The following is a 72,089-nucleotide window of genomic DNA, read 5'->3' on the forward strand; positions in this document are numbered from 1 at the left end:
TCCTTACCCACTAAAACTCATGTGTTGACCCAGCCCAAAGAAAATTCTTCAACCCAACTCAAGTCGCCCGGCCCATTAAAGAAACTCCCTCAAACCCAAACAACCGGCCCTGTACGTTTTCCCCTTCTCCAAGACCCTAAATCGATTACAGACTCACTCCCATTTCCGTTTTTCCCTCACTCACGATCGGCCTCATCAGATTTCTCCTCTCATTCCCTTCAAAGTCTTGGCCGCAGCAGCTCCATATTTCTTTCCGGCGTGGTCTACCCCTGAGCTCGCTGTTCGAGCTCGTTTCAGCATAGATCGGCCTCGGTCACAACTCGCCGAGCTTCCCCTCCCCTTCCTTTTCTGACTTTTCTGATTAAGGCAAGATTTATGGGCTTTTTGGCCACCAAGTAGATTATTATGTGTTTGCGCTTGCATTTTCTGTTTACATTTTGAAATTTATGAATTTTATGGAAGCTTGCCGATTTTCTGGTCATTGTAGGGTCGTTTGAGTCTCTGTTCTCTATCGTATCTGGCTGTTGATGATTTCAGTCGCCTCTTGGTGTGTCGTACGTGCTTTAGGTTTTTATTTAATGCCCCTTTTGTTGTGTGGAGTTGTATTGCGAGTCTTGGATTTTGTTGCGTTTGCCCCTCCCCTTTTTCGAGATTTTGGCCGTGTGCTTGTTTATGCGTTGAGTGAGTCTTGTTGGTCGATCGGATGGTGAAATATGGGGGCTACCATGGGTGAGAACATAGCTCACATGGTAGCACCTTGGTTGTGTGTCATGGCTGCCAAATTTTTGAGACAAAAGGGTTGTTGATCGTAGGTGGAAGAAATTGGGTTTCTGGGGGATTGGGCAGGACTCTCGCGAGCTGGGTTTTGGCTCGAGGTCAGGGGCTGCTTCGAGAAGGACATTCAGTTTGGAGGTGAAGGCTTTGGTTGGGCTCGAGCTAGGTCCGAGGCTGGAAAGCTTGTTAGGGTGGTTCGAGTAGGTCGAAGGAGTGATCATGTGGTTCGCATATAGGCTGGAGATTTGAGTAACATTGGTTTAAAGTCTAGAAGAGGATCCTAGTTGGGAAGAGCATGTGCAGATTTTTGCTAAGAAACAAGGCTGTCCGGAAATGGTTGCGTGAGACAGGGTTAGAATCATGATTTGGTTAAGGGCTCGGGTCTGAAATTAGCCTAGGATGTTAAGAATATGTCATTTAAAGCGGGAACCAATTCGGTTAAGGTTTGGTTGAGTTCTAGGCTATTGGATGTAAGGTGCAGAATTTTAAATGTTAAGTGAGCTGCCCGGAATCATTATTGTCAGAAAATTAGGGTATAAGATTGGTCCTCGAGGATGACTTCTTAATTAAGTTATAAGTGTGTGAGAGTCGTGGTTTTAAGCGGAACTCTTTTTGAATAAGGATTGTGCGAGTTATAAGTTTTATGGGAGAATCGCTCGAATTATTCTAAGCGCAAACCTATGGTTTAGTTTTCACATCCTTTGGTTTGTCTCCTAAATCATCATCCCGATCATCCATGTGTGAGTCATATATATGATTATTGTTTAACATTTACATGTATGTCATATTTTCATATGCATGCTAAGTCCCATATTCAAGAAGGAAAGAAAATATTTTGAACGAAGTGAGATGGTTGTGACTACATTTATTCATGTGTATGTGTGGGGCTGGGAGACGTTTTGGCCTCCCTTACCAAATCATTATGGGTTTCCTTACCTTAGCATGTGTTCATGTGGGGCAAGAGCTATTCTGGTCTCCCTTACCAATATAGGGCAAGATCGGGTTGAGTTTTATCTCGAACTCCTTGCGGCATTGTGTACTATAGTCATGATCATGATCGAAATCACATAGTCACAATCAAGGATCTATGTTCACAGTTACAGTTATAGATTCAGGGTAAGTTAGATCCTACCTATACAGACACTGCCTTGACATACATCTAATGGTCCTCATTCATCAATAAATGCGGGGTCCATTATTTTTTAGTGGACCCCACATGTATTGTTAAATGAGGACCCTTAGATCTATCATGGGGGTAGTGCTTGTAAAGGTAGGTTGAAATGAACCCAGATTCAGATACAGTTTATGCAGTTACATTGATTATAAATGACTTAGCCATGCATATGTTATATTCATGTTCTCTCATATTAGAAATCATTTATTTAAATTAAGGGGTACAAACAAAAGTATTTTTAGTATAAGCTATTTTTAATCTGTGTGTGCATGTATTTATGTAGTACTCGTTATTTTCCCATATTCTTGTTGGGCCCCTAGGCTCACTACATCTACTTGGTGCAGGTTTAGGTTATCATTGAGATTACGGGGCAGAACTATCGAGTGGAATGTGATGCGGGCACGACACATCCCTCTGACCATGCCAGTCTTCCGCAAAAGTTTATTTTAGCACTTTAGATTCCTTCATCTTGTTAATTTAAGTAAATGTAAATGTAAAGATAATATTCTTTGGAATTATTTGTGGGCACTCATGTATCAAATTGCTTAACTTTTGGTTATTTTGGAGTGTCAATCTCTTCCTCAGGTTTTCGTTATCTTTCTTTTCTCGGTCTAGTTTATTTAGTGTTGTTGTTTGCATTTTAAACTTGTTGTCTGTGACAGGCGGGTTTGAATAAAAAATATAGAGATCGTGTCAAAATTTTTTGAAAACCCGTATATTTATTTAGTTTAATTTAATTTAAAGTAAAATTAGGGTCGTTTCAGTTACTATGCCGAATTTGGTGCACGTTTGAGCCACCCTGAGTCAGTAAGGTTGTTCACCCTCTCTGCCTAATTTTTCGAGAATTTAGTTAAATCATATAGGCTCTTTAAGCTGCCAATGTTTTTTTCCTTAATTTCAAAGGTTAGGTCAAGGATTACAGGCTGCCTAATTTTTGAAATCAGCATAGGTCTTCATCTAGGTTTCTGTAGCGATCCAACCCGGATCCACTACTAATCATAGATTAAATCTTAATTAAGCATGCAATTTAACAAAATCAGATATATGCTATGGAAACCCAAATAAATATTGAACCGGCATAATACAATCGGTTAAAAAAATTTAATAAATACAACCCAATTGAATTAAGCTTAATAACAATAAATCCTACAGTTAATCCTGATGTCTTTCTCTGGTCACTGACTACTCCGAGACTCTGGGCGCACTACCTGCACTTGCATCTGCCCCATCTAATGACATTTCCATAAAACAAAAAACACTGGACGTTAAATCTAAAGCATAATACGCTAGTATGGGTAAACATACAAACATGATGCATGTAGATGAATGTTTGGGTATCATACTGTAAATCATATCCTGCTCAGACTAGGCGCCATGATATGTAGCATGTTGGGTCGTCGCATCAAGAGGTGGCCCCATAACATAAACCGTGAACATATTCAAAACCAAAACTATGGTATTCATCCACACATGCAATGGGGTTGAGCAATCTCCTATACTGAATATTCCAATAATACCGGCTAAATCAAGATGTATGTGACCGCGTTAATCGGTGTGAATAAATTCAACTGGCAAGCGTACCAGGTCAAGTAATAATATAGTGGACAAAGGTCCAAGTGTCGAACCCACAGGGACTGTATAAAAATGATTACCAAAATATATTTATTTCTACTTAATCTAGACTAATTAAAAAGGATGATTTCATATTTTATAAAAATTAATAAAATTGCAATAAAGATCAAATTAATTAAAACGCAGCTGGAAACTTTGGATTAACTTAAATTTGGAAAAGTTCGATCAAGGACTCACGTAGGTACCAGACAATTCATGTAACAAGCAGTAAATCTAAGATATCAGACTTAATCGTAATTCACGGGAATTTTCCTAATTTGTTCGAAGGACTATTTCTAGAACAATCAACCTATTCAAATATTGATGAACTAATCTTTCGTAATTCTAATCAAATTTGAATGCATAAATTGCTGTGAAAATTCAGTAAAAACCTAAACCGCATAATGAAACCGAATTCTATTTCTAGTCAGTTTTACACTATGTTGATTATCGAAGTGATCAAAATCGAGACCTCCTCTGTCGACTTGGAATCGATTAACAAGCAAACAAATAACTGGTCAAGAAATTTGTAAGACAAATATAAATTCGATAATTAATAAATTCAAATCAAGTCTAAAAATCCCAAATAAACAAACGAGTTTTATACATAAATTGTCTGGCCCAATCACATGGCCTTGATCGAAAAAGAAAAACTACTCACAATTCATAATTCAAAACCAAGTTTTAATCATGAATTGATAAAAGAAAAATAAAAGAAAAGAGAAAAGAATTCTTCTCCCAAGCGTGTAGCCGTCTCTGCCTCCGTCTCCAACTCAGAAAAATTGTGGAACCCTTGTAAAATAATAAAAACTCCTATTTATAGTGTTTGGAAAGCCTTAAAAATTAATTTCCTAGTTGAAATATAATTTTCGGAATTTTCTGGCCCGTCAACACGCGCGCGTGCGCCTTGGAGTCCTCGCGCGCGCGCTTCATTAAAATACAGAGACTCAGGTTTCCTCTCTCGCGCGCGCGCGAGATAAAAGCTCGCCCGCGCGCGTTCTTCTCAAAATTCTCTGGAAATTCCTCTTGCGCGCGCGCGAGCTTTTATCTCGCGCGCGCGCTCTATTCTTGCAGAACATGCGCGATAGCTTCCTCCTCAGCGCGATTGCGCCTCCTTGTACACTGATTTGATGCGCTATTCATCATTCTTTGCTCTTGCGCGTTAGCACTCTCTCATGCGCCAATCACCTTGTTTTAAGCTCGTTAGCACTCTTTCTAGCACCAAAATCAAGAGCTAACGCGCTACAACATTCACCGTCAGCGCAACATTCCAACTGCTCCGAGCGACGATTTTGAAAAATTCATATCTTAAGATCTAGCCGTCGGATTGACCTGAAATTTGGAATGCAGCTTCAAAACATCATGAAATTTATTCTGACAGTGGAGATCGGATTTGGTTCTCTCAAAAATTAAATATGATTTTTAGATCAAGGCTGCTCCGTTATTCGCTCTTCAAAAATCTAATTTCCTACAAAATTAACCGGGGAAGTGAAATACACACACATGCACTAAAACACATAAAAATACATAAAAATAATATGAATGCACACAAAATAGACATAAAAATAACATGAAATAATGCATACAAAATGCACTTATCAACACCCCCATACTTAAACCTTGCTCGCCCTCGAGCAAGACATGAAAAAACAACATGCAAACAAAAACATAAGTGAGGACGATTCATAAATGTGCAAAGCCTCCGAGAAGTTCAATCACAAAATAAAAAACACAGACATGCTCTCAACTTTTCATAATACACCTTCGGTTTAACGTGAACGTGTGTGTGTGAAATGTCATTCCAGTTTCATACAACTTAGACCGAATTCATCTCAAATCTGCTTAGCGACCTATGACAAATCAGTGCAAGTTTCACTCTTCAAGTGCACATTCCTTCCAACGACCTCTAGACAAACCCACCTCCCTTGAGATAATAAATTACACACCTCCGGATTTTGCACCCGGTATTGCTTTAGCCCCAATAATTACCCGCTGACTTAGCTATAACTGGCTAGGATACGAAAAATCATTCTATTTTTTCTTTCTAATCCCCTCGTCTATAGCCCGGATGGAGCATCAATCCCATTTAATCCGCATACTTAGCCTTAAATTTAATCTTTTATAGGATTTTAATCCTTTCAAGGCCCGGATGGAATTGTATAAAACTCTTCTTCTTCTTTTTTTTCTCTAGGTGCGCCCAAGATCATAAGTGTAAACTAGAGCCTCATCAAAATTCATAGTACACAATCAAGATTCACAAACCACCTATTGCCGTGCAATGGTCAAACAGACAAAAACTTCATCAAATCTTTCGCTACAATTCACTGGTCTAACATTAGTGCTTAAAAATATTCACGGTTCAACCTACAGTTTCTCATGTCAAGCCAAGAGCAAAATTTTTCAAAATTTTTTTTTTTTCAACATAACTTCATCATCATTGGCTATCATGACTCATCCTACTCATGCAATGCAAACAACAACAAAAACACACTATATGCAAACAAAAACGAAACACGACAAATGCAAAACAAACACACAAATGCTATAAATTAGTCTACCCCCCCATACTTATCCAAAGCATTTTCCTCAATGCTTCAGAACAATGAACAGAATGCAAACAAACACACAATGTAATGAAAAACAAAAATAACACTCCCCTGGTTTTCGATGCATTCTCTTCCTTCTTGACAGTATCCTCTGGGACGGTATCAGTAGTCTAGATTATCGGCGGGCACGACCAACTGGCATGGGAAAGAAACAAAAATCAAATAAAAACAAAAATAAAAACCAAAAACATAATAAAAAAAACAAAAACACTGGGTTGCCTCCCAGTCAGCGCTAAATTTATAGTCTATAGCCCGACTATACTCCTCTTTGAGTGGTGAAATTCAAGGTGGTTTATCCACCGTCTGTGAAAAACTCGAATCAGTCCTGCACTTGCATGCTACATCATTAAAGAACTTGTGCAAGGGATTAATTCCTGCAGACAACTGCACCTGCAGACATTTACCAACATCAGCATAAATTACATCAATAAAATTAACATGAGAGCAAGATTTGACAGTTAGGCTATCGGTAGCCGACTTAAACATTTTAAAAACAACTTGCTCATCATTCAATCTCAGAACCAACTCTCCCTTCTCAACATCAACTAGGGCTCTACTAGCAGCAAGAAAAGGACGCCCTAAAATCAGTGGAACCTCACAGTCCTCATCCATGTCAAGAATAACAAAATCTACAGGGTATATAAAGTGTTCTATCTTGACTAGGACATTCTCTACTATCCCTCTCGGATATTTAATAGAACCATCAGCAAATTTAAGAGAGATAGTAGCAGGTTCTATATTTTCAACTCCTAATTTTCGAGCAATAGAATAAGGCATTAAATTAATGCTCGACCCAAGATCACACAACACATTCTCAAAAGACAAACTTCCAATATGACATGGTATAGAAAAACTCCCTGGATCCTGAGATTTTGTTGGAAGCTTCTTTTGCAACACCGCCGAGCACTCCTCCTTCATTGTGACTTGCGTAAGATCATTCAGCTTCTTTTTATTTTTCAGCAAATCATTCATAAACTTTGCATATCTCGGCATCTGAGCTAAAGCATCTGCAAAAGGTATGTAATATGCAGTTTCTTGAAAATTTCAAGAAACTTTTTAAATTGAGACTCAAATAATATTTGCTTAGCTCTAAGGGGGAAAGGTAAAGTAGATAAATCAACATTTTCATTAACTTCAAATTTTGAACTCTTACCTTTCTTACTTGCCTTGGAGGAATTTTCAACCCGCACATCTTCCATAACTTCTGAACTTTTCGGCCTCTCCATGGTCTCTTCTTCGTCCATCTGCTTATCCTCAGACTGTGCTCGAGTCACGACCATAATAGCATTCACGCCTCTTGGATTTGGTTCAGTGTTGCTAGGCAACGCTCCAGTAGGACGAGTAGAGAGTTGGGTTGCGATTTGACTCATCTGATTTTCCAACCTCTGCATCATAGCTTCTTGATTTTGTAAACGAGCCTCAGTACCCGCCACATATTTCATCATTATTTTTCGAAGCTCGGCTTCTTCTCCTCTTGCTTGGACTGCCAGTTCTGATTATAAGTGTTGTTGTAGGAGTTGTACGGCTGCCGTCCTTGATTTCCCATAAAATTTACCGCATCAACTTCAAACAACTGCTGATATTCTTTCAGATTCCCTTGTGCTGGCGCTGTTTTCATGAGTGCCACTTGATGTGTTAGAGAGTCGATCTTAGCGTTCAGGGCCATCAAAGCATCGACCTCCAGAATTCCAGCCTTCTTTTCCTTCTTTACATCCGGCCATCCAATGTTACTCTCTGCCATATTTCCTATGATCTCCCACGCATCAGCTGGCGTTTTCCTGAATAGACATCCATTGGCAGCAGCATCCAGCATAGATCGAACCGACTGATCGGCTCCGTTGTAGAACGTCTGGGTCTGCTGGCTTTGAGTAAGATTATGTTGAGGACATGTCCTCAACATCTTTTTGAACCTAGTCCACGCCGCATGTAGAGATTCTCCCTCCTTTTGCTTGAAAGATATAATATCAGAGAATAACTTAGCCATCTTCGTAGGAGGGAAATATTTCTTTAAGAATTCTTGGACAAGTCCCGTCCAAGTAGTAATAGAACCAGTCGGCAGGTCATCAAGCCACTCCAAGGCTTCGCACTGTAATGAGAAGGGGAATAACCGCAGTCTCACTGCATCAGAGGTTACCCCATTGACTTTGAAGGTGTCGCAGATCGACAGGAATCGCTCCAGATGAGCGTAAGGATCTTCAGTAGAAGTGCCTCCAAACCGTGCTTGAAGTTGGATCATCTGAATAGTGTAGGGTTTAAGCTCAAAGCTGTTCGCCTCAACAGCGGGGCGAACGATGCTGGATCCATAACCTTCAACCGGAGGCCTAATAAGATCCCAAACAGTGCGGTTGTCAACTTCGTCAGCCATCTCTTCCTCAGACTCAGAATCAAGCTCCAAATTAAGATATTTCCTAGCTCTCCGAATCCTGCTAAGTGTTCGTTCTATCTCCAAATCGAGTGGTAGAAGATTTTTGAATAGTCTAGATCGACGCATGCACTAGAAGATGAGTACCTGACAACACAAAAAGAAAATAAAAATTCAGAATTTTAAATAAAATAAAAAAACAGTCTAATCTCAAGCGAAATAAAAATTCTGATATCAAAACAGTCCCCGGCAACGGCGCCAAAAACTTGACCGCGTTAATCGGTGTGAATAAATTCAACTGGCAAGCGTACCAGGTCAAGTAATATTATAGTGGACAAAGGTCCAAGTGTCGAACCCACAGGGACTGTATAAAAATGATTACCAAAATATATTTATTTCTACTTAATCTAGACTAATTAAAAAGGATGATTTCATATTTTATAAAAATTAATAAAATTGCAATAAAGATCAAATTAATTAAAACGCAGCTGGAAACTTTGGATTAACTTAAATTTGGAAAAGTTCGATCAAGGACTCACGTAGGTACCAGACAATTCATGTAACAAGCAGTAAATCTAAGATATCAGACTTAATCGTAATTCACGGGAATTTTCCTAATTTGTTCGAAGGACTATTTCTAGAACAATCAACCTATTCAAATATTGATGAACTAATCTTTCGTAATTCTAATCAAATTTGAATGCATAAATTGCTGTGAAAATTCAGTAAAAACCTAAACCGCATAATGAAACCGAATTCTATTTCTAGTCAGTTTTACACTATGTTGATTACGAAGTGATCAAAATCGAGACCTCCTTTGTCGACTTGGAATCGATTAACAAGCAAACAAATAACTGGCCAAGAAATTTGTAAGACAAATATAAATTCGATAATTAATAAATTCAAATCAAGTCTAAAAATCCCAAATAAACAAACGAGTTTTATACATAAATTGTCTGGCCCAATCACATGGCCTTGATCGAAAAAGAAAAACTACTCACAATTCATAATTCAAAACCAAGTTTTAATCATGAATTGATAAAAGAAAAATAAAAGAAAAGAGAAAAGAATTCTTCTCCCAAGCGTGTAGCCGTCTCTGCCTCCGTCTCCAACTCAGAAAAATTGTGGAACCCTTGTAAAATAATAAAAACTCCTATTTATAGTGTTTGGAAAGCCTTAAAAATTAATTTCCTAGTTGAAATATAATTTTCGGAATTTTCTGGCCCGTCAACACGCGCGCGTGCGCCTTGGAGTCCTCGCGCGCGCGCTTCATTAAAATACAGAGACTCAGGTTTCCTCTCTCGCGCGCGCGCGAGATAAAAGCTCGCCCGCGCGCGTTCTTCTCAAAATTCTCTGGAAATTCCTCTTGCGTGCGCGCGAGCTTTTATCTCGCGCGTGCGCGCTCTATTCTTGCTGAACATGCGCGATAGCTTCCTCCTCAGCGCGATTGCGCCTTCTTGTACACTGATTTGATGCGCTATTCATCATTCTTTGCTCTTGCGTGTTAGCACTCTCTCATGCGCCAATCACCTTGTTTTAAGCGCGTTAGCACTCTTTCTAGCGCCAAAATCAAGAGCTAACGCGCTACAACATTCACCGTCAGCGCAACATTCCAACTGCTCCGAGCGACGATTTTGAAAAATTCATATCTTAAGATCTAGCCGTCGGATCATGAAATTTATTCTGACCGGTGGAGATCGGATTTGGATCTCTCAAAAATTAAATATGATTTTTAGATCAAGGCTGCTCCGTTATTCGCTCTTCAAAAATCTAATTTCCTACAAAATTAACCGGGGAAGTGAAATACACACACATGCACTAAAACACATAAAAATACATAAAAATAATATGAATGTACACAAAATAGACATAAAAATAACATGAAATAATGCATACAAAATGCACTTATCAGTATGCATGTTTAGCATAACATAAACATGTAGTCATGATACATAAATGCAACATATAAACATGCATACCCACTGGAAATTTCAGTCAGTACTTACGTACCTTACTAAAGGCAATCCTAGAAGTTTCACTTTAGGTTTCAAGCTTATCATCAGTTCTACAATACAAAATATCCATGCATCATTAAGCATGCTCTAAAAGCCTTAACTAAGCTATTGAATACTCTTAAATATTTTTAGAAAGTCAAAGTTATACCTTCGTTCGTCGTCAGCCCGCTGATGACGATAGTCCTCAAAACTTAAGCAAAAATCTGCTACTATCCCCGTAGCGCTCCGCCACTCGTGGCTCTCTAGTAGGACGACTAGAATGTCCCTAAAAGATAGAAGACTAACTTAAAGAGAAGAGGAGAGAAAATGTGATAAGTGCAATTTATGCACTTAATTTATATATGATTTGACTTGGCTATTGTGATGTATTGAGTGGGTATTATGAATATTTGTTGTTGTTTTTGTGAGTTGCAAGGATTGGTGCAAAAGTAGCAAGAAGAAGGGGAATGATGAATTATGGAGCAGCAACTTCAGAAACTTACTGGGAATTTTTTAGACATTCAAATCCGATCTCCACCGTTCATAATAAATTTTTGGATGTTTTGAAGCTGCTGTCAAAATTTTAGTTCGATCCAACGGCTATAACTTCGTTTATGATTTTTTCAAGAATGTTGCGCGCTGGACACAAGCTGCAGCGCCCCAGCGCCTGACTTTTTTTTTCCGAGAATTTTTTATGCCGATCAGTGCCCCAGCGCCCGAAATAGGCGCTCCAGCGCCGTCTGTACGAAAAACCAAAAGAATTTTGAAATCTTAAAAGTCTCAATTTCACGGGTTTTATTCGGCGGGCTTCAAGGACATAAAAAGAGAATAATCGGACCTAGAAGAGAGGGAGAACACACGCATCACACAAGAGAGCCGCACAAATCAGCCGCACGTTTTGGATAGAATCGAGAGGAGAAGAAGCGGCACCCAAACAAGAGAACCACACACAACTACACATTCAAGTAGGCTTGGGACACGGATTTGAGACGTGGGAGCGAACGACAAGGGATAATCGAATCACACAGCAGAGGAAATTCATCTGGGGACGGACTGTGATTTTTATTATCTGCCTTGATTTATTATGAGATTTTTGAATATGTTTATGTGTTTAATTATTTCATTATAAACTTATTAGTTGTTTCTAGAGATTGACGGATCTTGATTGGAGTTTCATGTTTTGACTATTATTTTGCCTAATATTATTTGTTCTTAACAATTTATTTGTGTATTCCTGTTTTGATTGTCTTTCAATTACTTGATCAATAATTGAATTATTATATTTATTTGAAATCTAGCATTCGAGAGAGGAAATTTTGAATAGGATCACAGGAAAACACAACCTAGGTTTTTTTTAGAGTTCGAGAGGCTTACAAGTTCCTTTGAGGTCATTGAAAGAGAACCATAGAACTTGATTAAATTATTTTGTTGTTTGATTTTTGATAGGAATATCGAAATTAGCATTAGAATAATAACATTTACTCGGCACTTGAGAGAGACAGTAAATAACAATTAAGGGTTCTTGGCCTATAAATTGAAATAGATGATATAATCAATTGATATGATTTGCATGAATGAAAATCGAGTGATATCTTGTATCTAGAACCCGTCTCAGATCGTGTACCCAAAGTCATCCTTTAAATTCTGGATTCTTTATTTTATTTTATTTTATTTTATTAAATTTTAAACTTTGATTTTCTAAACAAAGTTGAGATTATTTTAATTACAGAACGTGGTGTGAATATAAATTTTCAATCCTTGTGGAAACGATACTCTACTCATCATATATTAAAACTTGACACCGTGCACTTGCGGGAACAAAAATACGCAACAAAATGGTGCGCTTTGAAAATGAGCTTGGCACCCCCTTATATAGATGAGATCGGAGCTTTCGATCCGATCGGAGCATCCGATCCCTGCTTCCAAAATCCCTCCACCAACCACATGTCTAGCTTCTAAAGGACACCTGCCGACAGTGAATCGAAGCCTCCGATCTCTCTTCGGAGCGTTCGATCTCTGACGTTATTGCTTACATAGTATTTTGGACATATGGTCAATGAATCCGATCGGAGCCTCCGATCTGAGTTTGGTGCTTCTGAACTCATCTGAGCTTCCGATCTTGGAGTATTGGCTCCGATCCGTTATGACCTTCCGAACTCTGTTCGGAGCTTTCGATCTCTCCAAAGACTCGGAAACCTCTGGGCTATTTTCGAGTGTTGTGGATCCATTTTAAGAATTCCTTAGACTCGTTTGGAAATCCTTTAATCAAGTTTTACTTATTCGAAACATGATCACTTGACCAATCATCATTAAATCCTTAATTCTGGATACGGGTTACTACAGTTTCTGTCCAAACTTCTACTGTTAATTTTTAATTCAAGAACAACTCGATAAGATCTTTGTTATGATTCCTGGTTGCATGTATGAAATCAAAAAGGTATTAAGACACTGCTAAGACTCTATTTAGAAGTGGAAAAAGAATTTTCGAACTATGTTTGTTATGACCCTGATGCGGTGGATAACAATAACCATGTTATGATCTCACCCCTTAGAGGGATTACATATAAGGGACTTATCAGTTATCCACAAGTAAAGAGATGATTTGCAGTGTTTTGTCAAATTAAACTACGTCATGTCAAGTCATGATATGTTAAATCTTTGTTATGAATTATGATATTTTATGTTATGTTATGTCATGATGATATTTGCGATTATTAAAGTTTTACATTATGTTGTGATTAAATCCAAGCATGTGATTGGTTTAAATAATATATATATATGATCGATTGGTCCTCACTTGTTGAGCTACACCCAGATCGCTCATCCCTTACCTTTTCTCCCATATGTTGAAGAAGATTTAGATGATAAGGAGCAGGACATGTTCTAGGAATAGTAAAGAGAAGGTTGGTTTTAGTTCATTGGTTATTCTGAAATTTATCATATTTAGTATTCTGATTTAATTGATGCAATGACCGCTTCCGCCAGTTTCACTAGTTCCGCTAGTTTTTGCAATATTTTGTTCTTTTATGGATTTTGGAATTGTAAAGACATTATTGCTGGAAATTCTTTATGAAAAATACTGGTTTGGTTTAGACTGTACTACGAGGCTTGTTGTTTTATAATTTGTATAAATTTGAAACAACCCGGATGACTCATTCCGGTCTCGGGGCGTATTATATATATATATATATATATATATATATATATAAATCAAACTCAAACTAGATAAACAAACCAAATTCAAGTTTAAACAAACAAAATTCAAACTTGCAAGCGGCAAGCCAGATAAAATTAAATGAACCTATTATTTATATATATATATTCTAAATATGCTATATGGCTTGTGAACAAGCTCAAACTCGGCCTCGACTCATATATTGAGTGGACAAATAAACAATATTAATACTAATACAAATGACATGATTGGAACATGATACTTTGTTGAAAAAATATGAATTTACAACACGTAGAACGTTGCCACAATTTGAATTTTTATTTTAACATGAAAATGATTGTATTAAAATTCTCTTAAAACACAATAAATAAAATATTTATATGTGCAATAATACTAATTAATGATAATTCAATCAATAAATTTATAACGAACTGAAATAAAAATTTTATTTAAAATGGTTTACAAAAATTAGAACTATATGTAATAGATAAATAATACTCAAAACTTTTAGTTAAAATAACTTATTAAATTATCTAATTAAAGTTTTTGAGTTAAAACTTTTAACTCAATATATGTACAACATTTTAATTAAGTTATAAAATATCATTAAATAAAATATTTTGTATATTGATGGCTCGTGTCATAAGTAATGCATATATCTCGTTAAAAAAAGAAAAGTATAGTGATTTTTTAAAAATATTTTTAAAAAATGTATATTTTTTAAATTTAAAAATAATATGTATATTAATAATTCAGCCACACAATAAATTTTTGTATACTTGTGAACTAAGACAGACGACAGTGCTGATTTTCTTCTAGGGTAAGTTCTCGAAACTTGGGTTTAACATTTTTAGTTGGGAACTTCAGATTTTCTTTGAAAGATATAAAGAGAATCGAAGCTTGCATTTTGAGTTTATTAATTATTTAATCATCCGATGAAATTTTGAAATGATTAGTACAATTGTGTATTATTCAGCAAAGAAGAGTACACCATGAACTTATAAATTTTTGAAGCAGTCGAAGGTTTGAGGCTTTACATCTAGAATTTGATATATGAAGGTTTGAGTCTTTGCATCTAGAATTTGATATATGATTAAATCAGAGATTTCGGCATATATAATGGCTTATGAAGTTAGTAATGATGTTGTAAATTTATAAAGATCGAAAATTTTGAGGAATGAAATTGGTGAATTTTTTCGAAATTGAGATGGATTGAAGGTTGAAGTTTTAGATCATGGTAAGATTGTAAATCAAGTTAGTCAAATTTATTGAGAAATTATAATCGGAAAAACTCAAACTCGAGCTCAGTTGTATGCCTGACGAGCACGAAAACGAGTCTGAAAACGAGTTCTCTTTACGAGCCTGCTTAACGAGCCCGAAAACGAGCTTCTTACCAGTCGAGCCAGAGCCTTTATATGATAAAAATATCAAACAAGCCGAGCACAATACTATTCAGCTCAGCTCATTTACATCCCTACAATAAGTCAATAAACAAACAAAAAAAATGAGTTAAAATTTTCGTTTGAACTTATAAAAATTTTGGCAAGACCTCTGGGTAAATAAGACACGCTTGGAATATCAAATACTTAAAATAGCTCAACAATCTCCTCAACAAACAACAAATATATAAATAAGCGTCGATTAGGCACAGTAACAACATAAACAAACCAAAATTATCATAGAGTTGACAAGACTCGTACTAACATAATACAATCTCTAAAACACGCTAAATATAACATACAACTACTTGAAACATTTCCTGGAAAAAAATATAACTCCAAAATATATACATAGACTATTTGGGCGTTGACAACACGACAAACTACCTAATATCGACTGAGCTTGCTCTCAAGGAGGTCTGGTCTTCTAGATGCCTCTTCTCGAACACCAGAAGTCGAACCACATGTACCACCTGCCATGTTCACACAAAAAAGACACGACAACCCCCTCACGGAGGTTAGAACCTTGGTACGAGACATCAAGAAACCACGACATATGACATTAAAATGGAATGATGTCATGCATGAATGTAATGCATAGACAGGTGCAAGATATCAGGACATTGATCGATATCAAAATTAATAAATCATACATAATATGCTCGAGCTGGTCTATGGCTCAGTGGACCGTGTCTGAAGGTATGGCTCCACTCTCGAAGCCAGCAACTACCTAAGTCGGACCGAATCGAGGTGTCCAAAAATCTCCACGACACTATCATCTCATATCATATATAACGAATCTCAATTGAAATATGTTGGATCTCAATGGTAGAAAGACTCAATATGATATTTTCAGTGGTATTGATATGTCTAACTAAAATCAAACTATGTGTGGACAAAAAATATATTTTATTTTATTTTACACATAAATTACCGACTGATAATATGTGAGTCAGTATATAATATCACATAAATCAACAAAGAGCATATAAATCCGACATCGGATCATCAGATGTCTCTGTCAGCATCGTGAAAATAACTGATATCTATGTACTTCAACCAAACATATATCAATACCAATAATACAAATCCTCAGAAAATGCAAGGAAGTGTCAACTCAGACCGATCACCTGAATATTTGTAGCGTTTTTACCCGAGCCACTACTAAACAGACTAAATAAGCATGTACTATTAGACTTAACAACAAATAAACAGTGGAAACAACTCAAGTACTACGTCTAGGAAAACATAAGGTAAACGGTGACTCTTATAAAACGGTGAGAAATGAACGAATGAGATATACCAGTATCAATAAGAACAAATAAAGGTATGAAACATAAATTAAATTTACCTGCAATGATCCTCTCGTTACCCTCCAAGTCCTGATCATGCCTAAGGACAAACACTTGGCTCGCTACCCGGGACTGACGGCTAGATCCTCCCACTGACTGTGATGGCGGTTTCTGATACACCGTAGCCTAAGAACTAAAACCAGATGGTTATCCTCATCCTGTCTGTGGACAGTCCTTCATAAGATGTCCTATCTCACCACAATGGAAACAAGCTCCAAGCTCCGGCAGCTTTCCGGCACATATGAGTCAGGTGATTCTGTCCCTTCTTCTTACCAAACCGGTGAACTCCTCCCGACCCAAAAGAAGTAGTAGAAAAAGAAGACTTCTTAAAAGATTGAGCCTGCGGCCCCAAGTTACCAGAAGGTCGAGCGGAATTCAGAGTCCTACCTCGCTGCAGACTGATCTCAGCTTGTCGACAACAGTTCACCAAACCCTCGTAGGACGTCGGATCGTTACAGACTGACACCCGTTCAAAAATCTCCTGGTTCAAACCATGTAGAAAGTGAACATACTTCGCCTCGGAACTGGAGTGAATGTGAGGACTATAAGGTAAGAGCTCAGAGAACTTCTGGTGGTACTCATCCACCGACATGTTCCGTTGCTTCAGCGACAGAAGCTCTAGGGAGGGCGTCGGATCGTCACAGACTGACACTCGTTCAAAGATCTCTTGTTTCAGGCCATGCAAAAAATGGACACACTTCGCCTTGGAACTAGAGTGAATGTGAGGACAATACGGTAGGAGCTCTGAGAACTTCTGCTGGTACTCATCCACTGACATGTTTCCTTGCTTCAGCGACAGAAGCTCTAGGGACTTGATCTGGCGAATAACAGGATTGAAATACAACTTCTCGAATGCAGTACGGAAATCAGCCCAAGTAATCGTACCACGCTCCTTTAGTAGGGGAGTAGAAACAGATTTCCACCATCTCCGAGCACGGCCCTCCAGAAGGAAATTCAACGCTTCCAATCGTTGTTCCTCAGTGGTATTGAACACTCGAAAGCAACTCTCCACTCGTTCTAAAAAACCCTCTGCCACCTCAACTGACTCTCCGCCTACCAGTGGCTTGGGTCCTATTTGGAGGAACCTATACATGTCGAAGCGACGACGGCCGTCGTGGTGATGGTGTCGAAGCTCTCGGCGGTGATCGCGACCCTCATCATCACCCCAACGGCCCACATTGGCGTGACTGCTCTCGGCATCTCGTCCTGCCATCTACAAGACACAACAAAAATCAACCCCAACGAAAGATTCTATATCCCAAAATCTAATGCACGCTCTTATACTATAAATGTAGTGATCCACATCAGAATCACCGACTAAATGAAATTCTAAGCACAAAATCAAATCTTAATTAAAAATAATCAGATAATTCAACGGAAATAGAAATACATCAACCCAAAACCAAAAACATCAGTCTAAAATATTAGTTAAAGTACAACCATATAACAACCAAACCAAACCAAATAACCGGAAACTCAACGACGTTGCTGCTCGCTCCGGAGCGACTCACTTCTGCCTGTGTCATCCAACCTAATGCATGCCCCACAGAATGGGTGTCCAATATGAAAACAAGGACGTGACGGTAAGGATGACAATGGGTAGGGTATAAACCCGACCCCGCATTGAACCCGACCAGGCGGGACAGGTCTAGACCCGGCCATGCGGGTCCCAGGTTTGGCTGGACACGCCCCACCAAAAATATGTAAATTACTAATATATAAATAAAATATATATAGGTATATATATTAATAATATATAATTATATTTTCTATATTAAATAATCAATACTTTATCCATAATTTGAGTTTATAATATTTTTGGATTGAAATGATTTTAATATATTATGATATTTTTAATATTAAAATATATTATTATAATTTTTCTTTTGTTTTAATTATTAATTAAATAAAAAAATGATACATCTTAACTTGTGATAATATTTTTTGTACTAAATATTATATTATTAACATAAATTTAAAAAATAAATTTAATGATGTTCTGTTTATTTTTAAAATTATTTAAATTTTTTATTTAATAAAATTTTAATTATATAAAGTTTGGCAAGTCCAACGGGTCTAACCCGGATTGGACCCGCCGAGTTCACGAGGCGGGACGGGTCCAAGGGGAGGCGGGCGGGTCCCGATTTTGCCCAAACCCGGCCCGTTGTCATCCCTAGACGGGGCGGGGAGGGTCCAAGGTGAGGCGGGCGTGTCCGAGTTTGCCCAAACTCGGCCCGTTGTCATCCCTGGACGTAAGCGCTAACACCCAGTACAATAAATATAAGTATACAAACCTATATGATATGAGCATGGGCGGAGCCCAAAAAAAAAAAGTTGAGGTTGAAATTTATTGAGGTTGAAGTATTTTTGAAGTTTATATTATTTGGTGTTTTGATATGCCACTAACATGATCTTACTTAATATATAATGTGTGTGTATATTATGTATAATTTTTAGGTTTACTTTTTTCCTTCAATGTTTGTCAATTATTAAATTTGTTTAGATTTGGTGTCTGTTTTGCAATCACAAGTGCATATAATTCTTTCTTATTTTTCTAATGTAGAGTTTACATTTTCTATCAAATTTACTTTAGATTACAGATTTATGTACGCAATGTTCCTCGTCATTTTTTCTGGCGTATTTCCATCAAGTAAATGCGCTTCAGACCGTGTGAGTTTATATTCGAACTTAAGACACATTATTTCTAGTTGTCAATTAACATGTGCTTTTTTTGCGTTATAATTATAATATATTGTTGTCTACAAATGCAAATGCAATTTTCTTTTATCGTTGCTCCACCCCTGGATAGGAGCAAATGCAATTTGCTCGGATATCAAGGATCAAGTCTAGAATTTCATGGTCTAGATTGTGTAGCCTGTTATCTGCCCCATGCATGTTTTGTCCAACACACAAAACAAGACATGGACATACAGTGTCCCGGGTCATCAGAGCTCGCGGGTCCCATCGAACACCGTAGCTCTCGATACCCAACTGTCCACAATACAGAACAGGATTGAGCGGCCCCAATAAACGAGGTATATCTCAAAGATATCAGGTCTAACGTAATGTGTCATGCAAAATATAACAAAACAATAAATCATGTATAATGCAACATATAAGAATGCATCATAAAAGTGTACATTACGCTTGGATATCTCATACAGTACATCACATAGCTCACTAAAAAAATTAATTTAGTAGGTAATTTCGGTGCGAGTCAATGCAATATTGATTTAAATGTTCTTATAATCATATAAAAATATAATAACCATTTAAATTCAACTAAATTCTAATTTCAACTATTTAGACACGTTAAATTCCTAAAATATTAAGATAAAATGCCTAACACAATCATTTCTAGTTGAAATAATCACATAAGATTCTTTTTTAGCTTTAATGTCGCTAACCTGATATTCAAGTGACTAACTTTAGATAAATTCCTAAACTTTCATTTTATATCAAGATTTTGCATCATAATTCAATTCGACAATTCCAAATTCCTCAAAGTGCCTAATCTGAATTTTCGAAAAATACCCAATAACAGTCTGAAAATTCAGTCAATACTTGACAATCCAGAGTTTGTACCTACATTCATAATACAACTAATTATTAATTTGTTAAATCAAAATCGAACCAAAAATTGCACAGATCGGACTACAACTGAATTCATACTTGAACAACCCTCGAATCTCGAGCTAGGTTGTTGGTTCGAACTCCAAATGCCTTAACAAGTCAACTACAAACGGCGGCGGAGCGGCGGCGGCCGACTGAAAACAGAGTCACGAGGGTTGTGAGTTTTCTATAAAACTTTGATATAAGAACGAAGCTTACAACATGAGAAACAAAATACCTCGATAATTTTTATTTTCCGGCAACGTACGGTGGCGAAAAGCGACGGTGAAGTGCGGCGGGTTTCCGGGAATCGCTATAAAACTTTGCAAAAGTGGTATCTATAAATAGCTCTCGTCAAGATCTTTCCAACTGTATATTTGATTTCGATTTTCGACGACCGGTGGAGGAGATATGGGGCAAAAAGGAGCGGAGATGGTGAGAAGGAAAGAGAGGAGAAGTGGGGAGTGAGAGACGGTGAGGTGGAGATGAGAGAGAAGAAAGAAAGTAATAATTAACAAAAATAAATATTTTTCGGTTATAAATAGTATTAAATAATTAATAGATAAGTAATAAATTTTTCTGAACTCCCCAAATCTTCTTAAGCTGACACAAATATAGAAACCCAAGTACTTCAAGAAAAAAAAAAAACAAAACAAAACCCTCCATTTCTTGTATTCACCAAAAAACATCATTTTTTTCAAAAAGCAAAACATTTTATGGAAAGAAAAGAGATGAGCGAGAGTGATGATATAAATCACAGACATTTGGCTTGGACGAAGAAGAAACAGGGGTTTTTCACAGGCATGTTTTGGAGAAACAGCCATAGTTTAAGGCCCTCAAGCTGCTTCACAAGAGCAAGAAGTCCACCATAGACACCAATATCACTCGAAAATCCGAGATGGGTACGAAAGAAGTGCCGAAATGTGAGCTTAAATCGGATGGAAGCAGCGATTCACGGCTCTTTTGCTTAACACCGCTTTAATCTGTGTTTATTACCTGCCGTGTTTGCTTGGGTTTTCAGGGGACACTATAAGGTTGAATTAGAAATCAGTACCTAAATCCAAACATATATATGTTTTTAGTCCCTTGTCAGTAAAAAATTTATTTAAACTTCCTGGGCTCACATTTTTTTTTCGAATGAAAATCGGTACAAAATATTGAAAATATGGTACGAATGCATGATATTCGAGCACTAATTGTTCAATATCGAGTACAAAAAATAAGATTTTGAGTATAAAATCTGAACATCATTACTAATATGAACTTTAATATATGTTTGAATACTAAAAAAATCATACAAAGTCGGTACAAAACAATGAAAATATGGTACGAATACATGATATTGAAGAACTAATTATTCAAGACCAGGTATAAAAATAAGATTTTGAGAGTAATTCGTACCATCTTTATTAAAATTAACTTGCAATATATGTTTGAATACTCAAAAATAATAAATTTGTACCGGATCTAACACATTTGATACTCAAAAATCATATATTAATACCATATTTTCAATGTTTTGTACCGATTTTCATCAAAATAAGATAAATGTGTCATTAATATCAATATTTTCTTAGTACTCAAAAATCATATATTTGTACCAGATCTACCATAGTTGATACTCAAATATCGTGTATTTGTACCATATTTTCAACGTTTTGCATCGAATTTTATCAGAAAAATTATGTGGGCCCAGGGAGTTTAAACTATATTTTTCTGACAAGGGACTGAGGATGAAATTGTGTTTGGGTTTAGGGACTGATATCTAAATTGCTGACACTATAATTGTCTCTGAAAATACATATTTTTAGCAAAATTTTGAAACCTCACGAGTCACGACTGTGTCATCATTTCCCATGTTAAAGATTTTCTTATTACATACATTACATTTTTGTATGAATACTCTGAATCTGAATAGCAACACATCGTCCTTAATGTGTAGGCAGTGAAGCGATGCATACTATGACAACGGCGGACATAGGATTTTTGGTTTATCGGGCTAAAATTTTAAGCTTTCGTATTCTTTAATATTTTGAATTGAACTATTCAGGCTACTACGAAATTAAACCAAATTTATTTAAAATTTTTATATTCAAAATTTAAAAAAATTTCGGGCCGACCGGGCTAAAGACCGGGTGAAGCTGGCCTTGGGTCCGCATTACTATGCATATGTGAGAGAATTTCATCATACTTAATATTATATTCCAATTCCAATGTTATATTTTTACTTTGATATATTAATTCGATTTTTATTTCCAATAATTAACTTATGGATAAATTAGCATTCAGTCCCTAAACCCAAACACAAATTTATTTTCAGTCCCTTGTCAAAAAAAATATAGTTTAAACTTCCTGGGCCCATGTAATTTTTTCGGATGAAATTCAATACAAAACGTTGAAAATATGGTACGAATACATGATATTCGAGCACTAATTGTTTAAGATCGAGTATAAAAAAATAAAATTTTGAGTATAAAATCTTAACATCTTTATTAATATGACTTGCAACATATGTTTAAATACTTAAAAATCATAGAATTTCGGTACAAAATATTGAAAATATGGTACGAATACATGATATTCAAGCACTAATTATTTAAGATCAAGTATAAAAAATAAGATTTTAAGTATAAAACCTGAATATCTTTATTAATATTAACTTGCAACATATGTTTAAATACTCAAAATCATAAATATGTATCAGATCTAACACATTTGGTACTAAAAAATCATATATTAATACCACATTTTCAATGTTTTGTACCGATTTTCATCCAAATAAGATAAATGTGTCATTAATATCAATATTTTCTTAGTACTCAAAAATCATATATTTGCACCAGATTTAACACATTTGATACTCAAATATAATATATTAGTATCATATTTCTTATATTTTGTACCGATTTTTCTTTAAAAAAGACAATATGTCGTTAATATCAATATTTATTTACATATTTTAGTACTCAAATATCATACATTTGTACTATATTTGAAACATTTGATACTCAAATATCATGTATTCGTACCATATTTTTAACGTTTTGTACCGAATTTCATTCGAAAAATTATGTGGGCCCAGAGAGTTTAAACTATATTTTTCTGACAAGGGACTGAGAATGAATTTGTGTTTTGGTTTAGGGAGTGAAAAGTAATTTACAGTTAACTTATACACCAATTGCTAAAAGTTGATATGACATTTTAGACCTAATATATGTTTCACGAATATTTATTGAGATCGTTTCGTTGATCAATTTTGTTAAGTAAATCTCCGATCTCATCCAATTTGGCTCAATCCGACCTGTGATTCGTGAATGGTTTATCTTTTATTTACAATATCATTTTTAGTTAAGTTATGAAAAACATTGTGCAATGTATTACTCACTTAGCCATCAAATCCCAAATGCTACCACAGCGACCCAGTACTTGTAGAAAAATCACGACAGTCCAATACTGATCCACAATTACTGGATAAATCTCAAAATAATACATGTATAATCGTTTCAAGTTTTGTACAATTTCTTTATTATAATCTCATGTAATACAAAATCAATAGAATCCAATACATTGGAAAATGCACAATCAAAAACTTGAAATGATACAACCAAAGTCTGATGATTCATTACTTACAACTGAAATACTGTTTACAACAAAATACAGTATTTAAATCATCGTACTTGTCTTGATTCCTTGAGCATGAAACTTCTAATTGACATACGCATCAATGCTAGCATACTCCAGACCAAATCTCTCTATATGATCTCCTGCAAAGGTCTTTGGAGAAATGGTTCGTGCTTGCTAACCAGCTATGCTCTGCATCAGTGCATGGCATCATACCTCTTATGCATGTGTTATAATTATTAATAATATATATTATTTCATATTAAATAATTAATACATTGTTCATAATTTGATTTTATAATATTTTTTGATTGAAATTATTTTTATTAATTCAAAATTGATTAATTTTAATTTGTGAGAATATTAATCATTCTAAATATTATTAATATAAATTTTGAAAAAAAAATTTAATGAATTTTTTTTAAAATTTTCAACTTTAAAAAATTTATTTTATAAATTTTAAAATATATAAATTCTAGCGGATCCAACGAGTCTAACCTAGACCTGGCCACGAGCTAGGTTCGGTCTGTACAACCTGACGGGTCCAACCCGCCTGGTTTCCGATTTTCCTATCCGATCCCGATTTCGGGTCAAGTCCATTGACCCAGTTAACCGACCTATTGACCACGGGCCAGTTCCGGGTCAGGTCTGGTCCCAACCCGGCCCTTGGTCAGGTCTAGTCTAATCCGCCCCGTTGCCACCCCTAAGTATGGGTAATGTATTGGTGTGCCATTTTTTTTTTTTTTTTTTATCTTTTTTGGTTAAAACTTGACCCGGTTGATTTATTTTCAACATTTTGTGTTGTAAAATTCAAATATGTATTTTAATATCGTCGTAAATTCGATATATTCCAATACATATTTTTAAACACATTTAAAAATTTATATGGGCTATTGTTTATTTGGTTTGAACTTTTTAATTTGATAAATAAGCCCAGTAGCCCATTAGTAGATAGAAACGATTGAATCCTTAATTTCCACCAAGAAACTGAGCAATGGCCGCCGCTGCACTTCACGCAAGCTTCAAGCCTTCAACCAAGACCTCACCTCGAGGAATACTATCATAGCGCCTACCCCTTCTCTCAACTCTCAACACGCGAACAGTCCAGCACCTCCACGCCACCCTTAAGCTCTACTTTACTATAGAATCTCCAACCTCGTGCACGGAAATGTACCCTTCCTCTCATGGTCATTATTATTATTACGGTTTCCGAGATAATTTTCTCCTTCATCTGGACGCTAACACAGGCTTTCCGGTGGTTCCTGTTGAATGTTGGTCCTAGATTTTTGACATAACTTTGTTGGTGCTTCAAAGAAATATTAATTTGCAGTGTTTGTTTCTATTTTGTTAATTATTTTTTAAAAGCAAGAAAACCGAAACCGACCCGACCCGACCCGACCCGAAACCGACTTAATCGGGTACCCGACTAGTCGTCGGTTCGATTTCGGATAGTGTAAAACACTATCCGATTAGTCGAGTACCCGACCCGAACTATCCGAAACCCGAATTACCCGACCCGTGCCCACCACTACTTGTCAGCTTTCGCCAAAATCCATAACCATCGATCATAATCTATCCTCCAAAGTTTGGATAATCCTTTCTGTCTGACCATCAGTTTGAAGACGATAGGTTGTACTAATGGCCAATTTAGTAACCATAGAATTCTAAAGCCTACCCCAAAAATTAGATGCAAATCTAGGATCTCGATGAGATACAATATCAAAGTCAATTCAATTATTTTTATTTATTTTTCATCACTTATCTTTACTTATAATTCATATACTACAGAATGTATACATAATCTTAATTAGTTTTTTTTTTCTAATTTAAAGTCGTAATCATATTCATTTAAAAAAACAGGAAAAAAAATCATTGGTGCATTTGAAATCTTGAATAAAATGACTTGGTTTAGGTTGGAGGATTTGAAAGATGAACTTAAATGATATCGATCTCGAATTTATTTGAAATCTATCATAATAATTATTGTTCTGAAGTGAAATCCACTTAAATTTGTCCGTCCGAATTCCGAACAAATCAATCAAAAAAATTAAAATACACCAATCAAAACACATTAGAGATTTTTAGAAAATCACCAGAGCTCTGTAGAATGTAGATTACCCAAGTTCAAGTATGCAAAATAAGTGGGCCGTGTTATTTAAAAAAAACAAAATAAGTGGGCCATAGAACCCTCGGTTGCTTGAATTGGGCTTGGTTAGCAATTTCAGTAAATTGATGTTATTGGGCTTACTTTCAGCCCAATTGTAGATTACTTGATAAGGCCAGGACAGCGAGCCATCATGTTTCCTTAACTAGATGTATGCATGCATGTATGTGCATAGGTTGGTCCAGTATTGCCTTATCCAATCCTCTGTACGATAAATCCAAATAAAAAGTAGAAAACACACACACAAAAAAAAAAGCGATATAGGACTGTAAGAAACGAGAGGAGGAGAAAAAAAACAGGACATAATGAAAAATCACCAAACAATAATATCATCAAAAACTATTACATATTACTAAAATTGTAATATATGGTACGTACAATCGGTCTCGAATTCAACATTGCATTGATTACAAAGGGGGGAAAAAAACATTTTACGGTTTGAACAATATGGGGGCAAGCGATTTGAATAATTGGTTTCTTGGAAAAGAAAGAAATGAATAATTGTGGAAGCATGGAAAATTGCAAGTGTGAATTATGTTGGGTTTTTCATGAAAAGGGAAATAGAAGATGACCTTAGAAATGGGGAATCTGGTGAAATGAAGGAGGCGGGGCCCTCCACTGAGTTAGCAGTTCACGTGTATTAAGGTTGAAGACAAATTTTGGTTTTGGTGTGGTTTGCATTACTTTTTCCCGTGGCCAACTAAGTTTGAGAGCTCCACACCTTTCTATCCACCCACGCATTCACTTCCCTTTGTCCAAGTACTTCACCCTCCACTTGCTCAATGTCGCACCCTTTTTTCCTTTTACCTTTTTTTGGTTTCTCGTTTTTCTTTCCGTTGTTGGGTAATTAGTAGCTCAACTGATATTAAAGTATTAAGTTCTGGATGATATTCCGGGTTTGACAACCAATTTTTCAAAAAATGAATCTATTTCGGAACCTGACTTTTTTTTTTTGGAAAATATGTATTCATATTCATTTGCACAAAAACTCTTTTATCCATGAGATCGTGTCGCAAGAATGAGTTTGTGTGTATATATGTTGGACCTAGTATCTAATGCTAATATTTTGTTGACAGCATAAACAATGATTATCGAAGAAACAACGTGGAATACGTTTTACAAACACAAAGGCAAAAAAAAAAATACAAAATACAAAATCTCTTCCCATTGAAATTGAAAATTTCCCGTGATATTAGAGAAGTTGAAGAGTGCGCAAAAGATGGGAGTTTTAGACAAGAAGTTGGCGCGATTTATCTCCAACACAAACGCTGGAGTACGGGAAAAATGTATGATCAAAAGGGATCCAAAATCTCGGATCATTGGTACTTTTTTTTTTCACTCAAACGGCAGCTGCGACTCAAAGGAACAAAACTTGGGAGTTAAAAAAGATTTTATTGTAGCAAAGTATTAGACATGTGTGTTTTCGTGGCGATCGAATTCAACCGGTCATTCTTGTCCTATTTACGCGATATTCGATCGGCTCACGGAATTCGTCTATAGCTCTGTCGTTTTGTTATCTATTTGTTTCCGAGGCTGCGTTCAGTGAAACTTAAAAAGATATTACTATTTCAAGCCAGGCGAGGCCCATTATTTCACTGCAAACTCACCAAAACCATGGCATCCCTCCACAAGCTTCTGTCCGAAGAAGGATTTCAGCGCCAGAAATGGCGGAAACCTCAGAAAAAGGTGAAGTTTAAAGATGTTAATGGTCAAGAAGAGTCCATTGCGCTTCCTATATACATCTGCCATGACAGGAAGAGCTTTGATTCCTCGTTCCAGAGAGGTGAAAGGGCACTGTCGCAAAAGGGTTCCTCTATTTTTTCATCAAGAAGAGGAGGGTCGGGCTCCGAAAGATCCAACTACACGAGGTCGGTGTCAGAAGTGGTGGTTCGCAGCAGAGAGGAGCCCGCCATTGATGATGTTGCGATTAAGGCTATGATATCAATCTTGAATGGATACGTTGGGCAGTATTTGAGAGACAAGAATTTCCGCGAGAGCATACGAGAGAAGTGCTACTCTTGCTTCGCGAGGAGGAAGAAACATTCGGATAACGACGTTTTTGCCCACATGGAGTTGGGAATTCAGAGCATAGAAAGATTGGTTGAGAAGTACGACACCAAGAAGGGGATGGATTTAGATTCTTTGCAAAAATCAATCAAACTTTTCGATTTCGTAGCATCGCTGAATCCCAAGAATTCCAGAAATAATGCCTCAACTTGTGGAACACCCAATTCTTATCTCTCCGCTTGCGCGCAGCTTTACTTATCGATAGTCTACAAAACCGCAAGAAACGACAGAATTTCAGCTCGGCATCTGCTGCAGGTTTTCTGTGATTCGCCGTTTCTTGCTCGAACGCACTTGCTTCCAGAACTTTGGGAGCATTTCTTTCTTCCCCACCTTCTCCATCTCAAGATTTGGTACACTAAAGAGCTCGACTTTCTTTCTGGTTCCGATTATGACGAAAAGGAGAAAAAGATTAAAGCTTTGAACGAGCTATACAATGATCAGATGGATAATGGGACAATGAAGTTCGCTATGTACTACAAAGAGTGGCTTAAAATTGGCGCTCAAGCCCCGTCTGTTCCTTCAATCCCTTTGCCTTCAAAACTGAGCAATACCCGTTCAAGAAGGAGATCTGCAGATTCGGCCAATTCTCATTTCTCTTTGAGCAGTAAATCACTGTAAGTTTGCACCAATTATCTCCATATTAAAAAGTAAAAAAGTTTCGTCCTTTTAGTATGCATTTACCATTTCTTTAATCCTTATAGATATCAAGAAGTGTTTGGCCCCATTCCAAAGGGGAGGTCTATTGACCTCGAAAATAGGAATGGAGCTTCGAGAAACAATTGGGATTCGGAGGAAGAAAATATTAGTAGCCTAGAAGATGATGTGAGTAAGAGTATAATCTCATAGTATTTAAATTTTAGGAAGATACTGTTAGTTATATAGTGCGTAATAATCTTGTTCATATATATTGACAGAAGAAAGCCATGGTTCAGTTGATGTCGTCGAGTCAAAGTTATGGAATACAGAACGTTGAGTTACGGTCGGACAGTCAGAAAACCGATTATTTCCGGTTTTTAGCTTGCCGGACTGAACCAGTAGAGTGTTTTATAAAGGGAAATAATTTGCCGAAGAATTATGAGAAATTCAAGAATGATGGAATTATGAATTATATTGAGTCAGATGAGGTAACCCGTGCTATTGCCACTGTTTGCTCTTCAGAGAGCTTGAGTGACTGTGAAATGGCTATCCGCTTGATTAGCAAATGCTGGTTGAATTCTCATGGAGATCCAAGAATCGAAAATTCGTTGTCACAACCATCTGTTATACAAGGGATAATGGAAGTTCTGTTTGTTTCCAACGAAGATGAGATATTGGAACTGGCTATATCAATTTTGGCAGAGTTAGCTACAAAGAGTGAAACCGTTAGACAATTCATATTGAATTCGGATCCACAGCTTGATGTTTCGGTAAGACTGTTGAGAAGTGGCAGCCTATTCCTAAAAGCTGCAGTTTTGCTTTATTTAGTGAAACCAAAGGCAAAACAGATGATATCGTCGGAGTGGATTCCACTAGTTCTTCGAGTTTTGGAATTCGGTGACCATGTGCAGACCTTATTCACTGTAAAATGCCGTCCTCATGAAGCGGCATATTACTTCCTAGACCAACTCTTAACCGGTTTTAACGAAGATAAAAATCTTGAGAATGCTAGACAGATAATTTCACTCGGAGGGTTAGGCTTATTAGTAAGGAGAATGGAGGAAGGGAACACTTTTGAGAAAAGTGAAGCTGCTTCTGTTCTTTATTATTGCGTTCAAGCTGATGGAAGTTGTCGACACTATTTAGCCAAAAACTTGAGGAAAGACACTATTTTATCACTCTTAGTTCTAGGGAAGCACACAAACTCTCAAGCGCGTGCTCTTGAGTTACTGATAGAGTCACTTTGCCTTAGCAGGTATGTTTTTCAAAATCTCAAATCATTATGTTCGAGTTGTTCGTTTTAATGGTGGGCAGCTTTGACATGATTGTTTGCAATACCAGGAGAAAACAAAGATTGGAGTCCTTAAGCGCGCTAACAAAAGGGTGGGACTGCTTAAACGCGATGCGCATTTTGTTACTACACCTCCAAAAGGCGCGAGTACAAGATCGTCCCATCGTTGCAGTGATATTGCTACAGCTAGATCTTATGGTGAGTTCACTGCAATCTTAATATTAAAAAAAAAATTAGAATGTAAAGTACTTCTTTATATGAACTGCTTGTATGGTTCCAGGGTGATCCTTCGGAATGCAGTATATACAGAGAAGAGGCAATAGATGCAATAGTAAAAGCGTTAGATTATAGGGTGTTCGACGAGAAAGTGCAAGAGCAAACAGCAAGAGCACTGTTGATTCTGGGCGGGCATTTTTCGTACACCGGAGAGCCAGAGGTGGAGAAATGGCTGTTAAGAAAAGCAGGCTTCGACGAGAACAATGAAACTCCATGTTATGGAACGGATTCTGATATATATGGATTCCTAAACCTGGTATCTATCAGCAACAAATTTATTTTGTTCTTTCCTTCTCTTGTTTTACTAATAAACTAGTCTTGTCTAATCTAATCCTTCGAATTATCAGGGCGAAGAGGATAAAACGAGGGAAAATCTGCAAAGAAAAGCAGCATTGGTGTTGCTTAGTAGGGGAAACACAAGATTAGTTTCTTCACTCTCGAATTCAATAGGCAATGGAATCCCATGTCTTGCAAGAGCAAGCCTGGTGACAGTGTGCTGGATGAGCAGCGGCTTCCGTCTCCTCGGAGATAAAGAGCTTCAATATGCAGCATGCTCAATCCTTGTGCCACAGTTGATACAATCCTTAAACTATGACAGGGCTCTCGAGGAAAGGATTCTTGCTTCATTTTCTCTGCTGACTCTCACAAAGGGCACAGGTTAGACTACTCATGGATCCCTTTTCTTTCCACTTTGTTTTTCATATGTTCCAAGTAACTATCAAAGATTTAATTGAAAACTGAGTAAATATTAATGTGATTTGAAATATTTTGTATCAGATTACTTTGCGAAGTCCCGGCCTTCGGATAAAGGGGTTCTTGGTTGCCTAGGCAGGCTTTGCGACGTGACATGGACGGCCGAGGAGCTTATTTCGCATATCACCACCAATTCACTGGATCCATTTCCATGAACAGACGTTACTTTTTTTCAAACATATCTTTAATTTGCATATAAAATAAGATATAGTAAAGTCCCTGTCATTTTATATGCAGCGCTTTTATGTTTGTTGTATAGCAACTAGCTTGTGCTGGTTTTGAGCCTCAATTGATTTTTGTAAACAATATTTTGTAGATAAAGAAACGGTGTGGAGCTTTGTATTTTTCTTTATTGTCTTATTTTGGAGAAAAAAAAATGGTATTCCATTATTTCTTCTTTGTCTAAAGCCAAAATGTGCCATGTATTGCTTAAAATGTGTCAGCTATGCTGTCCTAAGATTGCAACTTTGAAAAAGTTGTGGTAAAAAGACAATAATTTTTTCATGTATTATTGAAGGATGCGTGGCTATAAGCTGGATCCGATCAAGTTCTTGGATACAATCAAATTAATGGGAACAAGTCCGGAGACAACAAACACTTTACATGTTTGTTTATTTTCGATTTTGGTTTTTCATGTTATCGAGTTTCAATTTAGTCCACCAATTTTTTTTTTTTTTTTTGCAATTTCGGTATTTTTTTTCTCACGTGACTTGTATGTTACAAATGATGTGGTGCTAACATAATGCTGGACTCATATTTTTTTTAAAAAAAAAAAACTAAAAATAGTAATTAAAAAAAGGGATTAAATGTGAACTTTGTCGATATAAATGACAAAATCGTAAAGATGTAAACACATTTGACTAAAATTGTAATTTTGTTAGGGTTAGCAAAATTTTGGATTAAATAAAAATCAGCAGAATCGATTTAATTTGAAAATATTAATTTGTTCGAGATATATATTTGTTCGATAGTTAGATATTTAGTTTTGTAAACTATTGATTTTAATTGTTTGAAGCATTTAATTCTGGTTATCACCATTCACCAGTATATAATAGCATTTGCCAGTTTCTTTTTAAAAGAAAGCACTGGACACTATAAATTGATCGACTTGGTATTTTGGTTTGATTAGAAAGTTGTTTTAGTGAATCGATTAGTAAGGAAATCGGGTTAATAGCACCCAACCCTTTGTGAAAATCTTAATTGTCACAAAATCCTTTATAAAAATTTAATAGGCTTATATGTCCTTAAATTTTTAAAATTTTTGCACACAACACCTCTCCGTCTTATGTTGTAATTGCACGCGCTGTGAATAATTATCTATAATATTTTAATGTATTTTGACATGATTTGACCCAAATACCATCTTTGTGAATAAATATGATTTTTCTTCCTTATACCATGTTTGGATGTATTTTTTTCAAAAACTTATATTCTTAAATCTTCATTGATCTTCATTCTATAAAAAAAATTACATTTAAAAACTTGAGACACATAATTCCAGATATCAATATTGGTGAAAACTTTGATAATATCACTTTGTATCAATATTTAATGATTTCTCATGATTATGTAATATAACTTTGAAATAATATATATCTGTCCAAATATCTAATCATTATTAAAAATACAAATACAAATACTAAATACAATATATATAAAATAAAATCATGTTAAAAACTTTTTCAGGTTCAAATTATATATATTATACGATTAATGTTACTCTTTAATTGATTAAATATATATTTGATAAATTCATTAATAATTTTAATTTTTAAATTGGTTGTCTAAAATATCTATTACTCAAAAAATTACAATTAAACACATAAATTTCATTAATATAAAAATTTATAAAATTAAATATTAATTTTTAATTCAATTTTCATCCTAATTTATATGTTATTTTCAAATTTTCAAAATAAGTTATGCATGGTTTTAACGTTCTAAATTTTTTATCCCATAGTTTTAAATTTTAAATTAAAATATTAATTTTATAATTAATCATAATATTTTATTTAAAAAATATAGCTACTTCCTAAATTCTTATTTTAAAATAAAATATTATTTATCATAGTTAAAATATTTATATTTTAACATTCTTCAAATTAAAAACAAAATAAATATAAATTAGTTATAATATTTAGTTTTTAACAGTATAATATTATATATATATATATATATATATATATATAGTTTATACTAAAATTTTAAATTATAAAAACTTTGTCTTTAATCATCGGAGGATATATTATTCTAATTTTGTTTAAATATATAAACAATAACATAATTATATTACTTTTAATAATAAAAATATTTTATATTTTCCCAAACTTTGATAATATTTTGTAAATTAAAAATTTTACATTCAATATTAGACATGTGTGCTTTCCTTAGATATTTTAAATTAATTCTTATATTAGTTTTTTCGTTTTGTTCTAATTAACAGGAATATTTGTCGTATAATATACTTAGAATTGAATATTCATTCGCATGCCCTTCTCGTATCTTCCCCAATTATTATTTTTTTTTTACATTTTTTGTTTATTTTGTATTAATTAATTGGTCCACATTTCGTAAGTTTTTTTTCCCGAATATAGTCCTTTTATTGGTAAGAAAAATAAAAGAGTAATTATATTACTTCTAAAAATGAGGGCAATAGAGTCAAATCAGGTGCAAAAAAGAAAAACCAAAAGTCCATAAATATATGCACTTCTGCGCGTGCAATTATTACAGGGGTCGAAGGGAGTTGTGTGCAAAAATTTTAAAAATTCAAGGCAATATTAGTCTATTAAATATTTATAAGGGTTTTGTGAAAATTAAGATTTTCGGGACAGGGGCCAGATACTATTAGACCTAACTAATCAAATAAATACACGGAGAGAAATTATTCTTATGTAGGATAACTTTTGTATTGGGATAAAATGAAACCACTATAATCCAATGATTGACAATACATCAAGACATCTTTGACTCATGGATCTGATTTTTTTTTTTTTTTTTGAAAACTTGTGGATATGATGATAATACAAGATGCATAATACATGGATAATAAATTAATATTTGGATAAAATATTAATGCATAACACTGAATCTAAATAGTACTCGAGAGAAGTTCTCGAAGTTCAAGTGCAGGTTGTATAAAGTTTGGGCAATCAAAGTTGTTGACAAAGCAAACAAAGTTTCCATTACAGATTTAGTTATTAGTAAGCATCTACAACCCTGAGAAAACGCTATTTTTGGTGCTCAACACTGCTCGCACCAAAATTTGTTGCAAACTTTTCCCTTTTTAATTTTTTTTAATTCTTTTATTTGTTTTTAGTTATTATAAATAATAATTAATTGTTAGATATTTAAATTTTAGTAGAAAATAATGTATGTTTATTTATTTAATTTGAATAATTAAATATTCAAACACAATTTAATTATAGTCAGATGTCTAATTCCTTATTTTATTTTTTATGTTTAATAATTTATCAATTTTAATAATATGTGTGTTTTAATTTGTATAACATAATTTTATTAATATATATGAAAATTTACATTAGTAATTTAAATATTATTATAATTACATGTATTAATAATATTATTTTTATAATAAAAATTAATCATAATTATATTATTAAATTTATAAAAAGATATTAAATAAAAAAGAAATAATTTATGTAAAATAAAAAAGGAATATTATGAGAATATTCTTTTTGGGGTAAGATTTGAAGTAAATAAATTGAATATGAATGTTGTATATGGTGCAAAAATTACATTATTTTAATACAGAATTGCACCAAAAAAAGATTGTGGTTGGAGAAGCCTAACATAGTTGGTAAACTATTAATAGACTGCCGATGGATCATAGAACATATATTTTTTTGTACGTACATCCAAATTATAAAATATTAGGTCCTGTTTCCAGGCGTATTTTTCCGTCAATTTAGTTCTAATTAAAATATAATATATTATTTTTAATTCAAAACCTTTAAATATAAATTATATATACATTAAATAAATAACAATCGACTAACAATTAACAAAAGTGATTCTTAATTCCGCAGATATCATTTCATAAAATTTATAATCTAAATAAAAATTTAGCCATTTTTTTTTAAATTTTTGCCCAAAATTATTATTTGAATTAAATTTCAGTTTTTTCTACCAATTCAATTTTGACATATATAATCCGAAACCGAATACTATATATAAACTTAAACTTCAACTTCAACATTTATATATGGAATTAAATAATTTGGTTTTGGGTTTGATGTTTCTCTCAATTCAGTTCTCCGATATTGTTAATTAACAAACGGTTAATGCAGTGAATTGAACTCATGGAATATGTATGTATGTATGTATGTATCTCTGATAATAAAGTAGTTTATCTTTGATGAGCAAATTGGATCGCATACATTTGGATACATTTCTTCTATTCTATGCCCATTTAGCCATAAGAGACATGCCTCCAGCCCCTAACAGAACAGCAACATAAGCCCATGTTTGAAGTTTCATGCTCTTCTGCAACTTCACGCCCATGAAATCAGATGCCAACAAGTCCACCAATGCCATGTAGTTCAGCAATCCAGCCGAACATGCGTTCAGCAGCCCCACCACGATCAGAGCCGTCGGGCTGTTTTCGCTATACACATTCGACAGTCCAAGTCCCATGGCAATTCCCAGCGGAGTCGTCCCCGAGAAAAACACCACCATTATTGCTTTCACTTTTAAGCCATATTCCGCCTGTGAAATCAGGGGTCCGGAGTAAGGAAATTCATTTAAAAAGACGAAAAATGTTTGATAAATATTTTATAATTATATTTTAATAAAAATTGTGTATTATAGGTTGAATAGATTTAAAAATTAATTTTACAGGGGTCAAATATGCATTTTTAATATTTCACATGAGTGTTGATGCAAATAACTCTTTCAGTTTTAGTCCTAATTTTTGGGAATTTTAATCTTTTTTTTCGAAAATGTTTACGTGACTTTATACATGTCAGCTCCACAGAAGCACTACATTGGGGCCACATCAAAGTCATATCAGAAAAAAGACAAATTGTCAAAAAAAAACAAAGATATCGGACTAAAACTGACATCTGAAAATATAGAGAACCGAAATCGTGATAAACATATAGGACCAAAAAAACAATTTACTCTTTTATTTTTAATTTGTTTATCAGACTGTTACCTGGAGAATGCATCCACCTAGACCCATTCCTTCAAAGAGTTGATGAAAGCAAAGAGCAGCAACGAGGGGCCTGATTGTGCATGGATTATCAGATGCCCCCATCGAAAGCCCGATCACCACCGAATGCACGACGATTCCCAGTTCCAGAACCTGCGTTTTGTAGCGAATAAATTATCATTCATTTCAAGCATTCATGGACTCAAGAAAGTTATGCATGTTTAGTGTTTACCTGTGCAACCACGCGATATCTCAGCAACTGAGATGCATCGATATTGTCATTGACTTTGAAATCCTGAGATTCCAAGTTCACATTTTTGTTGTTTTCATCAGTTTGATCATTCTCTGGGAAACGATGCTTTCTGTAATAACTCATGGCGTATGAATCCACCATGAGAGTGAGTATAGCAGAAAGCATGGCCACGAATGTAGTGAAAGGGAACTTTCTCCATGGATTCTCCGGCAAACAATCTGACGTGAGGCAGTCGAACGAGTCCGGCATCACGTGCATGTACCCAGTGGCGAGAATTACTCCGGATGCGAATGCTTTCACCAGTATGAACAGATCTTTATCGGATTGAAGAGCTGTGATCTTCCGAGAAAAGAATGGGAGGCAAACGCCGATCATGCTGGTGGCGAAAATCGCAGCGATGGCGACTAGTTTTAGGACAAAAGCCTTCCCCTTGTCGCGGCATTCGCCGGTCGTTCCCGAGCTGCATTGCGGCGGCGAGGTTGCGGCGACTGAAGCATGCGGCTGCGAGAGAGACAGGAAGAGGAAGATGAATATTAGCAGAGATTTTGTGGGGATTTGGGCCATTGATTGGTGCATGTGGGAAATGTTTTTAGTTTTTAGTGCAGATTTTATGGGCTCCCGTTGATGGAAGATTTTGTGAACCGTGATGATTGGAGTAAAAGTCGTTTTTATCCTTGCATAGAGGGGGAATTTGGAGTGATTTCGTATCGAGACGGAGGGTGTTTTGGGGAAATAGGTGTGCTTTTGTCGGCTTGCATTTGGCGGAGGGTGGCGTGTGTCCCACCTTATTTTAACCTCGGTTTGGTCAACGTAAAGGAAGAGGTTTTCGTTTGCCTAGAATGACGTGTCTTCCACGTATCAGTTCGAATTTTTATTGTTCCATGTCATCAAATAATATTTTTAAATTAGCTACTGCTGGCGACATTTTATATTATTACTGATATCATTAAATTAATGCATAGTATCCACTTGATTTCAATATATTAATTGTTTCATGTTGCTCTCCTTTAATATTTATTAATGATTAATTATATGATTTATTTATTTCTTTTGTTTAAATAAATTTGATTGATTTAAAAAAGTAAGAAAATTAGTACGCATTGTATCCTAATAAAAAGATTCCTGAAATAAAAATGATTGTGAAATCATATTTAAACTAATGAAAGTAAGTAATAAACGTAGATATTTGATTGATTTTATCAATTACATATTTTTAACTTAAAGGAAGTGGTTTAATTTTTTAATTATAAAAAATACAATTGTCAGGTTACAAAAATTGTCACTAGTAAGATAACGATCGAACCATAGGATTTAGACTGCTGCACTGTTTAAAATATTTGAAATATGTTGTTACTATCAACTAAATAAATTTTTTTTTAAACAACTAAATATTTTGTTAAAACTACAAATAATTCATCTTTGCCTTAAAAAAATAAAATAAAATTGTATAGGTGATTTTAATTGATTGTTCAAGGGCAAAGTGATACGATTCTAATATAAAGGGTTGGGCAAGTAGCCTATAAAATTAAATTTTGGAAAGAAATAATTTTGTGAATATTTATGATAGTTTTTTTTTAAAAAAAAAAACAATATTGATGATAGTTTTAGAGAATAAAGTTCACATTAATATAACATATGAATTTCATACATTGACCAAGTAAAGTTGTTGACGAGCGCGCTGCGCCCGTGTATGTGTTCGATACTTGGGCCTCTGTTTCGTATTCTTTAGAACTAAAGCCCATTAAAGAAGGGCTAATCACAAGCTTTCTACCAATATAATGAAGATATCATCTATGACAGACCAGTTAAGAGATTTTTATCAAACGGAGGCCCATATAAAATTTTGGGCTTCCAACTGTAATAAATGAGTTGGAGCCCACGAGGGAGAGTTTTTAAACCTTCGATCCGTCTAAACTCACACGTTCGGCAATTAACGTGGCCACAGAAAATCGGTAAAAGGATCTCATGTTTGGCCCATTAAATTTAATTCAATCGGATCCTACGCCGTAGGGCGTAATGGCATAGAGTTCAACCTACTTTATTATAAAATAGATAATGACATAGAGTTCAACCTACTTTATTATAAAATAGTATTATCCTAATCAAAAATCTAATGTCTGATTATTTTTCATATCAACAATATATCATTAATAGTCATGTGTAGAGATATAAATTATTGGATGCATGATTTGAGTATTACCCTGTGGGATCTCATTAACCATCTTGCTCATATATTTACAGAAATTGTTAGTTAATTTTGTAGGGAACATACTTAATATTTTAACCGACCATGAAAAAATATTATTTTTTATTTTGCATAAGGATCGAATCAATTCGTCTCATTGATAAATATTTATGAGATCATTTCACAATATATCTTTCATTGAAATTTTGGGCTGTAATAATGGCTATTTGCAAAGACCACTTGTGCACACAAATAAATGAACTTGTACATGATGTCTACCAAATAGTTGTTCGACGCAATAAAAAGGAAAAAAATTACACCTCGTTGAATAAATGATTCTCATGAATAACAATAATTTTCTTGTTTGTGCCCATAAATGGAACAAATTCAAAATGATGAATGCAATACAAAAATCTAAAAAAAAAAATTAAATAAATTCGGGTCGAAAACGTGAAATTCTTTTTTTTAAAAAATATATGTTTTAATAATTGATTCACTGATATTTCACTTATAGTTAATTTTTTTAAAAAAATACTGTCGGTATACCTGTTTTTTTTTTATTTAAATTATATTTTCGTACAAAAGTGGAAAGCTAGGTTAAAAAATATTCTCACTTGGGAGGCTAAAATAGAGAAAAAGGAGATTACGAAACTATACACGAGTGGTGTCCATTAGACACGCCTTTTTGGTGGGAATATCTTTTTGCTCCCAAAGAGAAAAATGTGCGTGTAATAATTTATGGTTTCACTAATTGGTTTAAAGAAAGAAAAGTGATGTATCCATCCAATCCACTTATACAAATCAAGAAATGGGTACTTATTCCAATGTTGTTGAAACATGATATTTGTGCCACTTATTGGTACTAGAAAAAAGAAAGGAAAAAAAAAAGGTTAAAACAGAAATTGGGGCATCCACTAAGTGATTTCACTATTAAAATCTGATATTGTTCTTTTTAAGGGGAGAATGTGATGTGTGCACCAACCGAAAGGAAAAAGTTAATTGGAGTAGACTCCTGTGGATGATGGCTTTATTCTTTAGTGTTTTTTTTAAATATAATTTTATTGTTTTAGAAGCTACACAATTTCAATATGGCTTCCTAGTTGGAATTTTGAGATTCAACTTTGGAGCAAGAAAGCAAATTCATTTGCCTTTAGTTGCATCAACTTTTTGGTACTCGATGACCAAATACATGGAAATTCAAAAGGGAACTCATTCATTGAGGGGTCATCTATTTTTATACTTAAAGAATATGCAAAGCCATTTAACAAACACTTGATGATATATTCTTGGAAACAAAGCTAACCAACAATCTTGTAAGGTCTCCTTTTTCTTTATATGCCCACACTACACACTTTTATCATCTTTGAAAGGGTAAAAATCATCCAAATGTTGAAATTTTCGAGTCTCTCTTTTTTTTTCTTTACTCTTCTTTATGTGATAAGATGCAAAGCGTAAAAATAAATAAATAAATCCATTTATGATCAAATTTACATGTTCTTACTTTTTGGGGAGAACTTTTTTTTTAAAAAAAGGAAAACTATACGATGGATTGCTCCCTACTCGAAATATATGTACAAATTCAAATCTTGACCCCATATGCATGTGGAACTCTAACCATTAAAAAAAAAAGAGACTTGGTTTATTTATTTAATTAAGATTTATTATTCATTTCCTTGATTAAAAAGAAGTGGGGTGGGAATGAAGACACGAATTTAAGGATGATGGGACTAAGATATGAAATGGTGTCCCCGAACCATGATGACCAAAAAAAGCTAGGGTTCAAATCCCGGGTCCCATTTCTCTTAAATTGAATCAATTCCATTTAATTCTCCACTCTGCATTTGTCCATTTTCATCCATCCAAATCAATGATGGAATCAAAAATATATTACAAAAAACAAATAGAAAACTAAGAACATTTTTTTTTTTCGTTTTTCAAAAAATAGGAACATAACATAAGACAAAGATCAAAATCAAAATTTGCATATATCATGATAATTACATAAATTTAATCACTTTTACAAAACAACGATCATACCACAAAATCTAAATTTCTCTAATATATATTTAATATTCTTGCCCCAAAACCGCTAAACAGAAGTGAATAAGGGTGTGAATTACTTTAGGTGACACACCCATATTTGATTCCTTTTCAAGAACGGGCCCACGGCCCCTTTCAGTACAGAAACATGGGCTGAAATAATGGGATTCTTCCTCGGGTCAATTCATGGGGCCCGTTAGTGGGAATACGTATAATAGTTATACTAGTACAATAAATGAGGTTCGGGTGTCAAAATCATTGTGGCAGTGGCCTTGTGTGGGGGGATAATCTATGCTTTTTTAATCCCCCCCCCCCCCCCCCCCCCCCCCCCCCCCCCCCCCCCCCCCCCCCCCCCCCCCCCCCCCCCCCCCCCCCCCCCCCCCCCCCCCCCCCCCCCCCCCCCCCCCCCCCCCCCCCCCCCTTCCCCCCTTTAAATTATTTGTCTTCCACTTTTTATGTTTTCTTTTGTAAAATATTGATTCCAACGAACCAAGGATTGTCGTTCATCGAATTATGTTTAGTTCAATCATTCGACATCAACTCTAATTTTCGAAGTAAAAAAGTTCGACACCGATATCGATTGTATAAGATTGATACTCAGATCGATGGAGTATTGATTTGATGGAATTCGAGTCGAATTGTGCATCTGAGCAATGTAAAATTTTAAAGGGAGAACACATAGACGTATATAATAAACCCTAGAAGGTTCTAGCTTTGATTTCTTGACAATTTGACACAAATCTGGAGAATTAGTGGTGGGATGATTTTAATATTATTGGGGGAGGGGAAGAGCATAGTATACAATATGAACAAGTCAACCAAAAATTTCGTAGGGGTCCAATTACTCAATCAAGTAGACAGAAAATGATGAGTAGGGACCGGGGAATTATTCTTGTCAAGTATATTATTAATTTATTTTATATAATTTTATAGAAACTATGGAATTATTCTGAATTTTTTTTATAATAGATAAATAATTACTAGGACCCACAATGTGCAAGATTTGCTTTACATCGTTGTCGAGGAATTGAAATCACAAAGCATACGTACGATTTGATTTAGGTGCATTACATCCAGCTCTCTCTTACAATAAATATTTATATTGTATAATATCTTCCTATAAAGTAATAATTATGTTCTGAAACTTTGTCATAAAAGATTTGGAATCAATTCATATTTATAATTATTTCTCATATTTCCGAATTTTATACTATATTAATCGACTCGGCCGTGTATATATATATATCTATATATATATATATGTATAAATATATTATATTTCCATGCTCAATTTGTGACATATATATAAATATATATTTTTCCATGCTCCATTGTGACGTTACGTGTATGTAGATAAATGGAACCAAATATAATTAAGTTAATTAACCAAAAAAAGAAATAAATTGAGATACGTGAGCTAAATTATTGAAGAAGTCGCCATCCACTAGGTTTTGACAAATCCAAATACCACTTTCCACCACATTTCATTATTCAAAAAGGAGACTTTTATTAATATATACTGATGATAATAATAATATAATATAAGAATTTAGGCCACGATAATTAAATTCGTATTTAATATTTCATCCACCAATAAGTGACCATCTTTAAAAACACCTTGTGTGGCAGGTATCTATGTATTGTATGTATTTACTGTTGCTGACTCTTGGGCAGTATTCTGCATATGCATCACTAATATTTTGAAACCGAGAATTGACTGCACTATCTCTAAATTCGTCTATTTGTATGTTTTTATTCTTTAAGTTATATTTATTTCACTTTAATTGATTTTTTACGTAAGTAATTATGAATATATGACACATGATAAAATCATCTGATCACAAGTCTATTTGTGAAATAACTCATGACGTCACATGATCAATGAAAAATATTATTTTTATGTCCAAAATTGAAACGAGTTGACCCGTCATATAAATATAAATCCGTAAGATCAAGAGAACTATTTTTGATTTAATAGTTACACTCCTGATATGAAATAGAGATTGGGAAGCCTATGTGGTGAATGCGAAATCTGATGTGGAACGAATAAAATTGCAACGTCAATCTATTTTCTAGGGTTATTGTTTTCAGAGGATGGTTTCTTTCTAGGAAAACAAAAAAACAAAAAAAGTTAATATGAGAATTGCACAAATTTTCGATTTTTTGTTAACAAAAAAATGTTGATTTTGATGATAATCTCTTCTAAGATTGTGAACGATAAAAGATATATTATATTCAAATAGAATGATAAAATAATAAGGTACTTTTTAGGAGACATGGAAATTTAGATTAAAAATAAATAGTTGTGTAAATAGGAGACGTGCAAAATAATTTCGTAAAACGCAGGCATAACATGAAAAGTGAAGACAATGGTCTTATTATTTCAATTTCATAAAATAAAAAAAAATCTAGAAAAAATATACATCATTTGGCATCGGTTCCAAGAAAGATGAAACCAACGTATCAGTGTATATATTATTGGAGTCGTTTGGCTGCATGAAAATGGGCACAATTAATCTGACCCCATACATCGACGTTTGCTGTGCATTGCATCTCGTTTTCAAAGTGGCTATACAAGCGTAAATGTATTGAATTCACACGTTGTGGGGGCTAATATGTGCATATTATTGTATGAATTAAATGAATGAAAGATAATTACATAGATAAATAGTGTCACACTTTTCTGAGCCACATGCATGCACGCCTCGTGTTCATTCAATATCTCGAATCATGCCATTCTCATCAATTCAATGCCGTTGATTATATATATATAATTGAAAAATATTCAATCATTTTTTTGAATGAAATGAATACAGATAAATTAGGAGGTTTGTATATAATATATTTTTTCGATGATATTTTTTTAATTGCTGCAAAAAAAAAAAAAAATCTACATAATTGAGACGAAAAAAGTACATGAATTTATTAGCTTTTTTTTTTAAAAAAAAAAGTTCTCTAGGAATTGGGTTGGTCCACCCTAGCTATCATTACACATTGGATAACAATGATTATGACAATGGACATAAAATTTGTATAATATTAATATATAATAAATTATATATAATTGTTTTGTTGAATAAGGAAGGCGATAAGAGCAAAGAGAGGACAAAGAGTCCCAAAGGGTGGTCAAATTGTGTTAGAATTTGAAAAGCTCGAAGAATCCAGAGAGGAATTTGATTCAGAGGTTGAAAGGAAATATGTGAATGCGAGACAAAGATGAAATTAATTCCCATGAAGAAAAAGGAAAAAAAAAAAAAAAAAAGTCATAATTATTTTGGGGAAAAGGAGAGCCACCAGATTTGAAGGAAATTGTGAATTTCTTCTACTGACATTTTTGTCTTCATTGTTGGGATAACACCACAAATCAATTAATGCCCCGTTTCACCCTCATTATGCCATTTTCTTTTGGTCCACTGTTGATACGTACATACATAGATAGGTCGCAATAAATGTATTTGGAAGATTTTAGTTCTTTTTTTTTTCCCCTAAGTAGTGAATAAGCTTGTTTTGTAAATTGCTTTAGTAATCGCCTTCATTTTCGTGTTTTCGGTGAAATAGGTAATTAGTTTAATAGTTTGAGAAGAAACAACCGAGTTGATGCAAGTAGGAATAGATTCTACGAGTCTTGATCAAATTAAAACAAGAGTGTTATATGTAAAATCAAAGTTATACATATGGTTACGCATTGTTTGAAATTATAAAGCTATTTTAAATGCATTTTCTTAAATGATTTTTTCAAATGAGATTATGTTAAAATTACAAAGTGAATGTGTAACTCTCATTATATATGTAACATTTTTCATTAAGGAGTGTATTAGTTCTACGCATTAAGTTTTTGTAAAATTTAAAAATCTAGAAGTATTCAATCTAAATTTTTATATATTAATTCATAAAAATTTTATAATTTTTAAGTTTAACATTTGTAGAGTTTTAAAAAATCATATGATATTCAAATTTGACTTTTAAAAATTAAACCAAAATATATTTGAAATATCACTAGACTTTATAAGTACATGAAATTCTATTAAGTATATGATTAAATGAAAGCTAAAGATATGACTATAAAATGTCAAAAATTATCTTTAATTCAATTCGATGGACATTTGATTGAAAAATATCTCAAACTCATATTCACTTTTATTTCTATTAAATTTAATCTTTATTTCAACACTAGTTAATTCATTTTCTCTCGTCCATATGTTTTTCCGTTTCTTTGTATTTTTTAAAAACATATATTTTCAATTGCAAATTTCTTACAATAAAATCACAATTATTAATTAACACCATTAATTTTATTATTAGAGTTCTTATCAAAAAAAACTTCACGAGATTTAAATTCATATTTATTAATTTTTTTAATAAATTTTTATTATACTATACAACAAAAATTACACTCCAATTTTATTATTTGTACTTCATTTGTACATAAATTTTATACATAAATTAGAGTATAGATATCACAAAATAGAGTGTGGACATCAATTTATTTAAATTAATTATAATATTTTAATTGTCCATAAATTAAAAATAATAATAACTTCTTTTGATGGGTATTCATTAATTATTATAAAATTTTGATTTTTAATTATTTTCTATTATATATTTAGTTGACCTATAGATTATTTTTAACTTTCGAGTAAAGATTAAATTATATTATAACTCAAAGTTGAATAAAAAAATTCCATATACTGATTGAGTGATACGTTAACTTGATATATTGACATACTTTAATTTTACAAATTTACGAAAACGGACACATATATATGTAATATGTATAAATGTTAATCATATTAAATTAGATATATTAAAATTTTATAAAGTTACATAATTGTAAATACTTTAGCGAATTTATCCTACATTTTCAGGTACAAATAATTTTCTCATTTATTTTGTTGTCAGACATATTGTACAAAATATGAAAGAAATTATTTTAAGTTTGATTATTTATTCATATTGAAAAATTATTGCTATTTATTTTTTGTTAATTAACTAAACATGTTGAATTGACTTGAATAATTGAGTTTTAATAGCAATAAATTTAGTACTTACTGATTCATCCTCATTCTTAAATCAAATCGATAAGTAAGCATTATTTACATTGGTTAATAAAAATATTTCAAATAAATAAAAGTTATTCACGTCCAACGAGTGATGTTACATGGCGTAGGTAAATGCAAAAAATAGCTCTTTTATTGTATGATAAAATACTTATATAGACTATGATATATAGTAGAGGATGGAAGTTTTTTTTATTTATACTAATAGATGACGTATACGTATTGCGTATATAATTAAGGGAAAATACTTTTTTTGGTCTAGTAATTTTATTTATTTTGGGTTTTGGTCTATTAACTTTTTCGATATGGATTTTTGTACATTAACTTTTAATTTACGGTGAGTTTTTGTCCAACTGCATACGTGTCAGTTTTTTATTGGTTCAAGTCATCATTTTGGTTCAATTAGAAGTTGACACGTATGCAGTTGGACCAAAAATCACTGAAAATGAAAAGTTAATGTACCAAAACCAACATCAAAAAAGTTAATAGACCAAAACCAAAATATGGACAAATTAATTGATCAAAAAACTTATTTTCCCTTCCACACTACAATAAATTAGTTACTAAAGAAGCCTCGACTTTTACTCTTCCATTGTTTGTTTATTGAGTAATTCTATGCGTATATCACCGTTTGGCATAGAATTACTTTGCATATAATTAACTTTTGTGATACGAGTCAAATTTATTCATATTTAGTATAAAAAATAATAATTTTGCCATAAAAAATAATATTTTTTATGAATGATCCAAATAAGAAATTTATCTCATAAAATTAACCCATGAAACAATTTCATAAGAGTTTTTTCTTTTCTGTTTACACCTAATATTTTTAAATCTTACACTTAAAAAAAAAAAAAAGAAAACGCACGTTAAAGATATTTTTGTAATTGAAGTGCAAGGCGTAACATTAGGTATTAATAATGAGATTCTATTTTTAAGTTAATACGTTTATAATCAAATGGTTAATATCTCCGCACATAAAAATTAATTAATATTAAGAAAACTACTAGTGGAGTAATATCCTTAAATATGTTTAACTCTATCGTGTAAACCCAAATGTACACTCAGAAATTTTCTTATTTATTATTAAATTTAAATATTGTTGAAAATTATTATCACAGAGAAAGAAAATCTCGTGTTTATCTACGGCACGCACTTCCTTTATTATCGAATTTAATAGTGATAAATTACTACGACTTAAAACTTTTTCCAAGTACCCCACAATTCCCGAAATTTTCCAAGATATAAATACATACATATGAAATTCATTGGTACTTGGACTGCGTGACGTGACTATCAATTACCTGCCCCTAATAAATAAATTACAACCCTACGCACATAATCACGTCAAACTATGCATAGGATAGGATAATATTATTTTACCTACGAACGGTGCGAACAAATAGACCACGGACGGACAAAATATTACACTGTTAAATTAAATTTTTAGATTAGCATTATCTAACCCCCCCTACCTCATTTAAAATTTGGGTACACGCAAAAAAAGTCAGAGATTGTCTCTAATTTTCTAACTTACCAAATATTTTGAACTCTAAAATCCGGAAAAAAAAACATTTAAACTCAAATTATCTCGCTCGATAGTTCACGATTTCGACTCAATCCAATATGTTTAAAGATGGCATGGGGATTGTTTAATGGGGTGGGAAAGTTTGGGAGTGATGGTTGGTTCATGCTGGGGAAATAATTAAATGCATGTGTTGGGAATAAGGTTAATTACATCCACATCTCCTATTAAAAGTTTAAAAATCATAAAATTCCTTAAGAAATATTAATAGGTTAATGCATCCCTCAGTTTTTTAAAATGTAGCACATTTTCACCCTATGTTATACAAACTCGGGCACATTTATACCCTCTCATAGGGCCCTGTTTTTATGCTAATTTTTTTAAAACATAGATTCTAACATGCTATTAATTTTACACGAATTTTATGTTTTTTAGACTTTTTACATAGAATGTGGATGCAATTAACTCATTGGAATAATGGTACCAAAACAATGCAACTTTTATTTTTTATTTTTATTTATATCGGCATTCGTGACATATCACCAACTTATGTGCAGTAGTCCCCAGGCCAGGCCAGGCCAGGCCAGGCCAACCCAAAATCAATAATATCAGCAAGCAAAGCAATAAATGAGTACAGGGGGAGATTGAGGCCACCTTGTTTTGATTTTTATTGTATACGACATCACCAATTAATGAGCACAAACGCTCATGCTGTTGTGTTTCGTAATCGATGCCTGGAAATAATAATAACTTTTTTTATAAAATCTATTGGACCACTTCACTTGTATGATATGACAAAGATAATATAAATATAGTATTAAAATGAACAATAATTTAATCTGAAACAAAAAAAGGTACTGAAATTTGGTTTCACGAAAAAAGTAGACCGTGTGGGCACGACTTTAATGTTAAAAAGAGATGGGAACCCAACAATTTACTACTCTTCACATCTACTGCAAATTATTGCCAAAAGAAAAAGTCGTGTAGTTTAAAGGCTTAAAAAGAAACAAGCATGGCAGAATATTGTAATATGTTTATACCTTTCCCACTATAACGGATTGAAGCATACGTTAAAAAGAAATAAATCGAAAATGGAAATGGGAAATTATAGAGATTATTATTACTCTACTAAAAAGAATAAACGATTGAATTTGCTGAGAATCAAAAAAAAAAAAAAAGGGATTTACAATAAGCTACAAGTTCTTTTTTTTTTTACCCAAAAAAAAAAAAATTTGTATGACAAAATGTCTGTCTTTTTTTCTGTGTGGATGGATTATTTAGGAAGACATGTTAACATGGAGGGTGGCGTTCATGGCGGCGTTACAGACGGGGCATGCTTGGAGTTGTTGCGACCCACTCCCGCACACGTTGCAGAGGCAGAGGTGTCTGCAAGGAAGCAGCAACACGCACGATTCCCTCTCGCCGCATCGCTTGCAATTCCTCCTCTGCGACGACGTTTCTTCGGCGGCTTCATCTTTCTCGCGGTGATCGCTGCTGCCACAGCAAGATTCCACGTCGTCCTCCGCGGCTGCGCCGACGCACGCTCCGGCGGAGACACGCTCCTCTCCGCCGACGTGGGCCAGGACTTGTTCCAGATCGCTCCGGAGGGAATTGGCGGTGGCCTCGTTCGTCTGCGCCATTTCTCGCCACAGTTGGTTTTCTACGTAGAGGCTCTTCACTCTTTCTTGGAGGAAGAAATTAAGTTTTCCCATTTTCTGGATTTGATCTTCCTTCTCCTTTAACTTCTTAGTGACACCTTCTCCGATCGCCGCCACCAACAATCTCGCTTGTTTATTCTGCCTCTCTTCTAATTCCAACCTGATTCTCTTGGTCTGCAAAATCAACCAAATCAGGATTATTCAAAGAAAAAACCATCCACCCACAACATGCATGCATTAAATCATGTAAAATAAATGACAAAAAAATAAAAACTCACATGTTGGGAGATAATGGCGTCGATTTCCATCTGGTACTGCTGGACTTGAGGCAAGATATCATCTCCGAACAAACAAGGGAAATTGGAGCCACTCTCGTTCTTCATAGCCACCGGGAAAATATGTGTATTAGTACTGTAAATCTGATTAACAACGTCTCTGGAACGCTTTCTTGTGGCCGGAATATTGTACGTGAGCCCACTATCCGTGTTCATGGATGTCTTGGCCTGCGCCGAGTCGCACATCGGCTGCTGGTAAAATGATTTATTCGTCGGCAAAGTTGCGGCAAAAGGGATCCCGGAATAGCCCATCGGCTGCGAGTTGTACACAGAACCAGCGATCCCCGATTGATTCATACATGGCGCCATCACCAAATCCCTGCGAATATCATATTGATTTCCAAACGTGAGCATTAAAACCAAAACAAAACAAAACAAAACAAAAAAACCAAGAAATCGAAAATGATTGAGAAGATTAAGTACCTGTCTTGCATTAGCTGGGAAGGGAAAATCTTGAGATTGGTGGCTTCAACTGACATTAGGATGTTTGTACGGATAGAGTTTAGTAAAGGGAGAGGAAGCAATAGAGATGGAGGAGAGAATATGGTGGAGAGGGAATAGGTTTGCAAGTAAAGGAACAGAATTATGGAATACAGAGGGTGGCGATTGGGTTTATATATATATTTATTTATTAAGCGTTTTTTTAATTAATTAATTTGATAATTTGATTTGATATATTATTTATTATTATAAATATATATATTGGGAAAGTCAAATCAATACCAAAATTCGAGAGAGGAAGAGAGAGTCTAACGCGAGGAGTTGGATATTTTGCATTGAATTTGAAGCGAAATACGAATGGGTGATTTTTGTAGATTGAATTGAATAAAGTAAATCTGGTGATTTAATTCTGGAGATTAAATTAAATTGTTTTTAAAAAAGGTAATTTAATTGATATTTATTACGATTCGTCCACGATTTTCAAGTCCTCCAGCATATAATGACACCTAAGTCTGTATAATTAAAGCACGATTCGCGGTTTCCCCATTGTGTAACGGTCTGCCTTCTACCAGTAATTTAAGAAGAGAGGGAAAAAAAAGAGAGAGAGAGAGAATAATAATATCCTCAATAAAAAATAAATAAACTTTACCCTTTTTTATTTTTGAAAATTGAGGGTAAGATTTGTTTTTGCAATTTTATTTTCTTTTTTCTTCTTGATTAATTAATTAAACCCACTTTCTTTATCAAAGTAAATCTTTATTTTTTTCCCTAATTTCAATCGTAAAAAAGATTAACATCGAGAATTTTGAAATTAAAACAAATCCCCTATTCGAAAGTTAAAAAAAAAAATCCTTTTTCAAGTTTCATTTATTCCTCCCGCAGTTAAAAAAATTGGATTATAATTTAATTTAGCGTATTTTTATCTCGGAGGGTGACGTGGCAATGAGTTTGGGTGCAGTAACTGACAGGGTGGGCCTGGGCCACGTTGCATCAGCAGGTACAGGAGCCCACCGTACGCGACAGTTGGGTCAATTCAAAGGAAACTTTTGAATAGTTTTATTTTTAAAAAAAAATTAAAAAAAATGAAATGAAAATCCCCATCATAATTGTAGGGAGTTGTTGGTGGGAAAACGTGAAGGGACCCACGCGCAGCACGTGTGAGGTGTGTTGACACTCGATTATTTTAAAGCTGTGGGCCCCGCTTTTCCGAAATGTGTGGGGCCCTTCGTTTCTTTTTCATTTGCGGTTTCCCGGTTTTGCTTCCTTGTCCCCATTCCTTAACTGGTGTGTCTGGCCACGGACAACCTCGCATCACATGGGCATTTATCCTCTGCTACGCTGCTCTACATATTTATAAATATTTTTTATATATAATATTTTTTTGATTTTAATAAAAGAAATAACACAATTAATTTCGGAATCTTCATCATATTATGATACGTGATTAAAGCGCAAATCCTCAAGCAATGGATTATTTAAAGAATAATAATAATATTGACACCCAAGTTTGAGGCTTTTGATTTAATATAATATAATATAATTTAATTACCGTTCCTTGATTTAATTGTACAGTTAATCAATTAACACTTCCGTCCCAAGTCAGAATCAAAACCTCCTTTTGCTTACTTTTACAATATAAATTATACACGCTCGAGTTTCGGCCCTTTTAAGGAAGACACCGGGAAATTTACATGATGTTGGGTTCCTTTTACTTTTTCCTTGATTTGTGGGGAATATTTGGCAGCAAACATTTCTTGTGATGAAACTTGTAAGATAGTAAAAAAGTAAGTTTGAAATTTCTCATCGAGATTTTCCTCTAATCTTATATATAAGGATTGAATTTATTTTGGTGCCACGAATGCGAAAGTTTAGTTGATTATACATGTATTTGTTAATCTCAACGTTTTACTCAAATTTTATAAAAGATTCAAGATATAATTAATTGTTATCTAAATATATTTATTTTTCAAACATATATCATGCAACTTTAGTTGATTATTACACATATTTGTTAATCTCGACGTTTACTTAAATTTTATAAAAAATTCAAGATATAAGTTATCAAAATAAATTGATTTATCATACATATAACATACAATATCTTTGGTTGTGACATATCACTAACCAATCAACGTCTAGTTCTCTAATCGCGCCTCTTATTTGAGTTGATATCTTTGTTGTTATAATAAGTAAAACCGAGTGATTATGCTGATCGAATGTAAAGATTTAGATGATTATAATAAATATAGTATTATTTTTGGAATATGGAAAAGTTGGTTGCCAATTTGGAGCCAAACATAGAGATACACAGTTTGTATAATAATAATTACTATAATTAATATAGTGATAAATCATTTAAATTATATATATAATATTCTGTCTCTAAATATTTGGCATGCAAACAGCCAAGCAGATAATGCTAACAAGTTGGCTATTTCTCCTTGTGTGAAAACTACACTGATTTTGTTGGGTTCTTCGAGAGAGAAAATTATAATAAATGGCGTGACCCTCTTGTGCTGTGTGTCACGCCTCTCGTCGTTCTCCGTCTATCGTGATCATCATATTTTATATTTATTATTATATATATATATAATTATAAAGTAATTTATGGATAAAAACAAATTTAGGTTTTATTTTCAACAAAAAAGAAAAGCCTTTGAATCATGGAAAGCCACTTCCTCGAACTCAACCTCTCCAACAATTCTCGTAAATCGGCCATATGGGTTACGTATGTGGTTAACTCCGGGAAATTCAAAATTATTCGATCACAATTTTTGTCTTCTTGTGTGTGATTAGATACTATGCCCTATAATGCCTCCACGAAGTTTATTATGTCATGTATCTATCCCTTTGTTAAAAATTATGCTTTCCTTTGGTTATAATTGTCAAGGTTGAGGCTAGAAAACAATCGTGTGAGAGAGCATCCATGGTTTTTATCACACGAGGTGTGTGGGAGAGTATCGATGTTAAATAAGATGTATTCCAAAAAAAAATATAAAAAACAAATTTTCAAACGGCAAAATAAAACAAATATACTAATTTATAAGACTAAAATTATGATTTTACCTACAACTGTGTGCTACTTGTGCAGTGGCAGGTCTCAAAAAATTGAAAACCCATGGGAATTAAGACCTATTCTTATTTTTATTTTATTTTTTGTGAAAAATTAAATGTTCAAAGAATCACATTTAAAAAAATAATAATAATTTGTTCACAGAATCAATTACGTTTGGCCAGGCTACCGGTTAGTGACCAAATATTTGCATTTAAATCTCTATTACTAGCTCGAATATTTTAATGCATATGTGCATGTAAATAATATGCACTGGACTGCACTGTCAAATATTGGTGTGTGTTTGCACGCATTACAATATTGAAATATTTATTTAAACATATTTTTTGTTATTTTTTAAATTATAATAATTTTTTTATATTTGTGATTAACTATCTAAAAATTTTAAAATATAGATTAAAAATGTGACTGTATTAAAATATATAGATAAATATAGAATTGTAGATTTAAAAAGGAAAATAAAAAAAATCATCAATACAGTTATATAATGGGAAGTATAATTGTAATTTTAAATAATAATTTACCAAATCAACTATTATTGTTTGTGTGTGGATGTAGTCATGAACGAAGATCCAAACAGGAATTTAATTTTTATTATATCTGGTGCATGTCTAATGAAATATCAAGTGGTCATGAGAGGAAGAGCCTGATCAAATCAAATCCAGAAATTAAATACATAAAAGATAAACTAAAGAATTGAATTACGTACGTGTTATATACCTGCCTCGGATTACTTTTAATATTTTATATATACTGATCATTAGAACGTCACATGCGATTAATTAATTAATTAAACCTACATTAAACAGATTTTAATCAATACCAAGTTGAATCCACATATTACTTATTTGTTTTGGGGAGTATATACTTGTACGTGTTTTTTTTATTTATATTTATATACATATATATGTGTGTGTGTGTGTGTGTGTTAATTAATTAATTTATTTATCTGTGTGTGTACATCCAGCGATGAGAATAAATTGATGAAGACTGATGGTTTTTGTCCGCAAGCGGACCGTCCCCACTAGGATAGCAAAATTGTGCCAAAATTTAATAATGAACATACAACTAAAATCAAATCAATGCTTCGAAGAAGAAGTTGTAATATATTTTGGGTGAAATAATCGTAAGAGTTTGATATATATTTGGGGTAATAATTATCTTAGCTTCGAGAATTCACCATTTTGGATATAAAGAAATAATTAACAACAACACTACATCACATGCATGAATATTTTGTATTTATATCTGATATAATATAACGACAATTGAATGTTTTACGGATTCATATGGTAAATTTTCTCACATTTATTTCTTCTTAATTGTGATTTATATATATTTTTTATTTTTGTTCAATTATCGGTTTATTTACTTGTTCAGTACACTAAATATTTTTATTTTTGTCAATTTTTACTTTTACTGTAATACTGACGTCATGTCAAAAAACTAAAAACATATCACCACAAAGTATACTTATCCGATTTTAAGTTAGTACTACGATAAAACAATACTAAAATCGATAAAAAGTGGAACAATTTTAAAAACTAATGGGATGGAGGGCCATACATACATACATACATACATACATACATACATACATACATACATATATAATTATATATATATATATGAGTATATATAATATATTGCTAGTTGGCATTTAGTTCTCACCACCTTTGATGTTATCTACAATATATTCACATGTTTGCCAATGAATTGCCGACAGTCGCCTACTAAATAAGTTTCCGATGCATAATTAATTTACAATTTACAAATTGAAGGCTCACCTTTTCCTTCATATTTTATTTTCATGGTCATGCATATAGGATCCAGTCCATTATATTTATATTCATGCATGATAAGCAAAAGGGTAACCTGTCATCAGTGTAAAATAATTATATTCCTTATAAAGAAACCCCTGCAGATTGAAATAAATAAATTATTTGGACCCTGGTTTTATTTTAAACTTACGCATCTAAGTATTGTGTTCCCATGTACATTCATTTTTTATGGTAAAGTATTTCTCTACAAGTAGAGTAACTTCAAAATTATGGATAATTGAGATATAAAGAAGAAATAATATTTTTTTGCATAAAAATAATATTTTTTATTTCTTAAAATCGAGTCGAGTAAAACATCCGTCGAACAAACCAAATTAAGATACGATGTCACAAATGTTTTTGTTCGAAATTAAATATAGTGCAAATACAGTTAATCATTTTTAAACTTAGTGCGAAATTCGTACGAATAACAACAAAAATGTCAATAATTATAACAGTAAATATTTTTTTTTTCTAATTTTAGAATATCTCTATCTTTATATTTAAGTAATAAAAAAGAGATCGTGGTACGTGTGCACTCCCAAATAAATAAAGTCATGCGCATCTTTACACGTTCATGTACATCTAATTTTTGCAAAGCTTTGATTCTAATGTGGCAGGCAATATTTAATTAGACAGATCCCTCTCTCGAATGACTCATAATTGATCGATAATATTTTATTAATAGACAATATTAAAGATAAAATATTTAATTCGGGGACCTACGCTTTCGATTCAGATTCTACTTATTAATAATTAGATTGTATCATATTTTAATTAAACATTTTCCAATTGTTGCCTTCACAATTCCTTGCATCATCTGCAAGAATTTGAATAAATAATTGAGGCGTAGATTGTCTGGATTCTGCAATTGACCCAATTAAAATACCATCGTCATAATAATAAAATAATGGCACACCAAATCAGACGTTAAAATCCATTATTTATTTTTATTTCATGTCCTTGATATATATATATATATATATATATATATATTATATTAATTGTTATTCATCTAATTTTTTGTGAATTTTGATAAATGTTGCATGTGTTGATTTAAGATTATATGTTCAAACGAAAAGAGTTCAAACTTCTTTATACATTCTGATCGATTGAGATATGATGCTTTCATTGTTGTATATTTTGAATTTTATCGTTATCATTAATTATAATTTTTCGTAATGTAGCGAATGTTTGATCCTCGTGGAATTTACTTTATCAGCATTTAATTTGGAAATGTATTTGCCTGACGACATTATTTGGATAATTAAACAAGGGAGTATTTCAAGTCTCGTAAGAGCATAGAGAAGCATTTTAATTGTTTAAAGATTTTAGTGTGTGTGAGCACTTCGATGACATCAATTAAAGTTGACATTTTAAAAAATCAATATTTTTGTGCCGGCTTCTGCAATTTCCCCCCACTTTTTATAAGCAATAATAATTGCGTGCCCTCACTTTGAATTACTTAAATTATATAATTTCGTATCAAATAACAGTAATCTGTAATTTGAATGCCATTAATTAAAAGAATTTGTCCATTACTTCCGAAGTCATTAACGTGGATGATGACTTGTTTACTCACGGGTTTATTATAAAGTAATTGCGTGATATTTAAGCAGTTAACTCCCATTATTTTCAATTTTCTACCTAATTATAACATTTCTTAGTTGATCAACTATTTAGCCTAATAAAAGTTTGAAAGCAAATCTATTGTCTCATTTACTATTTAAACAAATTAATTCCATACCTTCCTTTATTCTTCGGCATCTAGGAAAAAAATAAAGAAATGAAAAAAAAGAAAAATGTGTAGATCGCATCGCGATCAAGGGCGACTTAAGAAGTCCCTATCCTAATCACTCGGGAAAAAAACCTTAACACACTGTTTGAAATCATGGAATTAAATCGGATTTGATGAGTTTGGAATTGAAAATACCGTTTCAGTGTTTGGCAAAATGAGATTTTAAAACAAGATTGATATTTGATAGGATTTTATTTAACTAAGTGAAATTCTAACATAACTGGTCGGATTTCATGGGATTTGAGTTTATAAAACAATAAAATTATTTTTAATAATAAATTTGTATACTTTACTTGTAAATTTTAAGTTTTTTTCATAATTTTCTTACAAAATACAATTTATCCAAATTTTATACCATCACATTCCAAAATATATTTTAACATTTTGTCAAACACCAAAATGGAAATTCCAATTGCATGGATTTAAAATCCAATTTCAATTCATTCCAATTCCAATTCCAATTTCAAATCAAATTTCAAATTCTATTTTTTAGACATCCAAACTCACTATAAGTGAAAACCAATTTTTTTCTCAAAATATCATTTCATATAATCTCCACTAAAATTGAAAAATTGTAGTTGTGAATGAAAGTAAATTAATATGGTTGGTGTAGTCATAGTCAAGTGGCGTTTCAATGACATATTATTACACATCAAGAATTGCACATTTTGGGGACCAAAGTTTCACACTTGAAGAATTTGTTGGCCGATGTGGTTATGCATTGAAATTTCAATAATTATGGCGAGTTTTGCCATTCTAGACGAAGGGTCATTTTCTTGGTTGCTTAGTTGGAAAAACAAGAGTCGTGTTCACCCCAATTGACGACGCTTGAAGAACAAATTTCGAGGGGTAACACTTTGTGTTTTTTGTTCACACACTTGCGTTTCTTCTTTCTTTCGCTTCCTTTTTTTTTTTTAAAACAAATTTTTTTTTTTTTTTTTTTTTTTTTTTTTAGAAGTTGTCGCATCTTGTGTTAATGTCAAGCCCGCCTCATTCATCAGTCCACCAACGCCATTTGGATAATAAGACCAATGATCATGAAATATCAAAAGAATGATGTTATTTTACATTGTTGTTTGTTGTGTTTTCGTTTTGGTGAAATGCATGCACCGAAAACAAATTCGTGTTTCATCTCAAATCATGTTGAGGAGTTGTCTTGTTGACTGGTTTACGGGAAAATTGTGTATTCGTTTTTGTAAATTTGGCTACTTGTGATTTTGATACTGCTGGCAAATTTATGTCTTTATATGCACATTTTGATCATAGATTTTTATGTGTAAAGAAATAAACGTAAAAAAAGATTTTATTATTAAGGGTTGATTCCCTAGCCTTATCTATAATATATATAAAGTTGACACTTGATCATTATATTTTTTTTTATGATAGTTGAGACACTTATATTAACTGATTTAATTACTCTGCAATGTGATACCGACATCAGATAAATATATAGCCTATAAAAATACACATTCATTTATATGCACTCTCTATACTATATTATAAAGAGGGAGTACCTCTTAGTTGTTTGATTGAAAAATAATCCAGAAAAAAAAATTGCTGCTAAAAATTATTATTTTTTAAAATAATTATCACACGAAAAATTGAATAAAAACTTTTTAAAAAAGATATTATTTTAAAAAATAAATAAAACTGAAATTTTTTTCACATGTTATATCACACCCACAACGAGTTTCCCCTTCCACTAGTACTAGTATAGTGTCCCTTCAACTAATATCGATGAAGGCCAATATAGCGAAATCAAAATTACACTATCTCTACTATCTCATAAAATATATTATTATCTCTAATTTAAAAATTATAGAAAACTGTTTATCAATTTCTTTGCAGTACTCCATATATTTCTTTATTTCTCGTCTTTCTCAAATTTTCATTTACCTGTTTTTTATTTATTATAGACATACATCTCATAGTTTTTGTTATTATTATTGTTGTAAATTTATCGGCACATAATTAAATGTATTTTATTCTTGTCTAACCGTTATTCAAATTGAAATTATCATCATATCATCTTTTGTTTAATAATTGATGTACAAAACCAAAATCATGTAAAACTATAATATTTATTTTTTAATTTTAAACATTTCACATTAAGGAATTTTTTATGTATGCATATATAATGCATACATCACGTGGATAATTTTTGAGTGAAATTACTTTTTTTAATGCATGTATGATATGTTGATAGTACGCTTTGTTATTGTGATTTGTGACAGTGTTTTTGTTTTTGTCGCTGTATCACTGAAATTGTATCTCATCTCAAATAATGTTTTGATTAGTTTAGGAGAAAATTGCGTATTTGTTGTAAATTTTCATGTTTGTAATCTTGATAAATGTTATCAAATCAAAGTTTTCGTTGGCTATCTATGCATTTTTCGTGATTTGAGTCATATTTCTAAATTCCACGTGATATATATTAACTTGATCTCGATATTAGCATTTACAATGCCACATCTATATTCATGATGAAAAAAATTATAAAATTATCAACAATAAACTTATAAAGACCAAAATCCAGTTTTTACAACATAAAAAAGATTAAAATTATAAAGAGAAAAATTTTAAAAAACGAAAAATGTAATTTTCCCGAAAGCTATAAAGCTCTAAAGAAAGGAAAAAACTTTATAATTAGAATAGAGGTTCCTTATTCTGAAATTTTCCCCCCCAAAAAAAGTAAATAAATTATATATTTCTGAGATGACAGCAATTGATCGTGCATTAAATTAATAAATTGTCAACTGTACATATTATTAGCGGAACAGCGATTATATTCGGCATTATATATGATCGAGATACGATGAACATATTGATTGACTCGATATGTAATGACAATTACAATCAATTTTATCTTTTATGTTTTTGCGTATTATTATATTTAATTTTAAATTTATTAAAAACCAATTATAACAAGCCAAAGATTTCTGCTTTTGATTATGTAGAACACGTCAAATATGGATAACGAAACGTGAACCTCGCCATATTCTCAAAATAACATTACGAAGAAATGCAATTAATCCTATGCATTAAATAATAAATATATATTAGGGTACGATTCGTCTGACTTATCAGTTGAAACCCACCATTTTGAATATATAATTCATGATATATATGTCACTCCTACAAAAAAAAATAATTATCTCTGACTTTGGGGATTAAATGTGTGGATGAATAATTCAAATTCCATTGCTTTGTCAAATTAAAATCACCTTTAATTCGGTACGCATTCGGCATTCCGATTGTTCGAAATAAGGTGAATATGTACAAACGGCCGGTCTCGCAGGTCCATGTTGGTGATATATATAGTTCTTTCATAAAGTGAAAATTAATATTTTTGCATAGGTTTCGTAGGAGATCCGTCTCACAAATTCGTCCATAAAAGTCTCGTGCATGCATGAAAGTTTTTGTTAATAAAAATATACATTTTTTTTTTTTCACATAGGTTAGGATGATGCTATACTCCATCAATTGTTAATGAAATCAATGCAAAAATTTCAAATTCACTACCTAATTAAGGTCATATGCAACTATAGGTAATAAGTAATAGCCAAACTAATGAACTATGCATGGCTAGACAATAAATTTTACCTACGTTATACGCTATTTAATTTAATATCGAGATCTAGTAATTTATGAGAAAATATAATTTAGATTGCAACTGGGGTTAGACATTTTGTTGTTATCAAGACCCGATCCTCTGGCTTTATCTCACAATAGATTCGAAAAAATTGGACTTGTAATTTTGATTCTCATTTATTCATTGTTTCAATCAAGAATTTCAATTAGGAACCTTCTTTTAACATTAATTTTTTTAACTTTCAATGACAGCTGCAGGGTAAAGCCAAATGTTGCCCTCCACTTTGCGAATATAATTTAGAAAACTAGTGCCATTGATTGTGACTCCTATGTTTTCAATAATCGGAGCCAAACTTGACAGTGACCAGGCTTAACATAAAATAATTTTTTTTTTAAAAAAAGGTTATCTGTTAAGGGCTGCTAATCGAAATTGGTGAGACAATTTTTTGTTCATATTAAGGTGTGGTCACCCATGATATTTTATGGGCCAGGGTAGAAATTTTAGGCTTGAAGATGTTGATATTTAAATTTGATTCCAAATTGGCTTTATTTTGATGGTAAACTGTTGCAGTCAAGAACAAGAAATGTGTGTGGTTGTTGAATGGTGATCAAGAATAAGATAAATATAATGTCATATCAAAGGCGAAAATCAAATTATGATTATATTTTATTCTAATTCAAATCTTATTGAGGAAGTCAAAATGTGTTGCTTCTTTACTCTTATGAATATTTGAATATCGAATAGGTCTCTTATTATGGCGGACTCAAGATTTTTAGGAAATGTTTTGGAGAGTTTTTATTTATTTAAGTGATTTTTGTAGAGATTATTTTGAAGTTGATGAAAAGCTATAGTAGGGAATACTGTTTGGAAATAGAAGTTGAAAGCTAATACAAGCTAAAGTTTAGTGTTTTGAGAATAATTACTTTCAAGCTTAATTTTTAACTAAATGACAACCATACCATTATTTGATTATTTAGTTTTTGATACTCACACTATAAAAAAAATTAGTTTATATATTATTTTACATTATGAATTTTGTATCAAAAATATTTTATTTTTTATAAGATGAATAGTTGAAAAAATATATAAGATTAATAAAAATAATATATAAAAAATGAAAAAATTTGTATAAATATACAAGATATGTACAAACATGATGAAAATGCAATATATATATATATATATATATATTTAAATAAATGCTAGTAATACTAATGTAAAATTTTAAAAAATATTTTTTTAAAAAATGTTTGTAATAATAATGTAAAATTAAAAAAATTAATTTTTTTTTAAAAAAATACTTGTAATAATAATGTAAAATTAAAAAAATATTTTAAAAAAATAATAAAGTATATGTAATATGATAACTTTATTAAAGATATATATGCCAATTTGTAATTTTATACAATAAACAAAAAAGCAAAAGTAAAAAAAACATCAATTTTTAACTTCTTGCTTTTGGGTAAAAGTTGTAGAAGTTAAAGCAGAATTTAACATTTAAAAACACTCAAAATCACTTCTATGAAACTAGAAGCTAAGAGTCAATTTATAGAAGCTCTACCAAACAGTCCCTTAATTTTTTTGGCTAGATTTTTAAGCTCTCGAATTTTTAATATCTTGAATTGAGCTTTACAGATTAATATTTAATTACTTCAATATTATTCAAAATTAATATATAAAAAACTTTTTTAAAAAAATTGGGCCACGATATCCTGTGACTTTACGGATTAATGTTCGCAAGAAGTATTCATTCGACTCATATCTAAAGTAAAAACGGATTTATATTCGTAAAACGTATTCATTCGATTAATACATAAAATAAAAATTAATATTTTCGAAGTAAAAAAAAATAAAATCATTAGTCGGATCAAATTAGAAATTTTTCTTACAAAATTAACTAATGAGACGCTTACAAAAATGCCAGACAAACAAATATAGAAATCGTTATCGGGATTTTTCCGGATTTTCTGTTTTTTTTTGTTTGTTTTTTTGAGTTTGTTATAATTTAATTTCGATTTGTTCGAAGCTAAGTTGTCGATATTTCAGTACTAACTTGAAATTTTGATAAACATAATATACGGGCATGATAGAAAAAATTCAAGTGCTATACAGATTGAAGCAAGGGCTTAAAAAGTGATTAGCCCGATGGATAAATGACCCAATTGAGCTCCTGGCCCATTTTTTCGTTGCGAATACAGTGATTTGGGCATTTGCTGATAGGATACTCGTCAGGCCTGGTTGTGGCAAAAATGAGATAACCAACAATAATTTGCCCACAGATGTGTTTTGTGACCCAGATTGATTTGGCCTTTTAATGAGAACTCGAATCAAATCGTAAACAAAAATACAAAACCATTCATATTTCATAGACCTAGAATTTCGGTTTTGTTCGGTTTGCTTTGAATTATTGATTTTAAACTTTATATCTTAAATAAAATATTTTGATTAAGAACAATTTCTCTTCTAAAACTGTCAACCTTAGTCATATTTACGATAAAAAGTTATATTTTTAGCATAAATAGTTGTATTTTTTGATGGTTGACTAAAATAAGATATCTTTATCGAAAAATTGACTAATGAGAGGAATTTTTGTGATTGAATACTTTTTTATATTTAAAATTTTTCCATAATTGTATGTTTTAACTTGCATCAACAAATATTTCGTAAAACATAGTAAAAACTAGCATCTTTTGGAACGTAAATATTTATTTTTAAGTGTTACATAATTTTTTTCTTTGGAATTCGAAACATTGTTTAAAATTTTAAAAATTTTTATTAAAACACTTTTATATTAATTTTTTATGTTATTTTGATTATTTAACTTAAAAATTCGAAAAATAAAGATAAAGATGTAGAAAGATTTTGTTATAATTAATATGGTATATAAAGATAATATGCAAATTTACTAAAATAGTTTTAATTAATTTTTTTATTAAATAAAAATAAAATATTTTATAATTCGAAAAATGGTATTTATGGATTAACAAAAAATAGATGATGAAATCAAAATTAGTTATTATAGGTATCTCAAATTTAATAAATAGTGTAAATCATATATATATATATATTTATTATTTTGAGTCGGTGTAGATAAATAAATAGATACTAGCGATAGAAGCACACACAATTGCGTGTGTGATATAATATATAATTTTTTATGATTTTTTATTTATGAAATAATATATTATTTAGTAGTTGAAAATTAGGTATTAGAAAGATAATATAAATTTAATATCAATATAATGTTATATTAAAAAAAGGTAGAAGATAAAAAGTGAAGAAAAATGTGGATAAAAGTGTAAAATTGGAAGATATTTTTAGTGTGTCATGACAAACCAAAAAACAGTTATTCAAAGGCCCTCAACTTTTATATAATAGTATTGATAAGAAATAAAGAAATCCAATTTCATTTCAATCAAGTCAGCACTAATATATCTGTGAAAATGTGTTTTAAACTAAAAGGCTTTTAATCATTCATTCTTTCCAGCTTGGGCTCGAGATATTGGACTGGCCATCTTGTATTTTGGGCTTAATCTATTAAAGGCCCAAATTAATTGGATTAACAAAAAGAAGTTAGTCAGTTAAAAGGGGAAGGGAAGGAATCGAAGGAATAAGAGGGAGAAGAGAGCTGCATTCAAGAAAATCTTCAGTCCAAGTTCTTGAAGTTGATCACATCAAAAATCAGAGGAAGCAGAGGGAACCGAGAAGTATAGGAAGAAAATGTTGTACTTTGAGAATTAGCTTGTATTATACTTGTTTTGAAGATCAAGCTCTGTAATATGTTTTTTCCTGGAAAGAAGATCAATAAAATGGTGGGGTGCTCGTCCGTGGATGTAGATCATTTATGATCGAACCACGTTATCTGTGATGTCTTGATTTCTTGTGCATTTTGGTTTATTAAACTTCTTAATCTTGTTCTGGGTAGTGTGATTGAATTGATCCAGTGGCATATGGTAGAGTAATATGTTTGGTTTCTTGTATCAATCTGTGTTGAATTCATACGAGCTGTGAAGTGAGTTCTCTGATTGAGATTGGATAAGTGATTACATTTGTTTACAAGTGGCGTTGTCCGTGGGAATCGCATTGGAGAAAATGGGATCACTTAAGTTCGATTTAGAGAAATTCACTGGGAAGAATGATTTTTCTTTATGGAAAATCAAAATGAGAGCAATACTGATTCAACAAGGTTTGATTGATGCCCTGGAAGGGAAAGAAGAACGGCTGGGGGATGAAAAATTTGTCAAAGATAGAGAGATTCTGATGAATAAGGCACACATCACCATTGTATTGTGTCTTGGAGATAAACCACTTCGTGAAGTGGCCAATTAGACATCACCAGCTGTTGTTTGGAATAAATTGGAGTCCCTCTATATGACTAAATCCTTGGCTAACAGATTATATATGAAACAAAGCTTTATTCCTTCAAGATAAATCAAGAAAAGGAGTTGGATGATCAAATAGATGAGTTCATCAAGATTCTTGATGATCTGGAAAATCTCGACATAAAACTTGATGATGAAGACCGAGCTTTGATATTATTGAATGCTCTTCCGAAGTCATTTGAAAATTTCAGAGACGCAATGTTGTATGAAAGAGAACAATCAATAACATTGAAAGAGGTGCAATCAGCTATACAATCTAAGGAATTACAGAAAAAGCTAAAGAATGCCATCGAGTCAAAAGGAGAGAGTCTTGTAACTCGAGGTAGACCTGAGAAGAGAACAAGGAAAACTAAGGATTTTAGACCAAGATCAAAGAGTCAGACAAGATATAAATGTTTCCATTGCCATAAGGAAGGACACTTTAAACGGGACTGTCCTGACAAAAAATTTTAAGCCAAAGGTGAAGGAGAAGTTGCTGTGGCAGAAGAGGGATATGAATCAGCTGAGGCCCTTAATATAACTGGGAAGGATCCTAATAATGAGTGGATCTTAGACTCAGGATGTTCATTCCATATGTGTCCAAATAAGTCTTGGTTTGAGAGCATTGAAGAATCCGAAGAAGGGGTGGTGTTACTGGGAAATAACAAGGCTTGCAGGATCAAAGGCATTGGAAGTGTAAGACTGATATTACATGATGGAACAAATAAAATCTTGCATGATGTTAGACTAGTACCTGAACTAAAGAGGAATTTGATATCCCTTGGCACTTTGGATTCACAAGGTTATGTCTTCAAATCAGAAAATGGAACGCTCAAAGTATTGAAAGGCTCCCTTGTGGTAATGAAAGCTGTGAAGAAGAATTCCTTATATAAACTACTGGGATGTACTGTGATAGGGGGTGTCTCAGTAGTACAAGAGAAAGTGGACAATACAAGGTTGTGGCATCTAAGGATGGGACACCTAAGTGAAAGTGGACTACACGAATTATCCAAACAAAATCTACTCTGTGGGGTTAAGATCACTGATCTAGATCTATGTGAGCATTGTGTGTTAGGCAAAGCAAAAAGGGCAAAGTTCCAGCAGACTGCTCATACAACAGCTAAACCACTTCAGTATGTACATTCTGATCTTTGGGGTCCATCAAAGACAGAAACAAATGGAGGAGGTAGATATTTCATGTCCATCATTGATGACTTTACAAGGAGACTTTAGATTTATGTACTTAAGACAAAGGATGAAGCTCTTGGGAAGTTCAAAGACTGGGTATAAAATAACAGAAACAAAGATAGACATGAAAGTGAAGAACTTGAGGACTGATAATGGCTTGGAATACTGCTATGAGTAATTTGCACAATACTGTAAGTCAAAAGGAATCACAAGGCACAGGAAAAACCCAAGAACTCCACAACAAAACGGTTTGGCAGAAAGAATGAATCAAACATTGCTTGAAAGAATAATATGTATGTTATTATATGCTAGCCTGCCAAAGTCTTTCTGGGGTGAGGCTCTTTCTACAGCATGCTACTTGATAAACAAAAGCCCTTCAAGTGCAATAGGCTTCAAGATTCCTATGGAGTTATGGAGTGGGACTCCCTCTGATTACTCACAGCTCGAGATATTTGGCTTCTTGGCATATGCACATGTCAAACAAGATAAATTGGAACCAAGGGCATTGAGGTGTGTGTTCATAGGTTACCCTGAAGGAGTAAAAAGTTATAAAGTATGGAACATGGAACCTACTGGTACAAGGTGCTTTAATACTAGATATGTCACCTTTGATGAAACAAGATTGGGATACTTAGTAAACAAGGAAGCAAGTACCCAGAAAGATGATGTTCAGAGTAAATCTCAGGCTGAGGTAGAGCTTATAAGGAAAAATTCCTTGAAAAAAACTAAGGAATCCTCTGAAACAGTACAACAGACAGAAGATTTGCCCAGTGAAAGAGATCTAAGTACCTATGAACTAGTCAGAGACAGAGCAAGGAGGGAAACAAGACCTCCACAAAGATTTGGGCATGCTGACCTAACTTGGTATGCACTAACAATAGCAGAGCAGGTGGAGAAAGATGAACCATCAAGTTATAAGGAGGCAGTGTCTGGAAAACTCAGAGGACAATGGCAGGATGCAATGGATGATGAAATCAGCTCACTTCCTAAGAATAAGACATGGAAACTTGTACCCAGACCCCATGAACAGAGATTTTTGGGAAGTAAATGGTTATATAAGTTAAAGGAAGCCTTATCAAATGACACAAGGTAAAATACAAGGCAAGACTTATGGCCAAGGGCTATGCTCAAATAGAAGGGATTGATTATAATGAGATATACTCACCTGTTGTCAAACACTGCTCCATTAGACTGGTACTTGCCTTAATCACTCAACTAGATTGGGAGCTAGAACAACTTGATGTAAAGACTGCATTCTTGCATGGTGAGTTAGAGGAAACCATCTATATGGAGCAGCCGGAAGGATACATAAAGCCAGGAGATGAAAACCTAGTATGTTTGTTAGAAAAATCTCTTTATGGCTTGAAACAAAGCCCTCGACAATGGAATAGAAGATTTGATGAGTTTATGATGAATTTAAAACTAGTAAGAAGCATTTATGACAGCTGTGTCTATGTCATGAAACAAGGAACTCAAGTGAAGGTTATATTGTTGCTTTATGTGGATGACATTCTGATAACTAGCAAAGATATAGCATAAATCAATCGGTTGAAAGACAAACTAAGTTCTGAATTCGAGATGAAAGATCTAGGGAAAGCCAAGAAAATCTTAGGCATGGATATCAAGAGAGAAAAACAGTCAAGGACTTTTAACTTGACTCAATCAGCATATCTGGAAAAGGTCACTACAACAAAAATGGGACACGACAACGGACGGATAAAATTCGTTGTCGTTTGATCCGTTGTTGTTTCTTTCAAAAGACAACAAATTTTATTTGTTGTCTTTTTCTTGAAACGACAACGGTTTTTATCCGTTGTCGTATATCGAACTTTTAACAACATCGAAAATTACAACAGTTTTAAAATGACAAAGACAACGGATTTTATCCGTTGTCGTTGCTCAAATAAAAAAACAAAAAAAAAGTAATTTTAATATACACATTTTAAATATTATAAATGAAACAAAATTTAAAATTTCTAAAATAAAATTTAATATACAATTTTTCAATATTATAAATCAATATTCTAATTCTAAATTCTAAATCAATCTATACTATAAAATATATAGATTGAGTTATGAACTAATCTATATAAATTAACTCGGAACTTTCCTATACATCGAATTATGAACTAATCTATATAAATTAACTTGAAACACTCCTTCTAGATTATCATCCACCATTATCCCTTGCATCCCGAATATCTGCACAAGTTGACGAATTCAAGTAGTATAAAGATGTCAAAATTCTGGAATTCGAATCCATAAAACGAAAATGATGGAAGACTTTATGGTAAAGTTCCAATACAGTGATCCAAAAAATCATCATATGACTGTACCATTTTAGAAGACAAACAAATAATCGAACTAAGCAACAAAGACCGTGTGACATCCCTGGCAAAATAGTACTTAAAGAACACAACATATAAATAAATAATAGACAGTATGGGGATGTGAATGGTAATCACGTAGGGGTTGATGTTGATAGTATGGTGTCTGTTAAGGTGAGTAATGTCTCGTCGTTTCATTTGGAGCTGAATAGTGGAGAAAATTTACAAGCTTGGATTGATTATGAAGCCATTTCTGAAAGATTTGAAGTTAGGTTGAGTAAATTGGGTTCTTATAGGCCAGTCGAACCATTGCTCATTTACTCAATAGACTTGTCAAAAATGCGGCAAGGGATGGATGTGTCAGTTGGATTAAGCTATTTAAATGGGAATTCATCTCAGACATGTAACATTTATTCATTAAGTTTTGAGTCGAGAACCGTACCTTATGGGATGCATTCGGAACCAATTGATCCAAACAAGTTAGTGCACAAGAGAGAAGAGGTGAGAGCTTCAAGAAGAAACCATTGTGACTTAAAGATACTTACTGCCCTAATTCTTGGCACTGGATTTGGAGCGCTCGGTGCTTTCTTTGTTTTGTCTTTGTGGACCATTATGTAATTTGAGTATATTACTAAAATTTCAGAGCAGAAGGACTCTGAAATTTGAGTACAAACACATAGATTATATTAGTAAAAAATCAATAATAAAGAAGCAAAATGATATAAAGACAATTATTTAAGAATACTCTGAAGAAAAAGCAATACCGAATTTCAGAGTCCTTCTGCTCTCAAGGACTAATCTGCAATAACAAAAAGCCTATCAGAAAATGTCAACTGCAAAGCAGGAAAACCTCACAATCACCCTATAAAGAAAATAAAAATTATCTCAAACTTACCTCACTTGAAAATGCCATTAAATATTTTAATTTTTTCTAAACGTGCAGTGAAAACAAATCTGGGAATGCCACCTTTCCCTAGATCTGCAACTGGATTCCCGGAAAGCCTGACATCCTGCATAACAAAGCATTTGTCATGAAACACTTGGATGTTATCAATTATATCAAAAATGTTCATTGATACAGTCACTGGTAGCTTCGCATTGCACCAAATAACTTACTTTCAAGAGTTCAATATTCTTCTCTGCAGCTCAACTCATCAGAAGAATCCAACTTATCAATAAAAATTTCAGCATCTAATTGTATTTCACCCAAAAAATAGAAAACAATACAAAACAATCGTCGAAGTACTAATTCAAGCCCAACCAAAACAATCCATAAAGCATACAAATTCTAGACTGAGCAACTTTCTTAAAAAAATCATAATGCATTCAATCTTGAATCAAATCAAGTGCCGCTAGTTGGATATGCAAGATAACTTGAAGCCCAACCATTTATCTTCACACATATTTATCAAATAAATTCATTCCATGACCCAAATACTATGTGCAATTTACAAGTTTAATTTCGCATGTCCTGTATTTGTAGATTGTATGCTCTGTATCAGAGATTGCATAGGGCACTCAATAAAAATCGAAATATTACAAAACCAGCGCCAAATAAAAGATAACTTGATTATCTACAACTTTCATTTGAATTACAACTTTGAATAATGTGTGAAATTTCCCCAGTAATTCAAAGAACACCACACAGAAGCAAATACCCGAATGAAACTCCATACCTGCACCAGTTTAGTAAAAACTCAATATCTCATTCATTTCAAAACCAATTCGATCATAAAATTTACAGTAGCATGTGATTGAAGTCTTTCACTCAGCAACTGGTAGATCTCTCTACCACAAAAAAAACTTAAATTAGCACGCTGTTTATAGAGAAAAAACAAACAAGAATAAAAGACGAACAAAACCTATTTGCAGTTACATATACGGAAATTGAGCAACATCTTGGCCCATATCAAACATGGAGTGCATATACAAGCACCCATCACTCACCAACCAAAATCCATAAGCCATGCTTATAAAATCAAGAATAATTCGGAAGTTTTTAATTGTTTCAGATGGAATACCATTTTTAAAAAAAAATAAAATCAGAAATATATGTTTTGGGGGATCATGCACCCTCAAGTATTTCGCAAGTTATCAGCTGAGACCAAAATTTGACAGAGATAGTGCTTTTCAAATACAATATATGGGACGTGATATTACCATCTTTTCACGGGACACGTGAGAAATAAAGAATCCAATCCCATAGCACCGTGAAAGATATAATTTCCTCCTGTCGATGTTAGGAAAATAAGGAGTAGTGAAAATATAAAGAATCAACGTAAACAAAACTATAGGATAATTAATTTAGCTTGGATAATAATTTTCAATAAGAAGAAAGCATGCTGCTTATTCGAAGAATCGAAGTAGACTGGTTGAAATAGCACTTGTAGTGTTCAATTGATACACACGTGATTCTTCCAGTGACAACTATTTTCACAGCATCTAAGAACAATAAGCCCATATTTTAAAAATGAATCCAAGACAAATATCTAAAACTCTTATTTGAATCACAACCTCAAACAAGACAAACAAAAACCTATTATTTAAAACATGTTCCATTGAGTTAAATCAAATTGACAGATTAATAGGACCTAGAAAACCATTAATATTCAAAATAATTTGATCTTAACAAGAAGAAACCGAATTCCTACAACGTGCATCAAGATTCAAACAATGGGGATGGAAAACTAAATTCAAACTTAAATTAATAATGATTTCATGAATTATGATGTTCTGAAAACATAGGTATATGAGGAAAGAAAATCACCTTGTTTCGCATCCACCTCTACCAATGATGAAGCATATAGAAGCAAATCACATATATAGTCATATATATATTGTGGCGTGTATTATAAAGAAGAATGGATGAGGATATATATATAGCAATACCAATTACAACCATAATTTGAATGTACTCAAAGTAGATGTACCTGTTTTTTCTGCAACTCCGGTTTATTTCTAGGAACTTTGCCACTTTTGCTTCCAATTCCAGTGTATAGGTAGGCCTGCATTTTCCAAGTCAACGGACCAAACGAATTTAACACCATATTATTAGCTTATTACGACATATTATACTAAGAATGCAAAAATAGAAACAAACAAAAAATATATATATAAACGGACCAAACAAATTTAAGTTCCTAAGCAGACAACATAACAAAAGTTGAGCTATTACCTTCTGTTCGATCTCCGGTACCTACAACACCTTCAAATTCACCTCCCTCTTTCTGCATCACCGCTAGAAAATGAGATCGTTAATTGAATCTGAGAATAGGGGAACAAATAACCATACATTTCACGGACAATTTGAACTAAAACCTTCATAAAATCCATGGATAGATATGTAAAAATGACACGAAAAAACATAAATAATCCAGATAGATCTGAAATTAAATTCAATGATTCAAACAAAATAGGTTACGAAATATATGGGTTGATGAAGATTGTATTGATGGATCGAAGTATCAAACTGATCTGTTGGCAACGGTAGCAGTGCTACCACTGATTCCTCTGAAGGAATCCATTGAAGACATGAAGAACTCTGAAATTCGATATTGCTTTTTCTTTGGCTTAGGGATATCTTCTCGAACAAAACAGGGTAGCCTTGAAGGAATCCATTGAAGACATGAAAAGTGTGGAGATAGAAAATGAAGGTGAGGAGTGTGCGATTTTCTTGGAGGAGTGGCAATGATCGACCTTGTTGAAGGCACGGATTGCGCTATTTGTTTGCTGATTACGGATGGCTCGAGACCCACGGTTCTGATATACCACAAATAATGATCGACCACGGGCCCTTGTTCCGCATCCAAAAAATCATTCGGGCCCAACTCTTCTCCCCCACGCCGCCGCAGTTCCCTTCTCCTTCTACTCAGGTTGTTCCAGTTCAGATTAAAGAACTTGTAGATGGTGTAGCAAGAAAATAGAAAGAAACATGTATTGCTCCGATGATTCGTGGGGGACTAGCAGAGGGCCAACAGGGTACATTCACATGGTTTCGTTTATAATGCAGCGTAGGTAAGGGAGATTCGATAAGTCTGACTCATTGATCAAATGATCGCATCCTACGTGGTGTTCGATTTCGATCTGCGCCTTTTCCAAGACTCGAGGATGGTTGAGCAGTAGGGATAGTGCCCATTCACTTGTTGCAGCTGAAGTATCTGTCCCCGCTGCCAGTAAATTCTGTTGCATATATAAAGAGTACATATATGAATATATGTTCATGAAGTTATTCATGGATGAATGGAATAACGAACACCATATATATATATCAGATGTGTCAATAAGACATGCTCAATTTTGGAACATGATCTAATATTGTTAAATCGGAAAATTAAAAGGATGTTGGAGCTTTCACAAATT

At 33.1% G+C, this 72,089-nt stretch overlaps 4 protein-coding genes across 8 annotated transcripts; 1 reads left to right on the forward strand and 3 right to left on the reverse strand.

The window, feature by feature from the left end:
* Positions 1–15,307: 15,307 nt before the first annotated feature.
* Positions 15,308–20,578, reverse strand: LOC140887897 (uncharacterized). Of its 5 annotated transcripts, XR_012152040.1 has the most exons (6): positions 20,338–20,578; positions 20,160–20,254; positions 20,022–20,072; positions 17,658–17,700; positions 16,487–17,523; positions 15,308–15,608 (listed from the first exon to the last, which is right to left on the reverse strand). XR_012152040.1 is itself a non-coding variant. In XM_073295483.1 (4 exons), the coding sequence occupies exon 4, from the start codon at positions 17,698–17,700 to the stop codon at positions 16,681–16,683; it is 1,020 nt and encodes a 339-aa protein (XP_073151584.1). In that variant the 5' UTR covers positions 20,022–20,072; positions 20,160–20,254; positions 20,338–20,578; the 3' UTR covers positions 15,615–16,680. The 5 variants fall into 5 exon arrangements, 1 of the variants encoding a protein (XP_073151584.1); XR_012152039.1 differs by having other exon boundaries at positions 16,508–17,700; XR_012152037.1 differs by having other exon boundaries at positions 16,487–17,700.
* Positions 20,579–26,688: 6,110 nt separating this feature from the next.
* LOC140887956 (putative E3 ubiquitin-protein ligase LIN) lies at positions 26,689–31,251 on the forward strand. Its single transcript, XM_073295602.1, has 7 exons — positions 26,689–28,565; positions 28,653–28,773; positions 28,866–29,842; positions 29,929–30,076; positions 30,159–30,410; positions 30,502–30,811; positions 30,932–31,251. The coding sequence occupies exons 1-7, from the start codon at positions 27,499–27,501 to the stop codon at positions 31,060–31,062; spliced, it is 3,006 nt and encodes a 1,001-aa protein (XP_073151703.1). The 5' UTR covers positions 26,689–27,498; the 3' UTR covers positions 31,063–31,251.
* A 4,075-nt stretch (positions 31,252–35,326) lies between these two features.
* Positions 35,327–36,894, reverse strand: LOC140890345 (probable zinc transporter 8). The gene is made up of 3 exons (XM_073298100.1): positions 36,310–36,894; positions 36,081–36,230; positions 35,327–35,632 (listed from the first exon to the last, which is right to left on the reverse strand). The coding sequence occupies exons 1-3, from the start codon at positions 36,892–36,894 to the stop codon at positions 35,327–35,329; spliced, it is 1,041 nt and encodes a 346-aa protein (XP_073154201.1).
* An 11,325-nt stretch (positions 36,895–48,219) lies between these two features.
* LOC140891838 (E3 ubiquitin-protein ligase BOI-like) lies at positions 48,220–49,715 on the reverse strand. Its single transcript, XM_073300499.1, has 3 exons — positions 49,554–49,715; positions 49,074–49,449; positions 48,220–48,969 (listed from the first exon to the last, which is right to left on the reverse strand). The coding sequence occupies exons 1-3, from the start codon at positions 49,607–49,609 to the stop codon at positions 48,415–48,417; spliced, it is 987 nt and encodes a 328-aa protein (XP_073156600.1). The 5' UTR covers positions 49,610–49,715; the 3' UTR covers positions 48,220–48,414.
* Positions 49,716–72,089: the final 22,374 nt, after the last annotated feature.

Source organism: Henckelia pumila, chromosome 3 (genome assembly GCF_033568475.1).
Source record: "Henckelia pumila isolate YLH828 chromosome 3, ASM3356847v2, whole genome shotgun sequence".
Taxonomy (NCBI): Eukaryota; Viridiplantae; Streptophyta; class Magnoliopsida; order Lamiales; family Gesneriaceae; genus Henckelia; species Henckelia pumila.

What these genes read in the sequence shown, in the direction of transcription:
- LOC140887897 (XM_073295483.1), bottom strand. Translation starts at nt 17,700, where the DNA reads ATGGCAGGACGAGATGCCGAGAGCAGTCACGCCAATGTGGGCCGTTGG.
- LOC140887956 (XM_073295602.1), top strand. Translation starts at nt 27,499, where the DNA reads ATGGCATCCCTCCACAAGCTTCTGTCCGAAGAAGGATTTCAGCGCCAG. An exon ending in TCTTTGAGCAGTAAATCACT is followed by an intron (nt 28,566 to 28,652) that starts GTAAGTTTGCAC and finishes TAATCCTTATAG; the next exon opens with ATATCAAGAAGTGTTTGGCC. An exon ending in TGCTACAGCTAGATCTTATG is followed by an intron (nt 30,077 to 30,158) that starts GTGAGTTCACTG and finishes GTATGGTTCCAG; the next exon opens with GGTGATCCTTCGGAATGCAG.
- LOC140890345 (XM_073298100.1), bottom strand. Translation starts at nt 36,894, where the DNA reads ATGGCCCAAATCCCCACAAAATCTCTGCTAATATTCATCTTCCTCTTC. An exon ending in GATATCGCGTGGTTGCACAG is followed by an intron (nt 36,231 to 36,309) that starts GTAAACACTAAA and finishes TACAAAACGCAG; the next exon opens with GTTCTGGAACTGGGAATCGT. An exon ending in TAGGTGGATGCATTCTCCAG is followed by an intron (nt 35,633 to 36,080) that starts GTAACAGTCTGA and finishes CTGATTTCACAG; the next exon opens with GCGGAATATGGCTTAAAAGT.
- LOC140891838 (XM_073300499.1), bottom strand. Translation starts at nt 49,609, where the DNA reads ATGTCAGTTGAAGCCACCAATCTCAAGATTTTCCCTTCCCAGCTAATG. An exon ending in TCCCAGCTAATGCAAGACAG is followed by an intron (nt 49,450 to 49,553) that starts GTACTTAATCTT and finishes TGATATTCGCAG; the next exon opens with GGATTTGGTGATGGCGCCAT. An exon ending in ACGCCATTATCTCCCAACAT is followed by an intron (nt 48,970 to 49,073) that starts GTGAGTTTTTAT and finishes TTGATTTTGCAG; the next exon opens with ACCAAGAGAATCAGGTTGGA.